This window comes from Dermacentor andersoni, chromosome 9, assembly GCF_023375885.2.
Source record: "Dermacentor andersoni chromosome 9, qqDerAnde1_hic_scaffold, whole genome shotgun sequence".
Taxonomy (NCBI): domain Eukaryota; kingdom Metazoa; phylum Arthropoda; class Arachnida; order Ixodida; family Ixodidae; genus Dermacentor; species Dermacentor andersoni.
In genome coordinates, this window is record NC_092822.1 from 96,574,265 (window position 1) to 96,646,353 (window position 72,089).

At 47.7% G+C, this 72,089-nt stretch overlaps 1 protein-coding gene and 1 long non-coding RNA gene across 4 annotated transcripts; both read right to left on the bottom strand.

Moving 5' to 3' along the window:
- Positions 1 to 18,388: 18,388 nt before the first annotated feature.
- On the bottom strand, positions 18,389 to 32,099 carry LOC140213111 (uncharacterized). Of its 3 annotated transcripts, XR_011890051.1 has the most exons (6): positions 32,013 to 32,099; positions 29,611 to 29,753; positions 28,580 to 28,648; positions 27,443 to 27,523; positions 23,462 to 25,125; positions 18,389 to 18,866 (listed from the first exon to the last, which is right to left on the bottom strand). It is a non-coding gene; the product is annotated as an uncharacterized lncRNA (long non-coding RNA). The 3 variants fall into 3 exon arrangements; XR_011890050.1 differs by lacking the exon at positions 32,013 to 32,099 and having other exon boundaries at positions 29,611 to 30,096; XR_011890049.1 differs by lacking the exons at positions 29,611 to 29,753; positions 32,013 to 32,099 and having other exon boundaries at positions 28,580 to 29,138.
- LOC126521506 (uncharacterized) lies at positions 22,436 to 23,253 on the bottom strand. Its single transcript, XM_072284343.1, has one exon. It carries the CDS (start codon positions 23,117 to 23,119, stop codon positions 22,436 to 22,438), a length of 684 nt encoding a protein of 227 aa, XP_072140444.1. The 5' UTR covers positions 23,120 to 23,253.
- Positions 32,100 to 72,089: the final 39,990 nt, after the last annotated feature.

The following is a 72,089-nucleotide window of genomic DNA, read 5'->3' on the forward strand; positions in this document are numbered from 1 at the left end:
GGATTTAATCACGTTCAGCTGGCTGGAAACACGCCCAGTTCCCTGTTAATTGCAAAAGGCAATGAATACTTTAAATCTTTATGAAATACGAAGCAGTAATTATTACAAAAAAAGTTTGGTACCCGCAAGAAAGACGCTAACATTACATGAAGATCGCTAAAACACCTGCTTCCCGCAAGAGAATAAATTTTCCCGCTAGACCGCGCAAAAAACCACTAAGTGTAGCGGGGAAAATCGCTAAACTAACAAGGCTGGTTTGAGCATTCGTTCGTTAATTCTCGCTATTAGCTTACATTTGACAATCATCGTCAGTAATTACTGCACAGTTTTGTTGCTTACTCATTGCGTGAACTTTTCAGACAGCCCTGTTACGCCGGTCCGCTTTACGTAAGGCTAGAAATAAAGTATGTTTCGCTCGAATGTATTAGTGAGCGAGAATGGAAAATGTTGTTTTCTGCATTGTTATGAGTTCATATGAACTGGTTCAAACCGGTTCGAATCTATATTTTTGCTCTGGAGCTGAACCTGAACCGAACTGGAAAATGCAGTTAAATCATGATCTAACGAAACCCGATTTTATGAAGTTCCCAATATAACCAAGAAATTTCCATTCCCCAGCAGGTACGCATAGGGTTTAATGTTGTCTTCAACCCGAATTTACGAAGCTAATTTGGTCCAACTCGATTTTACGAAGTTTTTCCTGAAATAAATGAGTAAAAAAAGCAGTGATTTCATTCTAATTTTGACCCAGACGGGTTTTTCTTCGAGCGTGTGCTCTAAAGCTAACGTGTTAAAACATCCAGACGCCCTAGTCACGGCCCCAGCTTTATTGTGACAAGGCTGCACACCGCCTCCGTGCACGGAACTGCAATCTAAACACCACCCCGGAAGGGCGGCGATGGTTTATGAAACAGATAGCTGGATTAGCGGCAAATTCGATGCCGTGGTAGCTTTTCCGTGTCGCTACGTTACAATTTTAATTTCGAAGGAGCGAAAAATTGCTTTCTCGATTTTACAAACTTCCCGATTTGACGAAATGATTCGAGCTTGGTCATCACTTCGTTAAATCCAGTTTCGACTGTGTGCAGAAACTTGCACCTCGATAGAACCCGAAAACATTTTGGTTCGACATCTCGATTAAGTACATACGATTGTCAACCCTGGCAGCCAGTCGCGTCGATACTAAGAAATAATTGATGGAAGTTTGTCAAAGAGTATGGAGTGATCACGCATGCGGATCAGTAAAGTGAAGGAAGTTCTCAAAGAAGCACTTCATTGTGTTTTTACGTGCGCTGTGCTACGGAGCGTAGCGTTTAGTTCACTTAAGTACCGTCCGAGTGATGTCAGATTCGGCATGTTTTGCAGCAGTCTATTACGTACGAAGTTACGAGGTGAAGGAACAAAGGAGGAAATCCAATTAGGGCCTGTGTAAGCAAGCAATGTAGTCAAAGACTTCTGTTTCGCACTTTGTGACCGAAAAGAAAGAGCCACTCCGGAAGCATATCTGATTTCTGGCGGTGTGCTTTTGTTGTGTGTCCTTTATCATGAATCAGCCGAAAATTCAGACAACTCGGCAAGCCGCAAAAAAAAAAAAAAAAAAGAAAGGAAACCGTCGAAATGTCGAAATAATCATTTTTGAGAAATATTGCCTCTCTTTTCGATTATACGTTTTCGGTCTTTGGGGAATGAGAGGAAAAAGAAGACCATTGCCAATGACTTCAAGAAAGGGCACCAACAGCAAAATAAACCAGAAAAAATTCACCGACTGTTACGATACCCCCTAATGCGAAATTTGAGTGCAACTCTACACGTGTTTTCATTTCGCGACGTATTGAGGCATCGCACTGGCAGAGCCGGCACACGCAGCGCTATATATAGACCGGCCATGCAGTTGCCGCGTCCCGACAACTACAGCTTATGCAACCATGATCTTTACCGGGGAACGATTGCGGCGACCGCTATGCGCGAAGGTTAGCTTTCTGGTTCTTTTTTTTTAGAGCGCAGCTCTTTGGAACCCGTTCCTGTGTTGAGCGTTGGCGTCCCTCAACGTCGTGCCTAGTAACCGAGCGAACGAGTACAGCGAAAGATGAAAGCGAACGCGGAGCGCAGCGGGAGATGAAAGAAGCGAGCGCGAGGAGGAAAGTGTAGGCGTAGTCTACAGTGAAAGCATGAGGCAGGAAGTGGAGGAGGAGCACAGGTCAAACAGCTTGCGCATGCACTGAGTTGCCGGCAACCATGGCATCCGCAGCCGCGTAGGCAATCTCAGCTGCGCTTCCGAAGGGGGCCAGAGTGGCTTCAGGTGTGGTAGGCTACGCTCGTCCGCGGCGTCAGCTGCTGTGTCTGTGGTACTAGCGTCTGTGACGGGGATCACTGCTCCTGCGAGGGGCGATGGCGAGCGGCTGCGAGTAAGGCTCGATGTGACGCTCCCTTGAGTGTTCTCGCCGCTGACACTGGTGGCAGGATTTCCCCGCAACGAAAAACCGCGCTCTTCTTTGTTGCGTGAGAACAAAAGCGTAGTGCCGTACAAGACGGGCTGTGCGAGGACGATGGCTAAGATATGGTGCCAGAATAGCGGGCGTCGTCTGTACGGAAACAAAGCGCTGCATGAGCCGAGGTCTGTCTGCGGCGGCTGCTGTGACTCGGGGCCCTGCGTCACCCACGCGCTGCCCATCGCGACCTCCTGATTAGGCAGGCAGTTGCGCCACACTTTGCTCCGTTTGCAGTGTGCCGCACGAGACAGATTGTCCGCGCCAGCCACGCTACTGACAGCGTTCTCTTCCTAATACAAACCGTGCACCTATATAATCATAATACAGAATACTGACACGCGAAATGAAAACACTTATACTGCTGCGCTCAAGTTTCGCATTAGGGAGTATCGTAATCGCTGGTGCATTTTTTCCCCCGCACGGCCGGTGCCGCCGCTGCCGCGGTCGATGCGCGGGCGTGAGCGCCATGCGGTGGTGCTTCAAGGTGGCTTCCTCCGCCTTCCTCCTCATTCTCCCGCTGCACCCTCCTCCGCTTTCCTCCTCACGCTTTCTTTGCTCTCGCCGACTTTCATTCGCCGCTGCGCTCAGCGTTCGCTCTGTAGTCATTGGCTGTGCTCGTTCGCTCGGTTACGCCGAGGGAGGACGAGGCACGCCGACGCTCAACGCAGCAGCGGGCGCCTAAGAGCTGCGCTCTAAAATGAACGAAGGAACGGGGATACAGCGACTGTGCGAGATGTCAAGGTCAAGAATTATAGGAAGGTTACTTCCTGGGCGCTCGACACTCAGTGGTAGTGGTGGTAAGCTTTATTGAAAGGGGGAAGGGCAAAGTGGGAGGTGGCTGAGGGATCGGGCTCAAGTAAGGCCCTGGGCCTGCTTGGCCTTCTCCGCCCAGTCGACCAGTTCAAGCTGTCGGTCGACGTCCCCGGACCTGAGCCAGGCTGTCCGGTCAGTCTTGCTGCTGACCAGGGGATGAGGAAACGAGAGCGAGCTGCATTCCCACATTATGTGTTTGAGTGTCCCTGTTTGTGAGCAGAGCCTACATAGGTCACTTCCCTTGCCCCCTGTGATTTCCTCAATGTACTTTGGGTGTGGGAATAATGCAACAGGTGTTTTGAACGCGGACCTTCCTTGGTGCATTTGAGGTACACTGGGCCTCGGGGGGCTGGTACGGGAGTATTACCAATGATGATGATCGTGACAATGATAATTTATTTTCATCCACTTTGAAACGGAGCGGTGACAAATCGTCATCTAGCCTGCTTTAGTTAATGAGGTAATCTACAGTACACACATGCTTATTAATCTGGCCTTTCGCCTACAACATTCTTAATCATCTGTCATTCCTTGAAAGCTATAAATCTACCTTTTGCAGTTATCTAAGTCTATAAAGAATGCAGTCCTATCAATCTTGTCACTGCTTCTATTCCCACCAGTACTCTAAACGTTTCTCTGACAGGTTAATTCTTTCACCCGCTTTGAATTCCTGCGCTTCTGAAAGGTGGCTTTTGCCTACGCGTGTTGTTGGGCATCTTGGCATTCTATTAGAATTCACGTGCCGAATCGTCTCCGGACTTTTGCTGCAGCAAGTACATGCCGCGTGCTATTGCGAATATTTGCTCCAGTATGTTTGGTCCTTAGGCCACCAGCTCGTGCCTTAAATAGCAAGGCCTTGTTCTTTGTGTTGTAGTACACATTTTCATTTCTCATCTCTTTCTTGCCACACTTGTAAGTCTCCACTGCCTTTTTTATTTACGTCCTTTGCATAAAATTTACTCTCCCTGTTTCTGACACTTCTGTATGACTTCTGGTTCTTCAGTTACTTTCAATTACCCTGCACTTGATTGCAAACTTTATTGATGCCACGTTCTTCTACATGTGCTAATTCGTATTGAAGGGTTGTGCGAACAGCTTGACGCGAATGTCATGACTAGCTCGGAGCAGCCGAGGAGCATGGCTTTATTTGCGCATAATAAAGAATCTTGTGTGGCAATATAACGTTATCGCGTCCTTTCGACAAGGGTACGGCATCGCTCTCCTAACACTTATTCACTTAGGACCCGTTTTAGCCATTCTATGAAACTCTATGGTTCTAGCAGCTCTAAACAGTCTAAAAACACTTGCATCCTTTGGGGTGTATGTTTTACATACAGCTATAATCATCATCTGTCTTCTCCGCATTTCCTTTCTTAAACGCTGCGAGCCTGGCACTTCCAATTCACGAACGACATGCGCGTTATCAGCATGATAGAGCATTCTCGACAGGAAAGTAACGAGCGCAGCGTTTTCAAGAAAGGAAACGCAAGCGAGACAGATGACGATTATTGTTGTTTGGCAAATATACACCCCAAAGGGTGCGACTGTTTTTAGAGTGTATTTTGCCGGGGCTCTGTCTGCTGGGCGGGTGCATTGAAACCTACCACGCGCTCTGACGTGACCTGTTGGGCAGACTCGTTTGGCTGAATGGTGCGTCACATAGCTTCCTCCTAGTTGTTTCCTTCCTCGACGCTGGTCTTAGTTTTTTTTCCTTTCTTGCATAACACAGTCATTAGCATTACATTTCCGCTGATCTGTCGAGACTACAGGATATGAGCGTTAAAAAAAATTAGCACCTGAAGTCTTGTTGACGTTCGAACTCTAGAAGCGGGATTTGGGAGATGAAAAAAGAAAAATGCGCCAGAACTTATCTCAATGTGACTAAGAACAGTCGGTGCCATCTAGCGCCACCTGCGCATGGTCTCTGGAATGCATAGGGTACATTTGCGTACGAACGCTGATAAATGCATCACGTAACAACCGGGCTCCTGTATGGCACCTCTTTCTGTACAAGTGGCGCCATCTAGTGACGCTGCCGCGTTGTTCGCGCGCGGCCTCCAAGACAAGAAGCACACCGGTGCCCGAGAACGCTGATAATGGTTCCCTCGCTTGCCGCACACTCAGTGGCACATGCGCAGTGACCCCAGTTCACGAGAGACTCATTGAAGAGCGGCACATACCCAGTTCATTCAAGGCGCAGCTCACTGAAGCATTGGTTTGCGTGAAAGGTGTTCATTGAAAGCGACACATACCCAAAGCATTTGCGGTGCAGCCTGCTAATGTGTCCGCTTGCTATCCTTGAGGAACCCTTGCGTTGTGCACTCGATTCTGCTCAGCATCAGATAAATATAAGTGGACGTGTTCGTCATGACATAGCGGCACATTCCGAGCGGCACATACTTTCTTATATATCTAAATTTGGCGTCAAAGACGTTTGACACGCAGCACGCATCTACTGGCACTTACCCAGTAACACTGGTTTGCATCAAATCGGTTCATTAATGACCCCCACAGACCGCGTTCTACAAGTCGGCGTCAAAGAGTTCCCACGAACAGCGACACCTACCAAGTCCTGCATGTACAGTGACCCTTGTCGGCGTGAAAGAGGTTCGTATAAGCAGCATGTTTGTACGCACTGCCACATACTCAGTGACGCGAGTTGGTCCGATGGCTGGTTTAGAACCGTGTTCCCTTGGCACAGCAGCGCGATGCCTTACCCGTTCGCCTACGGACATGCCAGTGACCTAAGTAAGCGGGAAAAGAGTTAGGTACGAACATGCATATAGTAAGCACTATTAACGTACTTCGTCGTTTTCATTTGTACATAGCCATCATCATCTTCCCTGTTCTTCTACTTCTTCGCGCATGAGCTGGGGAGTTGCCTTTTTTGGAATAAACAGCCTTGGACAACTTGATCGTTCTCGGTATTATAAAGTGGTGGAGGCACATCAAGACTCCGACGTCCTCTCGCGTTCCCGTCCTCCCTGGAGCTCCGTTAGCTCCCTGGAGCTCCGTTAGGGTAGCTCCCAGCTACCCCTACAACGATGGACACTTCCAACCCCGGCCCTTCCGGCGCCTCTAACCTTACCACACAGACGACCCCGCCTGCGGCGCCCTCTTGGACTGTGACGAGCCCTCAGCGCGATACCCTTGTCTTGCGGGACTCCACGGTGATGACGTCAACCATTGGATCGACCACTACGACCGCGTGAGTTCTTGCAATAAGTGGAACGACACCCAGAAATTGAGGCACGTCGTCTTCTACTTGACCGTTGTCGCAAAGACCTGGTATTTAACGACGAATCCGACATCGCGGATTGGTCCACGTTTACCTCCAAGCTGCGGCAAATCTTCGCTTCCTCGTCTGGCCCTGCAGAAGTGGCCAAACAGAAGCTGGGAACGCGCCTCCAACTTCCACAAGAGTCTTACACCTCATACATAGAGGATGGCTTGGCTCTATGCCGCCGTGCGAATCCTAGCATGACGGAAGCCGAACGCGTTCGCCACATCTTAAAAGGCATTGGGTCTGTCGCGTTCAACTCCTCAATCGTGCAAAATCCGGCTACTGTCCAAGACATCACTTCAACGTGTCAACGCCTAGACGAGCTGCAGTCTATTCGTCTTCCACATGACAGCAGCGATCCTCAGGTTCCCCGTTCTCCAGATCTACGTGCTCTTATCCGCACCATCATCCGCTAAGAGCTTCAACTACAAGACCTAAGGCGTCCACCTGCTGCCTGCGCCCCCCCCCCCCCCTTCGGCTTGCGCGAGGTCGTAAAGCAAGAGTTGACAGCGATGACTACACCCACGACGCATCTTGCTCTGGTAGCACGCCCCACACCTACCCACGTGGATGTTGCTTCTCTACCCACCCTTACCGTGACCTCCGTGCCTACTGACGTTTCCTATGACCATTTGGCTTCGATGGAAACCAGAGCACTTGCTGCGCCATCGTACTCTCATTGGAGTCCCCCTCGTCCGGTTTGTTTTTACTGTGGTATACGCGGCCATATATCTCGCTTCTGCCGCCATCGCCAGCAGGATGAAAGACGAGGCTATGCTGAGACCGCACTCGCCGATCAGTCGTCTACTATCCCGGATCGTACTCGTTCCCTCAACAGCGTTCTCCGTCTCCTCCAGCTGCTCCCAATCTGCCTCATAGTTCCCGTTCGGCCAGACGTCGTTCTCTATCGCCTTACCGGCGCTCTACATCATCGCTTCGCCCCACTTTCCATCTTGTCGACCAGCATTTGGAAAACTAACTGTTGCAGTTTTTTGGAGGGGAAACTGCTTCTTATCGGCCTTCAAAAATTTCTCCTGTTCGCCCGGCCAACAGGCTTTCTGTAACTGTCGAAGGTGTTCCCGCGTCAGCTCTCATCGATACCGGTGCCGCCGTTTCTGTTCTTCGTAGTGATCTGTGTTCCTGGCTCCGGAAAGTAAAAACGCCTTATCTTGGACACATTTTGCGTAATGCTAATAATGCATTCATTCACCCCGACGGACAGTGTACTGCTCGTGTTCTCATCGACGGCATGCGCCACCACATTGAGTTTATCATCCTTCCAACGTGTATCCATGAACTTATACTGGGTTGGCACTTCGTACATTCTGCTTCAGCCGTCATTTCATGTAGAGAGGAAGTTGTCCATATCACGGATACAGCGCTTCCACCTGTTACGGACTCTTCACTTTCATGCGTGAACTTGGCCATCGCTGCAGACTACGTTCTGCGTCCTGGTCACGAAGACGTTGTAGCCGTAACATCCAGTCACATCGCCGACGGAGACGCCCTAGTCACCCCTTCTTCCCGCTGTACTTCTCGCGGAATTCTCATTGTCACCTGTCTCGTCCGGTTTTCACGTGGCCGCGCCATTCTGTCTGCTTGCAACGCGACCCCAGATCCTGTGACGCTGCCCAAAGGGATGCCTGTGGCAACCCTCGCCGACACTCAACCTATCTCTGTAGTCACGCTTTGCCCTTCTTCGTCGCCAGCACCAATCTCAGGTTTGGATGATTCTTTCCCTCCTCCAGCCGTTCTTGGTTATGACCTAACAGCCGCGCAGTCCGAAGCCTTAATGGTGTTCTTGGCAAAGCACAAAGCCTGTTTCGATAGCTGTTTTCCTGTGTTGTGCCAAACTCCTGCGGCTACAGACCGCATGGAAACCGATGGTTCCGCTATAATACGACGACGCCCCTATCGTGTATCGCCGTCCGAACAAAAGGTCATTGAACAACAGGTTGCTGACATGCTTGCGCGGAAAATAATACGACCTTCATCTAGCCCATGGGCTTCTCCCGTGGTCCTGGTAAAGAAAAAAAGGCGGCTCCGTTCGCTTTTGCGTCGATTATCGAGCGCTCAATAAGATCCCACGCAAGGACGTATATTCAATACCTCGAATTGCTGACGCTTTGGACACACTACAAGGGGTGGAGTAGTCCTCCAGCCTTGATCTTCGATCAGGATATTGGCAAATTCCGATGAATGAGACTGACAAAGAAAACACTGCACTCGCTGCACCAGACAGACTTTATGAATTTAACGTGGTGCCTTTTGGTCTTTGTAACGCTCCTCCCACATTTGAGCGCATGATAGACACCGTACCTCGCGGTCTAAAATGGAAGACCTGCCTTTGTTATCTGGACGATATTGTCATCTTTTCGTCTGACTTCAGCCAACATCTTCATCGATTAGACGAAGTTCTCAAGTGCCTTGCAAATGCTGGTCTCCAGATCAGTACAAAAAATGCAAATTTGCAAGCAAGACTATAAAAGTATTGGGTCACGTCGTCTCAAAAGATGGTATCCAGCCAGATTCCTGGCCAGATTCCAGTTTCCTCGCCCCCAGCAACAGAAGGATCTACGTAGTTTCCTCGGCTTGGCGTCATATTTTCGTCGCTTTATATGCAACTTCGCAGCAATAGGAGCTCCTCTACGCAAGCTACTGGTTACCGGTGTCTCTTTCACAGGGACTAGCGACTACAAGTCGGCTTTTCAAGCTTTTAAGCGACATCTTACTTCCGGACCAGTGCTTCGCCACTTCGATAATTGAGCCCCCACCGTACTCCATACTTACGCAAGCGCACAAGGTATTGGCGTAGTACTTCTGCAACGTAATGCAGCCTCTAAAGAGCAAGTCATAGCATATGCCAGGCGAACACTTTCTTAAGCTGAGCGGAACTACACCATTACAAAGCAAGAGTGCCTGGCTGTCGTTTGGTCGATTCAGAAATTTCGCCCATACCTTTACGGCCGCTACTTCACCATCGTCACCCACCATCATGCTCTGTGTCGGCTGTCATCAATGAAAAACATGTTAAGTCGCTTAGGACGTTGGATACTTCGCTTGCAGGAATATGACTTTACTATAACGCACAAATCTGGAAAAAGTCATCAGGATGCAGACGCACTGTCTCGCTGCCCACTCTCGCTCTCTCCCGGTAACGCACCGTCGTCTTCCCCACCAAATCGTTCCGATGCTACGCCTGCCTCACACCCGCTCTCGATAACGCCCCTGGACCAAGTTACGCTTTCATCACGCTCTGATTTCGTCTCGCTTCAGCGGGTCGACTCCTACTGTCGAGCTCTCATGGATCGCCTTAGTGGGTTCGCCGAACCATCCAACACGCTTGCGACGCCAACTTCGACAATTCCGCCTTCAAGGTGGCGTGCTACACCGCTACGTTTACCACCCAACAGGTCACCAGTGGGTACCAGTTCTACCTCGCTGCTTTCGCCTGCGAGTATTAGAGGCACTTCACGACGACGTATCGGCTGATCACTTAGGCTTCCACAAGACTTACGACCGCATAAAGACCCGCTGCTTCTGGCCTGGCCTATCCACAACGGTGACCAAATACATTGCCTCTTGTGCGTCATGTCAGCACCGCAAACGCTCGACATCCCCTCCTGCCGCTTTACTACAACCTCTCCCTTGCGCGGACGCACATTTCGAATTTGTTGGTGTTGATTTATATGGTCCCTTGCCGTTGACACCCTCCGGTCACCGTTGGATTGTCACTTCGGTCGACCATTTAGCAAGATATGCCGAGACTGCCCCTCTGCGATCCGGTACCGCTTCCGAGGTCGCCGACTTTTTCTTGCGCTCCGTCGTCTTGCGCCACGGGGATCCTCGCGTTCTTCTCAGTGACCGTGGCAAGGCGTTCATTTCACAAGTTCTCGAGGAAGTTCTTCGGGCCGCTAATACCGCCCACAAATCTACTTCTACCTATCATCCGCATACCAATGGCCTTGAGCGCTTCCACCATACGCTGTCTGACATGATTTTCATGTACATCCGTCCTGACCGCTCTGACTAGGATAAAATTCTTCCTTTTGTGATATTTGCATACAATACTGCTATTCAACGGACTACCGGCTACAGCCCTTTCTTCCTTGTGTATGGACGATCTCCTTCCACCATATTCGACAGAGAACTATTTTTCGCACCTTCTTCGCCTAACGCGTCGCTTCCAGAAGATTTTGCTGCCCGAGTTGCACATTGCCGTCAGATCGCCTGGCAAAGCACAGAAGCTACCCAAGCTGAGCGCAAGCGTTACTGCGACAACAAACGCCGTGACCTACATTTTCACCCTGGAGACCAAGTCCTGCTTTGGACTCCATTCCGCACCTCAGGCCTCTGTGAGAAGTTCCTTCAACGCTATATTGGCCCATACACCGTTGTGCAGCAAACATCTGCAGTGAATTATCTCGTCCGCCAGGTACACTCCGTCACTGACCGGTGACGCTGGAATGCCGAAATTGTTCAGGTCTCGCGGGTAAAGCCCTTCACTCCCCGTTTAGATAATCTCTAACCTGCGGCCAGGCTGGCCACTTCCATGACGGGGGGAAGTTAGTGTAAGCACTATTAACATACCTCGTCGTTTTCATTTGTACATAGCCATCATAATCATCCCTGTTCTACTCCTTCACGCATGAGCTGGGGCGTTGCCTTTTCTGGAATAAACAGCGCTGGACAACTTGATCGGTCTCGATATTATAATATACAGATACATACATACAAACGTACATACATATCCACCGGAAAGGGCATGAAGTGCTCAAAGAATGCTAACGCACAAAAAGAACAAAACGCATCGAAGATGTCGTCGCGCCTACCACGTACTCACCAAGGACAGCCTGCAATAATATACTGTAATTATTTAGCAACACCGAGTACCACAGAGTGATGCTACCTCAAAAACAGGAGGCGAAAGAGCTGGAATCGTAATCGTGCGAGGGAGTGGCACCGTCGGCACCCGTTCGGCGTCGACACAGAGAACGAACGTGATGCCACTGTTAAGAAGCCACCTGTTTTTAGCTCAACGTGTATACACCGAACTTGACGTAACCCTAGTTAGTTTCCTCAGGACGCAATGCATTACTAATGGATAGGGGTGCTTAGGCGACGCCGTGTGTATCGCCTTTCCGATAGCTTTTACAGTTTCTTCTAAGGCCCTTGGTGCGTTCTTAGACGACGCATTCATTTGTTTTTCTTCTATTTCTACAGGCATAGCTCTACAGGCACCACGAGGAATCCTTCGTCATTCTCGTGAGGACTGGGAACGCGCCGACCGCACCCGTTGTCTCGACTCTCTTTCGCATATCTTTGTGAACGCGGCGCCTCGTCAAAAACAGTAACCCGAGCGGACCGTCTCTGTAGCATCGAATTGGATTGAAATCGACTTGCATGTCAAAACTTCAGCGAAAATAGTCGCGAATGCATCACTTTGCAGCGCTGACCCAAGAACTGGGCAGTGCCTCGAGCTATTTATGCTAATAGGCGGCATGCGTGCGCGCCGGTTACCGATGTAGTTGGAAACGTGCAATTTTTCTTTGGGTAGTTTCTTTTACATAGGCGGTACGAGTCCGCATAGACAGCTAAAGACAAAATAGAAAACAAATTCTATCGTTCTTCGGAACTCGAAATGTGGCAGCCAATAAAACATCGCAGGTGAAGCTGCGAGTAGCTTCGACTGTGGATTGCTTTCGCTTTATCGCATCCTGTTTGTTCGTTTGGACTGGAGCCGCTGGAATGATATTTGCATTTACGGTCAAAGTGGTGTCATAAGCACTCTCTTAGCAGCCCGAGGAAGAAAGAAAATCCAGCCGCAAGGTGTTCTGGCGATGTTTATTCTTGCACGTAGTGTTTAGGAGTCGTTTCTGGGCAACATAGCATTTTCCCGCCTCGCTCACAAACGCACATGGACCGCACTTGGAAGCAATGTATTTGCCATTCAAAGTTTTCCAGTACTTGCGCTGTTTTATTTTGAAAAGTTGGTCGGTTAGTTTGGGGACGCTTGCAGGTTTAGCGCAACAGCGCATCAGCGCAAATCCGCATGTCTTCATTTAAGAATAATTAATTTACTATTCTTCATTTAGCATTCATGCCTAGTGTAAGTTTTTGAGGGTACACGTTCACAAACAGCGTCAAACGGAACCGTCCAAACGTGTAAGAGCGATAAATAGGAATGAACGGCTCGCGGAACCGCAGCATATTGCGACTGACGGAGTACGGATCGACCGGAGACTGCCACCATAACCGGTCCCGTCTGCTGGGATAATTTACGACGTGACAGTCGCACGGCTCATTTCTTGCTAAATCCTTGTCTATGATTATGCGGATTACCCCGCGCACCCCTATCACTCGGCCTCAAAGCGAGAACTTGAACGCGATAATTTTTTTCCTTGTACGACGACAGGCCGTTCATTTTCCCGTGAGCAGACCCCCCGTGAGCCCAGTAATTAACCCTTGCCCCCTCATTCAACCCCCCCCCTCGCCCCCCCCCTCCAGTCATCGTTACACAGCTTCACATACTTTCCAGAGCCGCTACACAAGCTCCGGTTCGTTCAACCCGCAATTTATGAGTCAGTAGGTGTGCCGAGCGCAATATTGAAAAATGGGACCTTGCGTTTGCGAAAGTCACGCTGAATAGAACGGTAGCTGGAAATTTGTATCCGTGAGCTCACTTTGGTGGTCTCAAATCCCATGCCTTCAACAGGGGGGGGGGGGGGGGGGGGGGGGGCAGAAAAGTAAATATAGTAAACGTTTTCCTTAACGAACATTTCTGCTAATATTTCTATTGTGGAAACGATTACGATCTGTATACGCCTATTTAAGGCGTCTGGTATTCTTGTCAACGAGTTTTCAATGACAGGCAAACTATTTTTCTCGCGAGATAATTTTCTTGCTCGTGTACTTTATTATTGTGCCGTGGTAGCTTGTGTAGATTTGTCACAGGCATGTGGCGACAACTGCGAGTGCTTAAATGGTTCCAGGTGCATAGCTAAAGTATGGTACCTGCCGTAGTGGCTCAGTGGCCATGGGGTTGCGCCGCTAAGCACGAGATCACGCGATGAAATCCTGGCCGCGCCAGCCGCATTTTCATGTGAGCGAACTGGTAACTGGCACGTTAAACCCAAGAATTTAATTTTCTTTCATGTTTGCTGTTTGCTGCCATCTAGCGTCATCTTGCGTGTTAGCACGCATAAAGGAATTGGTGTTTGTGCAGAGTAATACTCTTTCTATAGGCGGGCAAGCAAATGAATAAATCCAAGCATATCTTTGCCTCGCTATCGCTGCTCACCTGCAGCTCATTTTCTGGGTCGTGGAGAGTAGGGAGAGTTCACTTGACCAGAAGAAAACGTAGAAATGTTGGCGTATATGTAAGTTGCTAATATAATAATAAATAATTAGTTTGCTGAACTAACCCTAATTGAAATTTCAACATATTGTTCATTTGTGCTCGTTGGTACAATGATACGTAATGCTAAACAACATCTTTCAGCAGGGCGACACAGGAAAGAGCAAAAAGAAATCACAGGATAGGGAATTTTCATTAAAAGAATAGCTTTAAGCAGTGCGACATAAGACGGTGCAAGAAATCACAGGCCAGGGAAATTTCACTTAAACGACAGCTCTAAGGAACGTGTACAGGACGAACGAAGAAACCACAGGACAGGGAAGGTTTCACTTAAACAACAGCGTTGGGCAGCGCGATACAGGGCAAAGCGAAGGAGCCACAACACGAATAAGTTTCAGTTAAATACCTCTAAGCATCGCAAAAAAGGACAGAATAGCAGAACGACCGGACAGGGAAGTTTCAGTTAAACAACAGGTTTAAGCAATGCGACATAGGCCGGAGCAAAAGAACCACAGGACAAGAAGTTTCATGTAAACATCTGTAAGCTCAGTATAAAAGTGGAAAGTTGGGCGAGTTGGTATGCATTCATAATGGCAACAGCGCGAACAAAACGACGACGGAGGGAAAGGACACAGGACGAGCGCTGACTCACAACTAAGTTTACTGAAACACACGCACGAAGGAATATAAGCGACACAGGCGATCACATGGCCAAACGAGGAATGCACAGCCAGGCCACGTGGATACAGGGCATCTTTTACCGTATCCAGCTATCTTGGTAAATTATTATTAATTTATTATAGTAACACTTTATTAACACTTTAATAATGGCCAACCAACACACAGATGGTCGACTATCGAAGCCGGCACTGCAGTGTTTACTGTCAACCTTACGGCTCGGTCCGCACAGAGGCCATACACCACCTGACAGAGAAAGAAATGAAGTAGTTTTTGACTGGTTACGAAGTCACTGCAGTATCATCGGCAATGAACGTGCCGATCACGCTGCTCGGTCTGCTCATGTAGAAGACAACCGCCCATAAATCCCACTGTTTCGGACAGATGCTGCAAGGATTCTTGCACGCCGCTGCAGCACTCTAAAAACTAAGGGAGTGCCGGGCACTCTCTTTGAGGGAGTAGCTGCTTGTCCCATATTTCACTCTCTTTTCGAGAGTAGATCGACCCTCTTTGAGAGAGAGTAGGTCAACTCCTCCTGACAGAGTTTTGTTACTCCACCGCAAGGGATTGCTAGTACTCTTCCGCAGAGTGATAATACTCTTCCCACAGGGAGTGCTAGTACTCTTCCGCAGAGTGCTAATACTCTCCCCGCAGGGTTAATAGTACACCGCCAGACCGAGTACTTCTACTCCCCCAAACAGAGTGCTTGTACTCCTTTAGAACAGAGTGCTAGTACTCTTCCCAATACCCTCTTAGCCAAGTCCTGATCACGCATGCAGGCAGGAAATAAGATCAAATTAGGGCCGCTGATATACTGTTCCCTAGGCGGCTCCTCAGAGACACTGGCCCGATTCCAAGCGGCCTTCAGAATAGGCGTGAGCAAAGTTATGCAGGATTTTAAAGTCATTTTTTCCTGGCTATTTGCTGCCTACCGTGAGGCGTGACTGCTCTGAAGCGGCCGATGCGTATGCGTCACGAACGCCACTAAGGAGAAAAAAAAAAAGCGATTTAACACTTAATCTGCAAATATCTTCGCAAATTTCACAATCAGGAGTCACACAATCTAATTAGAATACAATTGTCAAGGGAATCACATACTTATCAAGAATCACAATGCTCTATACATCATGTGAATTCGAACCCGCGTACACTCGCATTTGTACAATTCAAAACACACATCATAACCATTACACCACAGCGCCGCCACGCCCAGTCGTGTTCTTTTAGAGCTTATATATATACCAAACGTATTTGATGAATCGGCTGTGGTGGGTGGGGTTTCTCTGCAGTGTGCTGTGCTGTTGTGTACTGGAATACGTGTGCGTTTGCATCATTTCCATTCCTTGCTACGACTAACGAAGGAAGACAACGTAGACGACAACGTGAGAACTATTCACGGCTTGTCGTCACCGCAGGAAAATAACAAATGTGCCGTTCAGCTCATGATCGAGTGCTTCTCCAGTCCATGTTCTCCAAAATACGCGGATACAAAGTATTGCGCCAACCATCCACGTATGGGAATTTAATTCGCGCGTATACTGGTGAGCAACTGCGACGCCAGTACCAGGCATTTCGACGTGCCTCACGCTGCCGTGTAGACGTTCTTTTCAAGTGCATTAGTTTAGAGTTTGGTTCAGTCCGCTGTGAGCTGTTGTCCTGCATTAGCAGCGGATCGTTAGCGTTTTGAAGCGCATGCATTCCAGCACTTGGAGACTGCTTATGCCGATAGCCGCGTCAAATGCATTGGCACGCATGTTTAAATGACTGATGTGTCCACTTGTTACGCGTGCACTGCTCGTATCCTGTGGCAGTGCTCGATCTAAAAGCTTCGAAGACCATCTACACTCATGCGTGTGTTCAATTTATATATGCACAGGATGGACTTGCCGGCTAATTGGTTGAGCATTTTAGAAGAAACAGCGCAACACAAGGACGACGCAAAAACATGCCACACCACGAAGCGCTGGTGTGGTTGATGCTTTTTTTCGTCCTTGTGTTTGCGCTGTTTCTTCTTCCACGATACACGCACACCACAGGTACGCGAAAGTTTAGGAGCATAAGTGGTTAACTCTGTTTTCCCCGTTTTCTCTCAGTGTCAATGGCACAGTGCGTTGCCCGGAATTGTGCACGCTTACCCCCATATGCAGAAATGCATCATAACTTGAAGCCCATGCTTGACTTGATCTAAACGACGCAAGTCGTGAACGCACCAAAAGAAAGGCAGTGAGCGTCTTGGGGGACGTTCGCACCAGGCGTCGTTTATATCAAGTCAAGCATGAGCTTTGTATTAAGATACATTTCTGAATACGGGGGCTAGACATCTGCTTCTTCCAGAAAATGTCGAAAAAACGCCCGCCAAAACCAGGCGCATTCGTAAACTTAACTAGGCAATACGAAGCTCCATAGAAAAAAAGAAGAGTGGTATTAAAAGCTTTCAGTATTTTTCTTTACTCCAAAATAGTTGCGCTCTCGTGGCTTCACTGTACAGAGATAGTGCAGCGTTAGCTAGAAAGCATGAATTTCCTAACTCCATGCCAAAATAAGCTTGTAAAATTATTTAGGTGCTAGAATCCAGGGTTTGTAGCGATCCTTGAAAATCTTTTATTTCTAAAATGCCATTTTCAAGGCATTGAAAACCCTTGAATTTTTAGAAGTACTGGAAAGTCCTTAAACTTGTACACTTGGCTAGACTTAGCAGACATTGCCAAGGGTTTTTTTCCCTTCTGTGACACTCTTTCGCATGTCACAGAAAATTGTCTCTGGAGGTAATAGAAGGAAAGCGACATCCTTAAAGTTGAAATTACAAAGGAGCTGCAGATACCAGTTTTATGCACATGGAACCGGCGACAAATGTGCTTGGAGGAGCAGAAGCAGGAAGCTCAACAGTTGAGGCATTCGAAGAGAAGCCGTGAAGAGTAAATTGAGAGCGACAGACACAATAAAAAGAAATTAGAAATGACTATTGCTTATTTGATGGTGAAAAAAGCTGAGGCAACAGATGACATCACATACACTGTAAAACCAAACAGTATTCAAAAACTGCAAATGTTGCAGGTCCAAGTAGTTAATTGTGCTATTGCAGAAAAACTTTGAGCGCTTTCTTGAAATGCTTCCTTGTGCGCGTTTAGTGGTGGGCGGTGAAAGGCAAATTAGCAGTCTTTGAAATGCTTGAAATCACTGAAATGCGATTTGTTTTGTTTTCTTTTGTTTGCATTAAAGTTAACGGTGTTCTTGAACAAGTTATTGCCTGTCCAAACTACTACACACATTGCACGAGGTCCTTGAAGTTACTGTGTCGGGGCCTCGAAAGTCCTTGAAAACCATTGAATATTTTTCAATATTGCTACGAACCCAGTAGAACAACTGTCATGGAGTAAAAACCTTGGCTGAACAGGGGCTTATACGCAGAGCACAGGAAGACTAGAAATGCAGTAGTAGGCATGGAGGGCCCTGAAAAAAATGTGCCACATCCGCTCGTCTGCCTTATGTTTCTGCACTGACTGTCGCATTTTTAATGGAAGTGCACTTTCTGTTCTACTCCAATAAACGCAACATTACGAACTCCAGTGTGGGGCAGTCCTTCAGCCAGTGCAGAACTTTTTCTGTGCATCCGAGTCAGCTCTGTCATTTTTCCAGCATTGTAGTAGAAGATTTGTTAAACTGGTTTAGCAGAATATGAGCAGTATACTCTTAAATTAGCTGTTTATTTGTGTGCACAAGTGCAGGTCCTCAGTTTGGTTGCATGACAAATTGCCATACCTCAATAGATACAAGAAACAATTTTATTACAGTTTAATAAAATCCAAACAGTAATAATCACAACAATATAATGACATACATTTCTTTTGGTACGTATACAGCCCATGTCTTGGCAGTGTATAAATTCAACTATACACCGCAAGTACTGTGTCCTGACCACTATTATTCACATGTGTAAAACCATCACAGCAATTCAACAAATATCACAGTAATTAGTGACATACACTTTGTAACTGCTTTACATGAGCATAATGCATACAAATGGTCCCTGTGTACCTACACATGACTAGTGCCACACAAGTACTATTACTCACAGGTGTAAAACGAACAAAGCAGTTCTTTAAAAAATATCACAGCGCTTAGTGACGTACATGCTGTAACTCCCTTGTAGAAACTTAATACAAACACGTGAGGACACAGAAAGCTAGCAGTGGGCATACATGGGAATACCACCGCCTCAATACTAATTCACAAGTGTAAAACCAACCTGAACTAACGCAGAAGAGCGACAACGGTCCAGGAGCAGAAAGGCAACTCTTTATTGCCAAGAACGGCTTGTTCTTATACAGAAAACCCTATGACGTCACAGGGTCATGTGGCGTCACTATATCAGAGCATAGTTAGATATCACAAGACGTCACACACGAAGCTTGCGCTACGACATTCCTTCCCACTTAGATTGAGTTCGCACTTCACTTCCTAAAGTCCTCATGCCTAAACCTATCCGGCGGACGTCGCGCACGGCCGCTTCGTCGAGGCATAACGTCGGGCTTGCTTGGAACTTCTGTGCTCTGCTCTGCTGGGGATGCGTCCTTGTGTGAAGTCGTTGCCGTAATCGGAGGGTCGGTTGAAGCCTGAGGAGTTGGACTCTGCATAGAGTCGCGTAATGCAGATTCCGCGGGTTCTGCGGCAGCCATCGGGAGTCTTGTAGGGATGACGACGGGATCGGTATCTGGCGGTTGTTGCGGCTCAGCCAGGCGCCTTGTGTCGGGAAGCAGCTGCAATGGTTCAGCTGAGACAGGTCTCGCAAAGGAGTGACGCAAATGGTCAGCATGCACAAAGCGCACTTCACCCGCCACATTCACAAGATATGTCACTGGGCTTACAATCTGAGTAACTACGCCGTCTTCCCAAGCCACATTTTCACCACGAACGCATTTAACAAACACTGTCACTCACTAAGAATCCGCGTTCAGTACCCCGGTGCTTATCTTTCTGCCGCTTGCTGTTCAGCTGTTTGTTGAGCATATCTTGCTTAAAATCGGGTTTGAGGAATGACAACTTGGTCTTAGGTTGCCTCTTTAAGAAGAGCTGCGCAGGAGTGCTGCCTGTCACACTATGTGGCGTGTTCCGATAGCTCATCAAAAAGCTGTCTAACCCGGCTTGCACCGATTCTCGGTTTTGCGAGACATCTGATAACAGCTGCTTCAGCAATGCGCGCTTCGTTGTTTGGACTAGACGTTCGGCTGCCCAGTTCGAAATTGGGTGATAGGGCGGCGTTCTTGTATGTTTTATGTTATTCTTAGCCAAGAAGTCTTCGAACTCTTGTGATACGAATTGCGGCCCATTATCACTCACAATTTCGTCGGGAAATCCGTACGCCGCGAAGACGCTTCGAAGTTTGGAAATCATTTGTCTTGTGACGGTTGAGGTCATTAGCCATACTTCAATCCACTTAGAATAGGCGTCCACTAAGACTAGAAAGTTAAGCTGTCCTTTCATGGCAAAGTCAACATGTAGCCTTTGCCAAACCTTGGACGGATAAGGCCAAGGGTGTAGTGGTACAGGCTGCGCGGCAGTTTGCACGACTTGGCAAACCCGACAGGTTCGTACGTAATCTTCTACTGCTTTATCGAGACCTGGCCACCAAATGAAGCCTCTAGCCAGCATTTTCATCCTTGAGGTGCCTGGGTGGTCCTCATGTAGCAAGGACAACACAGCCGGTTGTAATGCCTCGGGCATGATCACCCTTGTGCCCCACGTGACACAACCTTGCTCGAGTGATAGCTCTAGACGTCTAACGTAGTATGGCCGGAGATCATTAGGCACTTCTGAAGGCCAACCATACCGCGTGTACTCGACCACTCTGCACAGTTTGCCATCCCGTGTACTGGCCTTAGCTACGTCAGAAGAGTTCAACGGAGTGCTTTCGAACACGGAAAAACATTCCGAACTCTCAGATTTGGGACAACATGGTAGAGGTAGACGCGACAGAGCATCAGCCACTTCGATTTCAGCCCCTTTGCGGTACTTAAGCGTATACCGGTACGCGGACATTATCAAGGACCATCTTTGCAATCTCGCAGCTGCTTGCGACGGTGTCGCTTTGTTTTGTTCCAAGATGCTTACGAGTGGCTGATGGTCTGTGTACAACATAAACTGTCTACCGAAAAGAAACTTGTGGAACTTTTGAAGCCCAAAGATAAGCGCTAGGGCCTCTCTTTCACATTGTGCATAATTTTTCTCAGCTGACGTCAGAGTTCGTGAAGCAAAGGCTATCGGACGCTCTTCTCCGTCCGGTAGCACGTGAAAAATTACAGCTCCAACGCCGTACGCAGACACGTCACATTGCAACCCAAGCGGCTTGCGTGCGTCGTAGTAGGTAAGAGCATGGCTGTTTACAAGCAGATGCTTAGTCGCTTTAAAATCATTACTACACTGCTCCGTCCACAGCCATCGTTCTCCCTTCCGTAACAATCTGTACATTGGTTCTGCTATAGATGACACATTCTTCATAAATTTGCTGTAAAAATTGAGCAGCCCTAAGTATGCTCTTAATTCGGTTACATTTGTTGGCTCAGGAGCGTGCAGGATTGCCTTCACTTTCTCTTCTGTCGGGTAGATGCCATCGGCGCTGACCATGTGCCCAAGGTAAGAGACAGAATCTTGGAAAAACTTACATTTTTCCAGCTTTAACGTTATGTTATGCTTCGAAAGCTTGCCTAGCACCCGCTCGAGCGCTTTTTGGCAATCGTCCACGTCCTGGCCTGCAATTATGACATCATCAATATAGCAACCAACGTTCGGAATACCATGCAAAACCTTATCCATCATGCACTGGAACAAAGCAGGGGCACTGGCTATTCCATAAGGAAGTCTGTTATATTGATAGAGCCCCTTGTGCGTGTTAACCGTCAGAATATGTCTTGATTCTGGGCTCAGTACCACTTGTTGGTATGCCGATGACAAATCTAAGACACAAAATACTTTGCCTCCACACAGTGCTGTGAACAATTCCTCTGGTTGTGGTAGTGGTCTATTTTAAGTACGGGATTTACAGTGATCTTGTAATCACCACAAAGGCGTATTTGATCGCCTTGTTTCTTTGGGACCAGAACCAGTGGAGTTGCCCAATCGCTTTTACTCACAGGCGTGATTACGCCTTGGCTTTCGAGCTCAGCGAGGCGTTTGTCTGCTTGTTCGCGCAAAGAAAAAGGAAGCGGGCGTGCTTTACAAAACACCGGCGCACAACCCGGTTGTAAAACAATTTGCGCCTCGAAGTTCCTGATAGCACCCAGCGATTGCGAAAACACGTTTGGAAACTTTGCGCGAATCTTATCTACTCTGTCTTCGCTGCGCACACTGCAAAGAGATTTCCAATTCAGCCGAAGCTTGTTAAGCCAGGTTCTTCCCAGCAATACAGGTAACTCGCGTTCGCGGTTTTTAACAACAACGATTGGTAAAACTGCACTCTGCCCGTCATAGGTCGCGGTTACATTGCATTGCCCTATAACATCCATTTTCTCGCCTGTGTACGTCTTTAGAACAACCCGAGTAGGTTCACAATGCACATGCGCAAACTTCTCTTTGTACACACTTTCAGGTACAACTGTCACTGCGGCCCCCGTGTCCACCTGCATTGACACTTTCTGGCCCTCCACATTTACAGTCACCACATAACCGTTCTTCACAGATGTGTCGACTGTGCAGTTGTACAGAGTGTGCTCTTCTTCGTCTGACGATTCCATTACTGCATGTGCCTTCAGCTCACTTTTGCTCGTTCGACACATGTTTTGAAGGTGTCCAACTTTTGAACATAGTCTGCACGAGTAGTTTTTATACCAGCACTGTTCTGGCGCGTGTCTTGCCACAGTGGTAACATTTTTGTTTCTTGGTCTTGTCTCGCGCCGAGCTTTTACCCTTCGCTTGGTCACGGTCGCTGCGCTGATGCTCGTTAGTTTTCATTTTCACTGCGTTTATGCTCTCTGCGCGGCTTCCTGCTTGTATTGCGGCTGTTTGTTTCGCGGCCAATTCGCTGTCAAGAGCTATTTTACATGCCCTTTCAAACGTGAGTGCGTCAGCCGTGAACAACGCCTTCTGCGTTTCTTCACTTCGGATCCCAGCTACCAATCTGTCGCGTAGCGCGTCCAGGAGAAATGGCCCGAAGTTACATTTGCGGGCTAGGTGCTTCAACTCTACTACGAAGTCTTCGACACTTTCGTGGTCAAGTTGCACTCGGCGGTTGAATTTGCACCTTTCTGCAATTACAGACGTCTTCGGGTTGTAGTGGCTTTGCAAGAGCTCCTTTACTTCCGCGAAGGTCTTATCTCCTGGTAGCAATGGAACGACCAAGTTTTTGAGAATTTCATATGCTTCTGCACCAATTACTGTCAAGAAAACAGACAGTTTCTTCGCTTCCGCTATCTCGTTTGCCCTGACATAATGCTCAAATCGTTCGACATAAGATTCGAAGTTCTGAACCTTAGGGTCGTACTCGTCTAGTCTGCCGAGCCGAGACATGGCTTGGTAGGAGAAGTAAATGTGTTACTTGTTTGGATTCCGGATCTCTTGCTAGCCTATGGTAGCGACGCCTCCAGTAGTAGCGTGGCCTCGTTGAGCCGCCGCATCTTCGTTGATGGCGTCCAGTAGGCCAGGTCACGGTGATCACATCCTCGTCGCCAGATGAACTAACGCAGAAGAGCGACAACGGTCCAGGAGCAGAAAGGCAACTCTTTATTGCCAAGAACGGCTTGTTCTTATACAGAAAACCCTATGACGTCACAGGGTCATGTGGCGTCACTATATCAGAGCATAGTTAGATATCACAAGACGTCACACACGAAGCTTGCGCTACGACACAACCAAGCAGTTCTTTAAAGAATATCACAATGCTTAGTGACATACATTTTCTAACTAGCTTATATAAGCTTTATACAAACATGAGAACATACACAAAGCTAGCGGTGCACCCGCATAGAAGTGCGGCCATCTGAACACGATTATTTGCAAGTGTAAGCTCAACAGAACAGTTCGTTATAGGGCCGCACATTTTGTAACTGCCTTATACAAGCTTAGTGCAAGCACAAGAATGCAGAAAAATATAAATTAAAAACTTGCTCTATGCATACACAAACAGATCAACACAAATGGTAAACACCGCTTTGAAGACAAATGTGACTGTGGCAAAGCGCAGTGCTGTGCCGGTTGAAATTGCCACCCACAAAAGTATTGAGCAATGCTTAAACCACAGGCAATAAAGTGCTGAAAGACTGCGTCTCTAACGTAACTATTTTATTTCAAATTTCTTGAATATAGGGCTCGCTTGCAGATAAGGCATCTGATCCAACTGACCTGATTTTACACCTGCTACATGCATACAATGCACTCAGATATAACTGGTAATATTAATTATAAAAGGCATTTAAAAACTTGATAGTATGATGAAGATGCATGACTAGGAAAGTTCTGTCCCCCTCGTACTTGTTAAAAAGGTGTAAGTACGACACATGTTCTTTTTTTCCTCAATTTTTGCATTAATGGACAGCCGGGAACCTCGAACTGACACAAAAAAAAAGATACTGCTATGTTAATAGTGTTATGAATAATTTTTTGTGAAAGCTTTTTTACAGACAACTTGCAGTCTCGTTTCTGGAGGTTGAGCTGTATCTTGCAAAATAACTTGAAAAGTGGTCACATGGGAGCATGACACTATATCATAGTGTTAGTTTCAGTTGACTCTCTTGCCCTACAAGTCGCTGCTCACTGTGGCCAGTGATGCAACAGCAGTGTCTGTGTGATTTTCATCACACTTCTGTCCTATGCCATTCTTACCAGAGTTGGCGGCACATAGATACCCAAATTTCGATAGTGTTGCTTTCTCAGGTGGTTGCTTTTGATTTGCTCAATATCAGTTGGCACTTCAGCTGCATCAAACTTCTTTTTTACCTCTTCAACAACAACATCAACAACAATCTTATGACACCTGTGTTGTCCTAGTTGCCTACAAAGACCAGTTAATCTAACAACAACACTGACAGTCTCTACTATCTTCTAATGGAGAAGATGTGTGTCCCACCATGTGTTCAACATTGTTGTGGCTATGTGGGCTGGCTGGGGAGGCAACAACTGTAATATGTTTTCATATGTTAAAGTGATGCTTGTACTGTGTTATAACACTTAACTTAGTCTTGCACTTGCTGCACAATAACACTGGCTCACAGTCGTGGTGAAAAGCTTTTGTATGTTGAGCAAATGAGTTGTATCCACTACAAAAAAAGTCAGTGATAGCACACATGTTGCTCTACCAGGCCTGGTGTGGTTCCTTCTGACACTGCTGCTGACGCGCTGCTGCTTGCCTCGTAAACTGTTGCAGCTGCAGTAGACGTGGCAGTCTCTGTATCTATTGCTGCCGTGTCATCTGTCATGGTAACTTCCAAGTGGTACCGGGCTCACTTCTGCAACAGAGATGTTGTTTGCCCCTTGAGGGCTCTCATGATCAGGGCCAATAATTTCGTAGGCATTGTCTCCTGCATCGAAGAACCAATAAGAACAGCATGAATTAATAAACATAGCTCTAAAAAGTACGGACATCAAGACTTAACCACAAACTTTGCACATAAGTGACCGGGCTTAATGAATAATACTTGCAGGAGGAGTTACACAATTGTTTGTGTATATTACAGTAAAGCCTCATCAGAAGATATTCAAGAGGCACGGGAAACATGTCTCTCGAAACCAAAAATTTTGAGACACTGAGGAGCCAGACTAGATCACTTTATTATGCATCATCACTAAAGTATGTTTCGATATATCTGAAGGAATAAATGCTCAAGGGTGGCTTAAAGGGCTCCCAAACCACTTCTCGACATTTTTTGAACATTTCAAGTAAACACGCGTATCGAAATCAGAATGCCGTCACGATCGACGAAGCCAAATGCCAGAGTGCGTAGCACTGCCGGAGCACCACAATATGAAGAAAATGACCCCGTGCGCCTCTCTGGACCTATCCTGCACCCCCCAGTTTGTCCTGACGTCACCAGGCTGTCTCTGATGATGTCACCAGTTTCCGGTGCTGTCGATTGGTCGAACGAAAGTGTACGACTGCCGGCAAGGCCTGCAAGCAAATACACACACTCCTTCTTCCTCGTCGCGTTGCGCGCGATGCCATTGTGGGCAGCCAATGGGGGCAAAGAAGAGAAACGCCAACAGAAGGGTCTCCCTATGAGGCTCTTCAACGCGAGTCACCATACAGTTCCGTTGTATTAGCGCCACCCCTCGCAGGACGACGGGCCAGCGCGGCAGCAACAGAGCTCGTTGGTGTTGGCCTGTCCCGTAACATTTGGAGGTGTACTAGGCAAGGAAAAGACGATACTGTCCATATGGCGTGTACCAGATGAAAGAGTAAAATGAGTGGGGACTACTTTTCGATAATCAAACACACGTAGCTCCACTATTACTGCACCGTTTCGAAAAATTCTTGTGGCTACCTGTTCATTGCCTTATTGTGTAGAACTGCAACACCGCAACTAAATTTCAACCTCGGTGGTTTAGGGGCCCTTTAAAGAAGACATTCACAGCTTTTTAGTGACTGTAGATTGTGTTAGCTTCCTTCCCAACTTCTGGAATTTAAACACTTCACTTTGCAAGCCTTGTTGCTTGCAGTACCTTTGAGGTGCTCTTAGACGCTCGTCAGCTTCAACTGCCGACACTTTCTGCCCTGCACTGTCCTCGTTGACCTCCTTTTCTGGTTCATGCTAAAAGAGACATGCGCGATTGACTTGTGTAAGGATTGCATGATCTTTACGCCCTTCGGAGCACACAAGGTGCACAAAGTGAATGTGTGTGGGTTGTGTCCCTTCGAAGTAGTGAATACTTAAAAAGTCATCCTTAGTAACAAAGGTGTCTCTTGTATACAGTATTGTTAACGTGGCAAACATCGGAAAACCAACCAAACCATTTTCAGATGTCTCTTACAACCAAGTGCATCTTGTAATGAGATTCTACTGTACTGAATATTTTTCAGCTATGGATCATCTGCATGTACATATAGTCACAAAGACATGTTGTGTGGAATGGCGAATCGGGAAACAGTTCGTACTCTTACTTTGTGTCCCTAACATAAGCAGCTGATAACAATATGATAAAAAAGCAGGCAATGAGGCTAGAATGGAACATAATCCTTCAGCTCTAAACAGTTTTTTGGGCCCACATCATTCCCTCATATGACATAAGGAAACAACTTGATTGCAGTAATGGCTGCATGTGATCTGAGTTGATTGAAACAAACTATACGTAAGGTTGTCCTGTATGTAATTTTATCAGAGTGCTTTTTAGATGTCCTGCTGGTGATCCTGGCTGCGCGATGCTTCTCATGCATTTTGGCATGATTCCTTTTTTTCCACTCCACTTTTTTTTCAGATTTTCTCCCCTTTCCCTTCCCCCTTGTGTAAAATAGCACACTTGAAGTATCAAATCTGTTGAACTAACGTGTGTATCAAACCTGTTAACATGTGTGCTTCTCTGTGGTCTGTGTTGTATTTTTGCGCTGCACAATTCAATTCAAGATGAAAGATGGAACGTCCTTGCCTTTAGTTTAATTGTGTGTGTGTGTGTGTGTATATGTCTCTCTCATGTTTTGAAATATATGTACATTCAGGAGTGCCTGCATGCCCTTCTCTCCTGCTCCTGTGACGAAAAGGAGAGCCTGTTTATGTACCATAGTAAAAAATTCAAAGGTTTTCGCTGTGCCCATTACATCCCTTATCATATGGATCTGTCACAATACAGAGTAGCAGTGGTCCATAATACTAGCCCATCCCAACATAATTATAAATTAACACATACCGACATGCTGCGAAACAGCTGTTGCAAAGCCGCTGGTGAAGGCAATTTCCGCAGCACTGCAGTGGTACAGCCGAGTTCCACCTGTATAGTGACAAATCCATATGCGTGTTAGCAACTCAGTAATTGCTGATGGTTTCATAAGCTTTACACTACACAATAAAGTAATCTAGACAGCTTTGTTGGAACAAATGCACATAATTAGGACACCACTTAAACACTAACACGATTAATTGCCCCCGATCTTTCACTCACTAAGGGATAATATTACTGAAACATCGGTGGAGAGCTCAGATTAACACAGCCCATAAAGGACAAGCGTTCTTTGAGGAAAACAGCTATAACAGCGGTTAGTTTTCTTGATCATTTTATGTGGTAGCTTTGATTTAAATGTCATGCAGTACTATAAAATACGAAGTGCCGCATTTCTAGCAGCAGAAGGCGTCGTCAGGCTCATGGTACAACAGATTTTTGCACTGTTTGTCAGTGAGCCGACACATACAAAGAAAACCGAATTCACACATACATATACAGTGTCAAGTTCACTTCTCCTTCTGAAAACGCAGCCACCAGTTCCAATGGTGCTGAAAGGAACGGTTATATAAAGTGCGAGACTGCATGGAACTGCCACTTATGACTGTAAATGTATGGTCTGCTGATTGCAGAGGTAGTCACATGCTATTTCTAGTCTCTTTTAGAAGCATTACTAAAGAACAAATTAAAATCTATTCATAAGTCACGAATTTCATGCATCCACAGTTTGGCTAAATAACCTGTGAGAAAAAGACATGTTTACCTGGAATAGCAACCTTTTTTCCTGCTGCAAAACTTTCCTTCGAATTAATGAAATAACTTTACAGCGTCATAATGCGTTTCTCGCAACTACTTGCCGGCAGTGGCGAGTTAGTGTTTATATCCGACTCATTGGGCGACAATACTGCCAAACACAAATGCTTCACGAACACGAGAACACGTCCCTCGCAGAGAATAGCAACCATATATGCCTCTGTGAGACATGATCGCACCTTTGTGGCCAAAATGTACATTAGAACGACATCACCATCTCATTAAAAAAAAAAAGCCTCCGTACAAGGCAGCTGCCAACTGCATAATGTGAAATTGCAACTGATGTCCACTTACTAGTGGCCTGTGTTTGAGTCACTTTTGGCAGTTGACTGGGTGCTGAGAAATGCACGTCCTGGGTTGTCCCTGCAAAACATACAGGGTTATGTCAGATGTTGAAAATATATATATGCCGGCATTTCATCAGTCGCAAAACAAACGAGTAAACTAATAAACAACTGTAATGTAAACAGAGTACACATCATAAGATAGGCTGTCAACTGTTAATGCATTATGCAAAAAACCTAATGCATAGGGAAGACTATATGTATACACACGAAGCAGGACACACAATTTAATTCGCTCTAGGTTTTTCCGTGCAGTATATTCAAATTATTATGTCTCGTGGTTAGAGCAAAATTAGTGTAAATTACGAACTAAATTATCTACCCTGGAAACTTTTCTTCAATATGCACCTGTGCGCGCTTCGAACGAGTAGCGTTGTAAAATTTACGTACATGGCATTTAACATAGTTGCTGAACACGGATTTCCTTTGCCCTGTATCGTGTACAGTGAGCTACATATATCTGCCCCCCCCCCTTTTTTGTACTAGCCATACTGCGTGCCACTGCACCTATACGCACAATAAACCTCGCGATACAGAAATAAAAAAAGCGCCAATCACCCATGCCTGCATGTTGTAGTGGGCCTAACCTAACCAAGCATGGGCTGTTGCTTTCTATAGTAAACACAGGCACCGTGCTCATTGCAAGTATGTATCATGTCGCTAAGCAAATATGCAATTTCATTGTACCACTATTTTTTTATCACATGGATATATGTGTTGAGAGGCAAGACAAAAAGCAGTCACTTCTCAGAACTAATCAGCTTTCTTAAAACACATTTTTAACTTTTCAATGACACTTGCTGCTATGTGTTTGTCTCCAGTGAGCATACTTGATTTGACTTTCCAATCAGAGACATTACATAAATATACCATGTTAAGATGACTGCCTGGAGCACGTGAGAATTTTCATCTCCGTGTAACATACTGTATCTTGATTTTGTTGACATTTGGTCAAATGGTACACCCAATATACCCACATACTAGTTTTCTTGTCCAAATAACATGCCAATGTATTTTGATTTTTTGGCATTGGCTCCTCTACACTACGTGAAGTCGCGCTGCACTGGCTCTTTCACATCCTCGTGTCCTTGCAGCTGCCTTCTTGCGTTATATAAAGCGGGTGCCTGAAAAATATCGTATGCAAAAGTCAACACCAGGACATGGTGCAAAACAACATCAAGACAGTCAAGGCAATGGCAATAAAAAAGTCTTAGCTCTTAGTCTTCCTAGTGAAATGCATGCAAAACATCCAAATGACTGAAACAGTCAACTGCTAAACTAACTTCAATTTTTAGATTTAAGCAAAAAAACAAGCCACAGTTCATCCTTGTTTTTCATGAATGTTAGAATACTCCTGCTAATGAATAGAATATTGGTCATTTTCAGACGTCATAGGCCTGTCATGAGTCTGGTGTATCGCAAACACCACTTGTGACACATCCTAAGCACGTGCCCAGTGTGCCCCCCCACCCCCCCCGCACCATGCCTGGTTGTGCCACTGCTGAAGCTATAATTTGAGGATTATAGCTGCAAACATGATGCTCAGTAGGGATGAAAATATTGTCCTTCAGCTCAATGGATATATGGATGTGCCCATAAAAAAGGGCAACAAGGCTTGTTATGGCAAGCTTACCCACATTTCAATACTAACAAGTTCACTGCGGCCTGCATCTAAGCTTACTAAAAGGCATGAACTTATTTTCATGCATGAGGTGCGCAGTGGAGTTCATTTTTGACAGACCCGACTACTGCTGCAGTTTGAAATCTAGCATTTTAGATTCTTGTAGGCATGTAAAAGTTGCAGTTAAACCGCAGTTATTAGTTTATTACACCAACCTATTGTTCTGTGTACGACAGAATGGTAACACGGAATTAAAGCAACATTTTATTTTGATATTTTATTTCTCTACTAAAAATATTCGAGCGATAAACACATCATAATCTGCCATGCTATAGCAAAATGCACACATTACGCGTGTAACACTCAGAGGAAGGCTGATTTAGCTGTTCATATGACATAACTCTGACACGCCAACTCATATTAGCAAATGCACAGGCATGTCCAAAACAATAAGCGTATGCAAAGCGCCCCTGCAATTGTAATTCCACACAGCAGCCGTTATATTCGATGCCGATGCGTAACTAGCTGCTCGACAATTCACCGAGTTCGTAGACATAAGCATCCTTTCAGTTTCGCACCGTGCACGAAAACCGCAACAGGAGACAAAACCAGACCTATAATCACACCATTTCAACATGAGCAAAAACAGTTCAGTCTTAGGGATAAACACTGTGAGAGCGATTTAGTGCGCGACGGCGACGAGCGACAAAACGGGCCGTCGCTTGAACAGATGGCTCGGTTCTGGAAATCTAGAAATCGTCGCTCGTCGCCCAGAAGTGCTATGAGCGACTAGCCAATAGCGCGAAGCCGGAACTGGATGTACATACATCGCTCAAATACTACCGATTGTCGCGCGGAACGAGCAAATGATTCAATTTTTATACGTGCAAGGATAAGAACGTACTGCAAGACCTCCGGAAATATTTTATGCTACTTTTTATAGTAAAATACATCAACGTAAATTACTAAAGCACGCGTCACGCGTGACTGCAGCCCTCATGCCGGCAACACCGGGGAGGCGTCGCTCAAAATCGTCGCTCGCACGGAGTACGACTTGTAGGCGACGAGCGAACGCGACAGCCATCTCCGTCGCGTCGCTTGTAGCTGCCGCGCGCAAGATCGCTTATATGGGGGTTTATACTTTTTTCAGCATAAAACATGGATTCCTCATGCGTTTTCAGTAAGTTCAAGATAACGCGCCCAACTGACCTCTTGCAGCATGCAGCTGAATGCCTGCGGCAAAGTTTCTAACTAGCACTGGTGCTGCACGTAACTTCAGTGGTCGCAGATTCCCCCTGCGCGAGACACCGTCAAGCGCGCGGTTTATTTATTAAAAAAAAAAAAGCATGCTGCCAGCAAAATGACGGCTTCTGTTATGTGATTCCTTAGTTCAACAGCGTTCCGTACATAGTAGACTGCCAAACTGAATAAATTCAAACACACAAAACGCACGCTAATCACGCTCCGCATAGGCTCGGAATCACGGGCTGGTGAACTAACCATTTTAAGCGTCCTCTCGCCTGGCGTCTTATTGAACATACCATAGTTCTGGCAGCGTTTGCGATTTTTAAAGCTCTTACGGACAACGGCAAAGTGATAAAATCACATGCAGTTATCGCGACGACTGGCTTTTTCGATTGACATCAAGAGACAGCGCGTACGCCTAGTCCTTTGTCAATCGCGTCGGCTAAGCGCAGCGACAACTTCCTGGCGATAGCATGACATATACGGAGAATGTGCACCTAAGTTAGAATTCTCTTACCGTGGAGGATTTGTTGTTATATCCAAGGCATGACGAAGGACTGTCGTGTTTTCGTGGCGACGCGAGATGGCTGCCACACGATCTCCCTCGGCTTGCCTTTGCTCGCTGGATGGATCTACTTTCTCCGGTGCTGTGTTGTTCCGCGATCGTGAGCGCGCGCGCGCGCGGTGGAGCCACTCCGAGTGAAAAAGTAGAGCGCTCGCTACGCGTTCCTTTGAACTGCGGCGGCCTGTTCTCTTAGAAGCAAAACGATGTGTTCTTTGCTCAGCGTGCATGAATGATACATTGCCATGTTCGGGGCCAGCCACCTACAGTTGAAGCAGAAGATTACGCTACGTTTTGTTTTCTATTGCCGCAAGAGTCTCTCTTTTCTATTGTCGCAAGAGTCTTTTCACTCTCTCTCTCTGAAGGGGAGAGTGAAAAGCACATTTCACTCTCTCCTTGGTGACAGAGTGAACAATGCATTTCACTCTCCTCGACATTTTGCGAGAGTAAAACGACGCTTTGAAGAGTGAACCGGCAGCTTCACTCCTGCGATACCCTTCCTAGTTTTTAGAGTGTGCACTACATCCGAGTGGAATGAACCAAATTTTATGCAAGCCTCTTTATGCATCCTGGATCCAGCCTTAAACCTCCAACTTCCAGCAGGACTTCCCCGAAGAGACGCGACCCTTTTGTGTAGGCTATGTTTGGGCGTCGCGTTCACCAATCCCTACGCGTTCCGCATATGGATGGCCGACACCGCAGCATGTGGGGAATGCAGTGACGCAGAAACGATTAGTCATGTTCTATGCTGACACCTGCAATACAGTGTGCAGAGACAATCGGTTTCCGTCGTGCCGAACCAGTTGGATGACCAGCCTCCCTCGGAAGAAAGAATTCTTAAACATCGACTCGACTTAACATCGCATCAGAAGGCCGTGCAAGCGCTACTGCGGTTCTTGAGATCGACCGGTCTGTGTGAACGCCTGTGATTGGAACGCCTTTCCTGTTATTTGTTCCTGTTTTTACAGCGAAGCTGTATACCTCTACCATCCAAGGAAAGTTTGTGTTGTAAGCAAAAAACTTCCCATACGTAGGCCGATCCCGGAGACAGTGCAATGCCGGGTCGACCCGTGGCGGAGATGAAGCAGGCGTTAAGCGCTCCCCATACGTGGGCCGATTCCGAAGCTAGTGCAATGCCGGGCCGACCCGCGGCGGAGGTGCAGTTCGCCATTAAGGGGCGCACATACACAGATTCGCTGGTCATCGTTCTTCACGGAGTGGAAGGGCACTGAGTTCTTTTCTCTGTGGCTCTTTGCCTTCTTCCCGACCCCTATATCCCCCACCTCAGTGCAGGGTAGCAAACTGGAAACTCGCCTCTGGTTAACCACCCTGTCTCACCTTTCTCTATCTCTATCTACTCTTTGATGCTGTTTAATGCATTTAAAGTAGTGAATACTGTATAGGTAGACTTCCGCGCAAATTTCACAGAGAATCTGCGAGCAGTAGTGCACTTTAATGGCAATCAGTGCCAGCACAGCTGAGGGTTCGCGTTCCTGACGAAATAAGTTTAGAGGTGGCTGTTTTAGTGTAACACGTTATGGATGCAAGGTTAGAACAGTAAAGTACAGCGCACAAGGTACGGCCTGCAGAAACTACGTAATTAACAGAAATCATGCGGCAGAAACCTGAACACTTTGCAGTAAGTGGTTGATATTACAAATGCAGAAACGATCGCAAGTCGACTGTTTTGTTAGCGTTGTGGTACAATTTCAGATTGCTGCGCTGGGTACCGGGGTTGGACAGCAGTTCACTAGATAACAGTGCAGGCACTATTGCCTGACGGCGATTTTTTTGCCCGTTGCATCTGACGAGCCCAGACTGCAGACAGCAGTGCGTCCTCTGTCGGGCAGACACACCCGTCACACCGTCTGGTCACGCGCTCAAGTAGAAGTTATCGCGCTGTATTTTCATTACCGAGTGAGCACACGTGAAAGCAGCTGAAGAAACATACTGTTCTTTACATAGCACTTGTAAAAACATGGGAATAAACATAGTGTAAAACAAGCGAAATAAATTTACTTCTACGCGCGAGCCTGTGGTGCAATAGGTGGGTATGCGGTCGAGCGGCCCTGAGGACGCGTTGCTTGCTGCAGTTTGCCCGTGTAATATCTAAGTGGCGACAGTCTTTCGCCACGTTAGGGAAACTGGTGCCAAAAATAATGAAAAAGGAGAACAGAAAAAGAATACGACCGAAATAGCGAAAAAGGAAGTCGGGACGTGGGATCAAACCTTGTTTCGCTACGCGGCCATCAGGGACGTTACCGCAACACTCCCGCTGTACTTCCCCCCCCCCCTCCTCTCTTTCATGGTATTTGTCAAGGTTCGCACAGTTTCATGAATAAGTAGTACAGCTTGTCCAGATGATTGTCTAGTTGCAATATTATCAACTACCTGAAAACACGTTCAGGCTTCTGCCACCTTATTTTGGTTTATTTCAAAGTTCCACCCCTTATTCCTGCACACTTCACGTACATTCTGCTCTAACTTTTTATCTTTAACGTAGCTAACGTCTGCAGTCACTTCTAAGCACATTTCGTTAGTTTAGCGGATCCTCAGTTGCGTTAGAATTGATCGCCGTCGACGTAAGCTACGGCACATGGAGTCTGCCTCATTGCTTGCGCAAGATCCCACCTAGCGCATATAATGTCGGATAGGTATGCTTTTAAGCAGCTGTGTACGCATTCCAACAAGTGTGCTCGAAAATTGGAGGCAGCTTCAGACACTTCGTTTGCATGTTCTCCCTAGTGGTAGCGTAACAACGGAAACGATTGTGGTTGCGCATACGTGAACTGTATTCAGGAAGCATTTCGTTCACGGCTTGAAACACCAATAGAACACACGAAGACAAGCTTGCCAGGAGAAAGGCTTATAGAAGCTTGGTGATACGGAACCGTTGAATTATTATGAACGGCTTATAGGTGACGCAGGCGCAAAGGACAAATTGCACTACGGGAAATAATAAAAGGTAGACAATACAACTCGTTCTTAAATTACCGTCAGGATGTGACCGTTGACAGCCTAATCGCCATCAATGGAGAGTTCACGCACATGTCAAGGCTCTTCTTAATGTAAAACGCTTCTGCAATTTGTCTAGTGTTTACGGAATTTAAAGGCAAATTCCATTAAGAGGTTTTTCTTTCTCTGTTTTTCTCGCGTGTTCTGTTTGGCGCTTTATCCCGAGAACATCTACAAACTGGTCCATTTCTGTGCCTTTTTGGAGGAAATCTAAAATCAAGAAGGGGGCTCACAAATGGAGTAGCCTACAGACCGAACACTAATTTCAAGGATATTTTTGCACATGCCAAACTAAAAACACACGAATCCAATATCGAATCCCTGTAGTCGCCCCAGGTGCTCTAAATGCGAATATATACAATCTACTACTACAGAAAAAGTACAGCGTTGGATTAGTTTCACAAGGCAACTTCGAGTTTGACCTGCACGTCAAGTAGCCTAGTCTACTGTCTAGAATGTGCTACCTGTTAACAAACAATACATAGGTGAGACTGGACAACAAATTCATACGAGACTCAACGGCCATTGCGCAGATACAGAACACAATTTACCACTTCAATGAACATGAATGAATGAAGTCACTAGCTATAAATACCTAGGAGTGACCCTTAACAACTCACTATCATGGAATGATCACATAACTAACACTTGCGCTTCAGCCTTCAGAAAACTATGCCTGCTGAGACACAAACTTAAAAAAGCCCCACCTAACGTTAATATACTATGCTACAGCTGCCTAATTAGACCTAAGCTCGAATATGCTTGCATAGTTTAGGATCCATACACAAAAACTAATATCAATAGTCTTGAGAGAATTCAGAGAAAAGCGGTGAGATTTATATTTAACAAATTTTCCAGATGTGATTCCCCCACCGAACTTATGGAAATTAACGACCTTGAACCACTCGAACTTGGAAGAAAAAACAGAGACTTGAATTCCTTAAACTACTTCACACTAACAATTTATCCCTTGACCCATTTGAACATTTATCGCAGTTATCGACCAGAACTACACGCCACCGCAGACATGATGCATTAACCTCTTACTTTGCAAGAACAAACACACATAAGTTTTCTTTTTTTCCTCGAACTGTAACCGAATGGAATTGTATCAATTGAATCTACTTCCTAATCTTGTTTTTCATTGCTCTGTTTGTTTTGTCAATCTGATTTTCTTTGTATGTACCATATGTCGCCCTTCCTGCTTGGACCACGTGTCCGCAGTATTAAATAAATAAATAAATAAATAAATAAATAAATAAATAAATAAATAAATAAATAAATAAATAAAAAATAATAAATAAATAAATAAATAAATAAATAAATAATAACATCGCCATATATTCGATAAAGCAAGGCTCTATATACTACAAGCTAATTTCCGTTCAACTCGCGAGAGGAAATATACCGAATCATCGCTCATAAACACGTTTAAATGTCTACACCCGATGCGAATCAATTTGGCAACTTGGAGTCGCTGGAATCTGTAACTTACACCTGAAGTTCTCATACCGTTAACTGGCAAGTTCCGCCACTAGCTAACCTCGATCGGTAAGCGCACCTATTCCTCCATTTATAGCTCTTCCCTACCAGTCAATTTAATATTCCTTCCGCGCTTTTGCGCATATATCAACCATACAAGCCCTTTTGCAACGTACACCTGCCCCGTCCCGCTTTGCTTCTGTCACTTCCTATTTCCTCTATATTTTAATGCGAAGGTATTCTATGCCCCGTTACGCAAAAAATCTGTCGGCGTCGGCGTGACCGAAAGGCGGTACGAAAAATGGCCGACGGTGCAAACAGTAAAAACACACTCTAAGAAAAGTTTACACCCTTTGGAGTGCCCCTTCTGCCACACAACGATAATCGTCACCTGCCTTGATGCGTTTCCTTTCTTTAACGCTGCGAGCCCGGTACTTTCCAGTAACGAACGGTATGCGCGTTATCAGCATGATAGCATTCCCGACAGGAAAGCAGCGGGCGCGGCGTTTTCAATAAAGGAAACGCATCAAGACAGATGACGATTATTGTTGTGTGGCAGAAGGGGGACTCCAAAGGGTGCAAACTTTTCTTAGAGTGCAGTTCAAAAAATGTTCGGACTGGAGCCAAATTTCTCAGGAGGTTGCTATAGACGCAGTAAATTAATGGCTTCGGAAAGAAAATTTGGTACATTTCGGCTTGGGTGGGAGACGGGCACGCTTCTCTGACGCCATGGTGGCTCCACGGTTATGGTTTACTAAAGTTGCGCCTAGTGCGTACGTCACTGCACACGTCACGTCACAGCCATCTGGCTGGCTAAAGGAGTGGTGAAGTGCGTGCGTCATTGGGCACGTTACGGTGCAACCAATGGAGAGGAGATGGCGCCACGTCATGAGCTTATAAAATGAGCGCGTTCATGACGTTCCGAAGTCTACAAACGCTATAGCGTTTTCGCATTCCCACACGTCTCGCCAAACTTAAGACTTACACGACTGCATCGTTTAAACCCCGCACTGCAACTGCGACCTCCATTCGGACTTCCTCGACGTGAAGCTACGCTTCTCTGTCGCCTTTGGTCAGGAGTTGCCTTCACAAAGCATACTCTACATTAATTCGAGCGACCGACAGTGCAGCACGCGAGGTCTGCGGCACCGAAGAAAACATCGACCACCTGCTGTGCTACTGTCCGCGATATGCCCCAGAAAGATAAGAACTTGCTAAAGCTCTCCAAAAACTGAACGATCGGTCGCTTTCCGTGCAGGTGCTGCTGGAACACCGCCCCCATCGCCCGTCGGTCCATAAAGCGGTAAAGGCACTTTTGTGATTCTTGAGGACGACGAGCTTGTGTGAACGTTTGTGACTATCAGGGCCATTACTATTAGACCACACGCGTCAGCGAACTCACCGCTAATTCCCTTCTTTTCTTCCCTCCTCTCTCTCCCTGTCATCTTTGTTTTCCCTTTTCCCATTCCCCCGTTGTTGGGTAGCCAACCGGACGTTATTCTGGCTAACCTCCCTGCCTTCTGCTTTTCTCTTTCCTTCATTCCACACGTTAGCAGCCTTAAGTTTCCCTGCCAAATTTTTTTCCGTTTACTTGCTTCTTTCTTTCTTTGTTTATTAATTTTCTTAGGGACCCTCACCGACACATATTAAAGTCCCAGACGCCAGAATAACTTCTTCCACGCCTCCATCAAACAAGGTCGCATCTCTTCTGTATACTGCCGTGACGACGCCTACGCCATACTACTGTGGCTGACCTACTTTGAAAGACCAAGACGCAGCCTTCCGACTACTCTATCGATTGCCCCGATACTCCACGTCACCATCTTGACACCTTGGAAATTACCCGACGCACTGCTACTACGCTACTCAAGTCATTCTTTCAACTCATGTCCTTTTGTTACTCGCGCGCTGACCGGCTGATCGGCTCTCCTAAAACCACAAATGCATGCCGCCTACCTATGGCTTCTGTTCAGTTCTATTAAGGCTTCCTGACCTCTCGCTCCCCCTACACCTTCCCATGCCCTTGCTTTTCTTTTCTTCTTCCCCTCTTTTTTCTGCCGTATTCCTGCTATCCCGCTCTTGTCCTCTCGTCTTAGAAACCAAGCCTAGAGACGTCAAGCGACAGCGTTCATTTCCTTTTCAGTCTCTTCCTTTACAGGCGGTCGCCACTGACAACTATCGCACGTGACGTCATCCTACTAACCTGTTAAAACTAACCTGCCCAGGATGACAATGCCGTCTTTGACGAGGCATGTCAGGATGAAATAGGGCCTCGTATTAAAATGTTCTCCAGCCTTTCTGAAGCACCTTCTCTCTATTTATAACCTTCATTCTGAAGGAAAGCGTATTCCTGAATGGTTCGTTAAAAAAGGCACTAGCAAATTATTACAGTGAACATGTTATTAGCGAAGGTGGTGAACACGTGATAAGCAGTTCTTAAAAAAAGAGAGAGCTTAGACTACACAGCACTTCGTGGAAACTTTATATTCTGATATCATTTTTTTTTTTGCATATTAAGGAATACAGCGAAAGAAACGCAGAAACTTGATGTGTTCAGAGCGTAGACATACTCAGGGGACAGGTCGAGTGAAATATAGGCTCGAATTCTGGTGCCGTCGAAAATCCATCGTTTATTTTTTCTAAAGGGCAGACATGTACCATGACCTGACTCCCAGTTGTTTATACGAGCATTCATTTCGAAAGGCGGTCCTATAAAGATCTGCGATTGTCTCTGTTCGCCCTTGTCCTTACCACACCTTTGGCGGAACAGTCGAGCATCCGCCGCTACCGTGGGAGACAGACGAGTACTACCGCCGGGTACCTACTGGTGAAATAGGTGCAAACGAGATCCCGACTTGGTGCACGGCAACTACGGGAGTTCCAGATGCTTGGAAAGACACCCACCTATTGGGTAGTTGGCGGCGTGAGAGCTCCAGCTTCATGTCCCCTTTCCCTAAGTTTGTGTTCACTGTGAACACATTTCAAGGTGCAACGTTACCAATTGGGCCAATATTCAACCCTTAAACGCAGAGAGCCAGCAGAGACGTTGAATTGAAGGAAACTTGACCTTGTTCGAGATTCTGGTAACATCAGCAGCAGAGAATTACTTCAAGCTCAGCGGGAAATTTGCAAATGACAAGTCTATTATATCAGTGCCTCAAACTAACTAGAAAGGCAACGTCACAGCGTAAAGTGCAATGATCTTAAAATTAAGGCATAAAACCGAAAAGACGAGTTTTGAGATGAGGTTTGTGTGTAAACTATTCGCGGCTCCCCGTAAACGCTCGCCACCTAGCGGCCCCGCCGAGAAACAGCCGAACCAGATTCAACATTCGAGCGAAAGAGTGTTTCCTATCACGGCATTTGCTGAATGCCTCGTAGTTCTCAAATCGTCGTGATGCCGCCGCACACAAGCCCAAAAATGAAAACGGAAAAGGACCATGTCAAGAGACTTTTGTTGTGTACCATTATGCACGTAATAGCAGTGGAAAGACAATAATGTGTGATTTCATCTTTTCCCGAAAGCAGCAGACGACACGCATCGGAGGGCGACATGGATAAGGAACTTCCGCACTGGAAAAAGGTGATTGATACTACGCCGGTTTGTTTGAAACTCTTCCCCCCTCGGGAAGACTCTCTTCCGTGCGAGTAGACTATAGCTTTATCTTTATTTATTTTATATATCTTGCTGGTATTTCAAATCGTGGAGTGTACTTTGTTTAGGCAAGTGCTTTAAAAATCATAGTGATGAACGCGTAAGCTTTATTCGGTTTTGTTCACTTATAGCTTTCTGCCCAGCATCAGCGTTGCTAGCGCTTTAAGTAGCAGGAATATTCTCGATAATGTGCTTTTGTCTGCAGGTACTGTAGCATGAATGATAACTACCTCGGAAGATCTGAAGTTGATCACGACAGATGCTATGCCGCGAGACGACATATCGTTTTCATAGCATGCTTTAGCTTAGCGGTGCAAGCAGAAGATGCTGTTCTCATTAAACGGGTTGAGTTATCAGCTTACTTGCTCGTAAGAAATTTAGAAGCAGCAGCAAACGGCGCTCATTCCAGCTTTGGAGCGTTCGACCTGCGCACAGCGCCGGTAGTTTGCTTTCTGAAACTGTGCGCACAGCTCTTCCATTACAAGTAGTTCTATTCCTTTACAAGTCGTGCATTTACACTAATAAGAGGGACTTTGCCAAGAGGGAAACCCTCGTTTAAATTTGGAAACTTGTTTGAAGAAACTCAACTTGGTCCGATTCGTTGTCGTTCACTTCGTACGTTTCACCGGGGTTTGGGAATTCCTACGGGTGGCCGCTGTCAATCCCGGGACCTAGCTCCCAACACTGTGTGCTGTGAGCATGAACGATCGCCAGTCGTCGGACGCAGACGATCTTATCACACGTATCAGCTTACTGTAAAAAGGTACATCCCGACTCACTGACGGAACTGTCATTTCTCTTTATGACAAGACACACTGATCAGGCATCTTTACAATTTTTAGGCTTGTCCTATGGGTGCAGCATATCCGTATTTAGCTTCTTAAAGCACGACAGACGTAACTGGGTATGTCGTAATCAGATCCGTTAAAGGCGTACGTAGCGGTATACGGTAGATAAAGCACTTTTGGGGAAGAGAAATTTTTTTTCGGAAAAGAAGAGAGAGAAGAGAGAAAGGCAAAGGAAAGACAGGGAGGTTAACCAGAGATTATCTCCGGTTGGCTACCCTGTACTGGGGGAGGGGAAAGGGGATGCGATAGGTGAGAAAGAAAGAAAGGTGAAAAGAAGGTAACAAATGCAATCACAGGGTGCAAAAGACACACGTGAGGAACATTCATGGATCAGCGGCATACGAGAAGTAAGGAAACGACGCGGCTAGGGAAAGCTATGGACGGGAATTTTGAACGGGTGCTTAATAGCTGATAGCAAAATCAAGAATTTATTGACACTATTAGAATTACTATAGAAGAGTTCAGAAAATTAGGCTAGGTTATGTTAGGCGATCTTGTCGCGGTTCACTAAGAACAGGAGCCTCAATTGAGAAAAGTCGTCCTGTCACACTTTATTGGCACACCCAAGAATAGGGAACGCAGTCTTTTATTAAGCCTGCGCGCGCACTCTCGAGCAGATCGCTGTTGTCACCATGGTGGTTCCATGCAGGTAGGGCAGCGGCACTGGTCTTTCTTCAGAGCGACTATCGTCCCGATGTGCGAGGAATAGTATAGTCATTGCATAAATGCAGGTTGCCCATGTCACTCGTATAGATAAGGTTTCATGTGCACCACGTGGACAGTCTCGGGCACATGCTGGTGGCGCTTCGGGCAAGGTTGGGTGTCAGGAACAACTTCGTAGGTGACGTCGCTAAGGCTGCGCAGACTTTACACGTTCCGAAGTACTGCCTTACAATTTTCTCAGGGAGACCTCGGCGAATAATAGTTGTCCATATCTAAACTCTGTTGCCGGGTCCATAAACGACAGATATTTGATTGAGGTTATACCGACGGACGTCACGGTCTTGCTGGCTCGTTACTCGGACACGCGCGAGCTGTCTGCAGTTGGCTTCCTCGGTGTGCTCTGTAAGATCGGCGGCGTCAGCCTCTGTGTCGCTGCATTCATGAGGCAGCAAAGCGTCAAGCATCGTCGTTACCCCTCGGCCGTGGAGAAGACCGAACGGCATCATTCTTGGAGTTTCCTGTCGTGCCGCATTATACGCAAATGCGACATATGGTAGAATTTAGTCCCAATTCTTGTGCTCGCCGTCCACGTACACACAGAGCAAGTCAGCGGCGGTCTCCTTGAGGCGCTCTGTAAGGCCATTCGTTTGAAGACGGCATGCTATTGTACTCCTCCGGGCCGTGCCACTGAACGTGAGCACCCCCCACTTCTGAAAAGCTCCGCTGTAAAAGCGGTTCTTCCGTGTGTTATGACGACGGCTAGATCGCCATGTCTTAGGACGATGTTCTCAATAAAAGATTGTGCCGCCTCAGTTGTCTTGCCGCTCTGCAGTGCCTAGGTTTCCGCGTATCTGGCGGGGTGCTATGTCGCGACTGTGACCAAATTATTTCCGCGGATACATATAGGAAATGGGCCCAGAAGGTCCATCGCACTTTGGGCAAACGGTGTCTCCGGCAATCTTCTATTGAATCATGCCAATAAAGGATCGTTCATACCTCTTACGAAAGAGTTGGTCAAACCACAAAATTGAAACACACATTCTGAGAAGCAGTGGTAACTTCGCACCGCATTCACAAATAGGAGTCTATAAATGCGCACAGTCTTTTACTAACTAAAGTTTCGCTCGAAAGACGAAGCAATGACAGCGATAGCAAGCATGCGAGGCTTGTGATGAGGCGCAGTGTAAGCAGCACCTCGGAGGCTACCAGGCGCCATAGGAATATGCGACGTGACGGTGAGTGCGTATGCGGAGAAACTGCGTCTTTAGATCCCCGGGTGGCATTGCGAACCAGAGCCCAGGTACTCTGTGCAAAGGTGAGCTGCCGCGGCGCCTTGGAAAAAGAGCCAGAACGAAAGACAATTTATTCACTCGTAGGTACAGGCACTACTACAGTGGTACGTACCAATAGAGCTGTGTACAACGACTCAATATAACCTGCCCCGCATACATTGCGTCATATTCGTTATAAATAAAACAAAAAGAACAAAGTTTTTGTTTTGGCGCTGGCTCTTCCATTTCCTCTTCAAGAACGCAGGGTACGCTCGAAACCACTATTTATCAGTATGGAAGTCATGGATGACACCTGGGGCACACGCACGTACAAAGTAATTGTTTCAGGAAACAGAAGCTTGGAGGTCATTCTGACTGTCGGAAAACGCCAGGAACTTCGTCGCTCGTAGACGCCGACTGAGTTACACTGCAGGACACTTCCAAGTACTACCACCCTTACTCCCCTATAGGTGCCGAGGCTACCGGTCGCGTTGTCTACGAAATTACTCACAGGTAATGATACCTAAATTTCTTCGTTTGAACTAATACGCGTCATCAAGATCACGATTTCTTTAATGAAGCAAACCTTTCTAAAGTTTATGCGCCTATTTTAATTACATAGGCACGAAACGGTAACGCATCGCTATACCGCAGATTTGTGTGATGATCGCGTGACGTGACTACACGTAACAGATATTCAGTGGGTACCGGCATAAAACAGTTCCATGTAAAAAGAACGGTACATTTCAAAGCAACATAAGGATAGAGGCTCGGGCAAGATTGCGGTTAACGGCAAGACGAGCACAGCATGGAAGACGGAAACGCAGTCTTTGTTTGTGTGTGCATTTCCGTCTGCCGCACTGAGCGCGTTTCTTCAGAGCACAATGTTCCGTCGTCATGTTTTATAATTAAAGTATACAATTGTTAAACTTTTTATTATATTCCGTCTAACACTTCAATTCATTTCTAAATGTACTTTGCTTATACGACTGCCCCATTATTCGCCTGCCAGCCGTAGTGGGTTGTGCCATTCCATCTAAGACGAACCGAACAGTTAACAGGGACAAAGCGATCAGGCTCGCGAGGCACTGTGCCACTCTTCGAGCCAACCACGGTCGTTCAACGCAGCGCGGCCGTTTTCAAAAGCGAGCGGCGTCCGATACGCGAGCTCCCTACCGATGACCAGCACGTCCTGCGCAGCGGCGGCATCAGCGGTGCGCAGGCCCCTGCGTCATCGCGAACCAGGGCATACGTGGCCGCGGGCAAGGTTGCAGTGTGCCGAGAAGCGTGTTGCCTTGTATCGCGCATCGCACACGCTCATGTCCCGCCAAATTGTAAAACAACAACAACAAATAACAAAAGGAGCCGAGAACGACAGGAGAAACGTGGTGTGGGGGAGAAAAAAGAAAGAAGAAAACGTTATCTCCCGCATTCCTTCGCGAACAAAGAAACACGGGTTAACCAGAAAAAAAGAAGAAAAGCGAATGAAGCAGCATGGAGAATAATGGAAAGACGCGAGAGACGGAGTAGAAATTCCAGGCGAGCCGTCTGTTTTTATAGCGGTGTCTTCGTTTTCCGTCTAGACGCGGGTGATCGACATTCTCGGGGCTAAGAGGGTTGCGCGCCCGGAGGATGTGCAGAATGCGAGGTTCGCACGTCCGCTCTCGTTCGTATTGGGCCCACGACGTGGATGATCGTTTTGCAGCCATCTCGGCGCCACTGCCGCTACTTGGCGGCGGAGATGCGAGCTTATGCTTTTGCTTCTGCTTCTGCCTGGCACTGGCGCGAACGTTCGCGTTGGAGTCACAACCGCTGTGCTGCATTATTCGTCACTAGATTTACAAAAAACAAAAGAACAACAATTTCTTTTATATTCTGAGTGAGCGGGCATGAATAGCTCAACACCTACAACACCGTATAAATCATTACAGATCCCTGCGTTTAACCAGTGACCCAAGTTCGCGCCAAAGAGGTTCATTGAAGACCCGCATATATTCAGTGTTATACACCCAGCCACACATGCCCAGTGACACATTGCCTAGAGACACACACCCACTGGCACATCACCAGTCGCACATAACCAATGGCATGTAACCGGGGCACATACTGTGCGGCTCAAGTTCGCGTCAAAGAAGTTCATTGAAGACCGGCATGTATTCAGTGTTATATACCCAGCCACACATGCCCAGTGACACATTATCTAGAGACACATATCCTATGGCACATCACCAGTTGCACATAACCAATGGCATGTAACCGGGGCACATACTGTGTGATTCAAGTTCGCGTCAAAGAGGTTCATTGAAGACCGCCATATATTCAGTGTTATATACCCAGCCACACATGCCCAGTGACACATTATCTAGAGACACATATCCTATGGCACATCACCAGTTGCACATAACCAATGGCATGTAGCCGGGGCACATACTGTGTGACTCAAGTTCGCGTCAAAGAGGTTCATTGAAGACCGCCATATATTCAGTGTTATATACCCAGCCACACATGCCCAGTGACACATTGCCTAGAGACACACACCCACTGGCACATCACCAGTCGCACATAACCAATGGCATGTAACCGGGGCACATACTGTGCGGCTCAAGTTCGCGTCAAAGAAGTTCATTGAAGACCGGCATATATTCAGTGTTATATACCCAGCCACACATGCCCAGTGACACATTATCTAGAGACACATATCCTATGGCACATCACCAGTTGCACATAACCAATGGCATGTAACCGGGGCACATACTGTGTGACTCAAGTTCGCGTCAAAGAGGTTCATTGAAGACCGCCATATATTCAGTGTTATATACCCAGCCACACATGCCCAGTGACACATTGCCTAGAGACACACACCCACTGGCACATCACCAGTCGCACATAAGCAATGGCATGTAACCGGGGCACATACTGTACGGCTCAAGTTCGCGTCAAAGAAGTTCATTGAAGACCGGCATATATTCAGTGTTATATACCCAGCCACACATGCCCAGTGACACATTATCTAGAGACACATATCCTATGGCACATCACCAGTTGCACATAACCAATGGCATGTAACCGGGGCACATACTGTGTGACTCAAGTTCGCGTCAAAGAGGTTCATTGAAGACCGCCATATATTCAGTGTTATATACCCAGCCACACATGCCCAGTGACACATTGCCTAGAGACACACACCCACTGGCACATCACCAGTCGCACATAACCAATGGCATGTAACCGGGGCACATACTGTGCGGCTCAAGTTCGCGTCAAAGAAGTTCATTGAAGACCGGCATATATTCAGTGTTATATACCCAGCCACACATGCCCAGTTACACATTATCTAGAGACACATATCCTATGGCACATCACCAGTTGCACATAACCAATGGCATGTAGCCGGGGCACATACTGTGTGACTCAAGTTCGCGTCAAATAGGTTCATTGAAGACCGCCATATATTCAGTGTTATATACCCAGCCACACATGCCCAGTGACACATTATCTAGAGACACATATCCTATGGCACATCACCAGTTGCACATAACCAATGGCATGTAACCGGGGCACATACTGTGCGACTCAAGTTCGCGTCAAAGAGGTTCATTGAAGACCGCCATATATTCAGTGTTATATACCCAGCCATACATGCCCAGTGACACATTATCTAGAGACACATATCCTATGGCACATCACCAGTTGCACATAACCAATGACATGTAGCCGGGGCACATACTGTGTGACTCAAGTTCGCGTCAAAGAGGTTCATTGAAGACCGCCGTATATTCAGTGTTATATACCCAGCCACACATGCCCAGTGACACATTATCTAGAGACACATATCCTGTGGCACATCACCAGTTGCACATAACCAATGGCATGTAGCCGGGGCACATACTGTGTGACTCAAGTTCGCGTCAAAGAGGTTCATTGAAGACCGCCATATATTCAGTGTTATATACCCAGCCACACATGCCCAGTGACACATTGCCTAGAGACACACACCCACTGGCACATCACCAGTCGCACATAACCAATGGCATGTAACCGGGGCACATACTGTGCGGCTCAAGTTCGCGTCAAAGAAGTTCATTGAAGACCGGCATATATTCAGTGTTATATACCCAGCCACACATGCCCAGTGACACATTATCTAGAGACACATATCCTATGGCACATCACCAGTTGCACATAACCAATGGCATGTAACCGGGGCACATACTGTGCGGCTCAAGTTCGCGTCAAAGAAGTTCATTGAAGACCGGCATATATTCAGTGTTATATACCCAGCCACACATGCCCAGTGACACATTATCTAGAGACATATCCTATGGCACATCACCAGTTGCACATAACCAATGGCATGTAACCGGGGCACATACTGTGCGACTCAAGTTCGCGTCAAAGAGGTTCATTGAAGACCGCCATATATTCAGTGTTATATACCCAGCCACACATGCCCAGTGACACATTGCCTAGAGACACACACCCACTGGCACATCACCAGTCGCACATAACCAATGGCATGTAACTGCGGCACATACTGTGCGGCTCAAGTTCGCGTCAAAGAAGTTCATTGAAGACCGGCATATATTCAGTGTTATATACCCAGCCACACATGCCCAGTGACACATTATCTAGAGACACATATCCTATGGCACATCACCAGTTGCACATAACCAATGGCATGTAACCGGGGCACATACTGTGTGACTCAAGTTCGCGTCAAAGAGGTTCATTGAAGACCGCCATATATTCAGTGTTATATACCCAGCCACACATGCCCAGTGACACATTGCCTAGCGACACACACCCACTGGCACATCACCAGTCGCACATAACCAATGGCATGTAACCGGGGCACATACTGTGCGGCTCAAGTACGCGTCAAAGAAGTTAATTGAAGACCGGCATATATTCAGTGTTATATACCCAGCCACACATGCCCAGTGACACATTATCTAGAGACACATATCCTATGGCACATCACCAGTTGCACATAACCAATGGCATGTAACCGGGGCACATACTGTGCGATTCAAGTTCGCGTCAAAGAGGTTCATTGAAGACCGCCATATATTCAGTGTTATATACCCAGCCACACATACACGGTGACACATTATCTAGAGACACATAATCTATGGCACATGACCAGTTGCACATAACCAATGGCATGTAACCGGGGCACATACTGTGTGACTCAAGTTCGCGTCAACGACGTTCATTGAAGACTGGCATATATTTAGTGTCATATACCAATCACACATACCCAGTGACACATTATCTAGAGACACATACCCAATGGCACATTACCAGTTCCACATAACCAATGGCATGTAACCAGGGTGATACAGTGTGACTCAAGTTCGCGTCAAAGAGGTTCATTGAAGACCGCCATATATTCAGTGTTATATACCCAGCCACACATTCCCAGTGACACATTATCTAGAGACACATAATCTATGGCACATGACCAGTTGCACATAACCAATGGCATGTAGCCGGGGCACATACTGTGTGACTCAAGTTCGCGTCAAAGAGGTTCATTGAAGACCGCCATATATTCAGTGTTATATACCCAGCCACACATGCCCAGTGACACATTATCTAGAGACACATATCCTATGGCACATCACCAGTTGCACATAACCAATGGCATGTAACCGGGGCACATACTGTGCGACTCAAGTTCGCGTCAAAGAGGTTCATTGAAGACTGCCATATATTCAGTGTTATATACCCAGCCACACAAGCCCAGTGACACATTGCCTAGAGACACACACCCACTGGCACATCACCAGTCGCACATAACCAATGGCATGTAACCGGGGCACATACTGTGCGGCTCAAGTTCGCGTCAAAGAAGTTCATTGAAGACCGGCATATATTCAGTGTTATATACCCAGCCACACATGCCCAGTGACACATTATCTAGAGACACATATCCTATGGCACATCACCAGTTGCACATAACCAATGGCATGTAACCGGGGCACATACTGTGTGACTCAAGTTCGCGTCAAAGAGGTTCATTGAAGACCGCCATATATTCAGTGTTATATACCCACCCACACATTCCCAGTGACACATTATCTAGAGACACATAATCTATGGCACGTGACCAGTTGCACATAACCAATGGCATGTAGCCGGGGCACATACTGTGTGACTCAAGTTCGCGTCAAAGAGGTTCATTGAAGACCGCCATATATTCAGTGTTATATACCCAGCCACACATGCCCAGTGACACATTATCTAGAGACACATATCCTATGGCACATCACCAGCTGCACATAACCAATGGCATGTAGCCGGGGCACATACTGTGTGACTCAAGTTCGCGTCAAAGAGGTTCATTGAAGACCGCCATATATTCAGTGTTATATACCCAGCCACACATGCCCAGTGACACATTGCCTAGAGACACACACCCACTGGCACATCACCAGTCGCACATAACCAATGGCATGTAACCGGGGCACATACTGTGCGGCTCAAGTACGCGTCAAAGAAGTTAATTGAAGACCGGCATATATTCAGTGTTATATACCCAGCCACACATGCCCAGTGACACATTATCTAGAGACACATATCCTATGGCACATCACCAGTTGCACATAACCAATGGCATGTAACCGGGGCACATACTGTGCGATTCAAGTTCGCGTCAAAGAGGTTCATTGAAGACCGCCATATATTCAGTGTTATATACCCAGCCACACATACCCAGTGACACATTATCTAGAGACACATAATCTATGGCACATGACCAGTTGCACATAACCAATGGCATGTAACCGGGGCACATACTGTGTGACTCAAGTTCGCGTCAACGACGTTCATTGAAGACTGGCATATATTTAGTGTCATATACCAATCACACATACCCAGTGACACATTATCTAGAGACACATACCCAATGGCACATTACCAGTTCCACATAACCAATGGCATGTAACCAGGGTGATACAGTGTGGCTCAAGTTCGCGTCAAAGACGTTCATTGAAGGCTGGCATATATTCAGTGTTATATATGCAGTGACACATGCAAACAGTGGCACATAGCCAGAGACGCATACCCAATGGAACATAACCAATTGCACATAACTAATGGAACATAACCAGGGGCACATAGTCAATGACTCAAATTGGCGTCAAAGACGTTCATTGAAGACCGGCATATATTCAGGGTTATATATGCAGTGACACACGCAACCAGTGCCACATAGCCAGAGACACATACGCAATGGCACATAACCAGCGGAGAGAGGCTCTGCTATGGAGGCACCCTACGAAGAATGGATCCGACGAGTTTTCACTTTTAAAACTTATTTGTTGTTGCTATGCGATGTTACGAACACGCCAATCGTCTGAAAGCGTTAGCTGACATGAGGAAACGATTGGTAGCGTTGTTATTCTGTCGCGCTGTGTAAATGTCTTCGGCTTGATGTGTAGATCAGAGGGTTACTACGCGAGAGGACTGCAGTTAGTCCCAACGTTAGATGCGTAGTCTTTTTTTTTATTGAAGAGACCCTGCTCGAGCAGATACAGCAAACGGACTGCCAATCGACCGACCACGAAGTGTTTTGTAACATGCGAAGAATGACTTACGCTATGCGGCGTCACGCGGTCAATGCTATACGCTGACGCTCCATATGGTGTGTGCGAGAGGAGAGAAAGTAGGACGTCATGGCGTAACGCGTTATCACGGCCAGCGCTTCGGCGGCGACTAATTTCGCTCAATTTCGCCTAATTGACATTTCGCTCAATTTCGACTAATGACGCGCAATTTCGCAGCTGTCTAGGCTCTTCTATAGCAAGGAGCAAGAACACAGAGGAAGTCTGGTGTACTCCCCATAAAAAGAGGACAGGTTGAATTTAATGTTACCGAGGCTCGATGTCTCGGCGTGCAGGTCCCGACTTATTTGATGATCCAGGATTTGAAAATGCACCTTCGGCCCTCTCCGGACAGGATTGCAGATGTCCCTTAATTCTCATGGCGATGCGGCAGCAATTGCGTTTTGCAACCACGAACAGCTCGGGACCACCCAGAGCGTCCTTCTGACGCAGTACATGGAGGAACCAAACAAGCGTTAGGTTTTCACAAAGTCAAGCACAGTTCCATCTTCGGCGATTGTTAACCAGAAGACGATGTACGTGCACACTTTCTCGGCTCTACCACCTGATGTCACAAAAGACATCGCAAATATGCTTCCCCAGTCCCCGAAACGCCCTTTCAACCACCCGAAGGAGACCGTCCTGAAACGCAAGGCAGAGTACGCAAACAGCAGGCTGAAGCGACCGCTGACTGCTGTAATGCTGGGTGGCAGATGGTATTCTCGGCTGCTACGCCATATGTGACAGCTTCTTTAGGCGATCAGAACCAGGACAACAGGTGCCTACTACCTTAGTCATTCCTTTAACATCTTCTGCAAAACATGGGAATGGGGCTGGCCGCTGCACCTACAGCGCAGCTCGACAATCTTGCCGAATCCTTCGACCGAGTAGTCGACTGCTTGTGTTCGTCTAGTATTGAGGCGGTTGCCTTTCATTCAGAAGCCCGTGCTTTCGAAGGTCTGCATCATTCATTCAATAATAACCGCCTCTACATGCTTAGCCGCCAGCTTGCTGCCTAAGTACCTATTTGGAGACCTTGCCTCCATCCTTCCTGTGTACGCTGGTGGTTGCCGTCCAGTTCTCGGCCTGCTTCATTTTGCCCTGTCTGCTGCGGCACCTCCTGGTACCACCGGAAATTTGGCGAAGCTATTAGCCGGTGCACCCACCTATGGTAACGGGCAGTACACAAATCCTTTGCTTTCCAAATAAAAAGGGAAGGTAGTGCTGCGTATGACCACTACGGCAGCGAGGAAAGTATGGAAAGGGGCCGTCTGGACGACCGGCCCCTTTTGGAGCGGACAGACCTGGAACGCCGGCCTATACAGTCGTCACGCCACAAGTCGGTCATTGCACTCTTGTAGTTTTTGTGGTCGAGTGGCCTATTAGAGACTATAGTTTTCACGGGCGATCTCCAACTCCTCTATCCGTTTTGTTTTATTTCGTGCCATTGCTTTATCTCTCCGCTATTCTTCCCGTCTTTCATTTCCCCTTACACTTACCCAGTGCAGGGTTGCAAACCGGTATCTCTTCCGGTTAACCGCCTTGCCTTTCCTACTGCGTCTCTCCCTTTCTAGCAGACCGGTCCCTGTAGACGGCAATTGGCACCGGTCGCGCTGATAGCCGACTCTTCTACGTCATGGATCTTCGGCTGCTCCCCGTTTTCTTGTAGACACGGGAGCGGCGTTCGATGTACTCCTTGCCTCCTTACAGGATTGTCGCTTGAGGCAAACGACCTCCCCAATCGAAGCCGTCAATAGCTCAACGATTCCTACGTACGGCCAACGTTCCAAAACTGTAAACCTCGAATTGCACTTCAGTTTCAGGTTACTTTTCATAGTTGCTAGCGTAAAACAAGTAATCATCGGTGGTTACTTTCCTTCGTATCATAAATTCGTCGCTTACGTTCATTGGCGCCGCATTGTTGGCATGTGACCATACACCTTTCAGTCAATTGGCTGCTCTCTTCTACCGCATCTACAGAAACAAGAGCAATAAATCCGACTTTCACTTTAGAGAGGATACCCCTGGCCTATTTACTGCAATCACGAGAACCGCCGGTAAAACACACCACTACCGATCATATTGGCGCCACCGGTCCTCTTGTCTTCTCCCGTCCGCGATGTCTCTCGGGCGACCGCCTCGCCATCGCTCGTCCTCGATTCGAACACATGCTCGAGGTACACATTATATGGCCACGCTCGAGCAACTGTGTCTTCCTTCTTTATGCGGTTCCGAAGGGGGACCCCGGTGACTGTCGGTCCTGCACCTACAACAGAAAACACTCAACGCTGAGACCCTCTCCGTGCGATATCGTCTGCCACATGTCCAATACTTCACCTCCACTCTCGCTGGTCGTATCATTTTATTTAGAAGATTGACCTCGTGATACCGTACTATCAGATTCCCGTAGGGGCATCTGGCATTGCCAAGACGGCACTTAATTTACTACACCGTTTGACCTCTTCGCGTACGTCAAGGTGCCATTCGGTTGCAAGAACGCTGCCCGCGAACGTTTAACAGGACCATAATTGCGGTTACCAGTGGTCTGAATTTTGTTTTCGCTTATCTTGATGATATCATGGTTGCGAGGCCATTTCACAGCAAACGCGCTTTGCTCTTAACTACCCTGCTGCTCTCTTAACTAGCCTTGATGGCTGCGGTCTGGTCATCAATCTCAAAGCGCATATTTCGCGTTTCAAATGTTGAGCTTCTGGGCCACCTTGTCACACCATAGGGCATAAAGCCACTTGACACAAAGGTCAACGCTCATGAGTGACACTCCGCAACCAACATCAGTGAAGAAGCTCCGTGAATTTCTGGGCCTTCTCAAATTTGATCGGCCCTCAACTTTCGCCGCCGCTGAACACAGTGGGGAGCTTGAACCTCTGGCGCTCATACTCGCTATACAAAGAAAGCTGCTATTGCACCAGTATAACGAAATGATGCCGCCACCCCTGCGTTCGCAGTAGCAAAACATAAAAAAAGGAAATAAAAGGAGTTCCCTCCAGACGTTTTCATGTTCCATCATCCCGCACTCACGCTCGCCCTTGTCTTAAATACCGTGGCTTCGACCGTCGTCGTGGGCGTAGTTGTATAGCAGAACGTCTCCGGCTGGCCACCTCTTGCATTCTACTTCCAGAAATGTAAGCCGGCTGAGAGCAGGTGTAGCACGCTTGGACGAGAACAGCGTGGAGTGTATATCTCGCCATCAGTAACTTTCGTCACTTTCTTGAAGGTTGCGAATTCCGCGTGTTAACCGACCGCGAGCCGTTGACTTTCGCCTTCACGGGAAATTTCGGGTCCATATTCGCAACAACAGTACTTACTGCTACAATTGTTCGTACTAAAAGATGCCAGCCAGTTGCGTTGTGTGACACATTGTTAGCCAAGCTTCGTCTATTTTGCCGCTATTCTTACATCGCGCGGGAGCTTTGGTGTTCGTGTTTGGACCTGCGACACGTTCGGGAGGCCACAAATGCGGTCCCTGACGCACTCTAGCCCGCCTACATAGTCGCGTTTTCCTAGCACCGCAAATTGCAGTCCGCTCTCGCGATACTACGCGGGACGTGAAACTGGTTACTCCATTTGAATGGAAATTTTGAGGCAGATTGAAAGAGAGAGAGCGAGAGAGAGAGAAAGGGGCGTAGCTGCGAAAAATGCACCCGCATGTCTACGCGTCGATGGACGCAGAACGCGCGAGCCTGCACGTATAACACAACTGTCGACAATGCGTCTACATGCGCGTGTCGTGGGATCGGCGCAAAAAAAATAAGAAATGAAAGCAGCGACACTTTGCGCCGAGTGCGGTGCAACGTATACGGCTATACGAAATTGCGAGCAGAGATTGCGCTCACACCCGATGCACGGGAGGATTTACTCTCGAAATAGATGCGGGAGCACGCACCCGACGACCGTGACGGCGGCGCCAGCGTGCGCGTGCGTAGTGCCCTGCTCGGTGCCGCGGAGCTGCCGTGAGCTATTTGCCGAGCGACGTGTGTTTACACCGGGACGCGTTTCGTATGCGTTTACGCACACAATGCTGCCGGATCTGGCGAGGGCGCTCGGCTGCGTATGCAGAAAGCTGGCGCCGCTTGCGAGTCTGCAGATTGCTGCGCGCGTGAAATTACGCGCGCGCGCCCAGAGAGATACGCGGCTAAGCCCGCCCGCTCGGCTGGTCGTTGTCGCCTCTCTCTGATAAGTTCGTGCGGTTTGGAAGCGCGGCGGAACGTCGTGCACGCGAGACGCGTGGAGCGAGGATGTTTTTTTCCCCGTCAACGTGCGACGAAGTTGAGGACATCTGCGGCTCGGTTTGCGAGTGCATAGTTTCGCCGCTTGTTCGCGTCGCGATTAAACGAGGCGCGGAGGTCTGCGCGTTTAATCCCGACTCGCGATTAAGTGCGCGGCGTAAGCGGGCGAATCTTTGCGCGAGCGAGCGGCAGACTGAGGATTCAGTGAAGTGGTTAAGTTGTATTATTTAATTGGGCCTTATATATGTAAGCTCCTAAACAACAGAAATATTAGGGAAATGTACAGAATGTTTCGGCTAATGTTTTTGCCAATTCTTAACCAACAAGACAAGGAAAAGCTGTTGCGTGCTGCTCGAATATAACGAGCACAGTATTGCAATTGTCCACTGCAAATGTTTTAATCGTGATTTGTTGTTTTCATAGGCTGAACAGACAGGTGGTCATTGGCACTACTGTGTCGGCCAACACATAGTGCTATATAAGCAGGCTTGCCAGTGCCTGCATCTGGGTAGCATATATAGCGTGTGTGCGGGCTATCATGCACAAACCATAAAAAAAAATGCGGGAGGACAACAATAGGTCATTCTACATGAATAAAATCAAGCGCATATTAGTCGGAGTCCAGTGAGAGAAATCACCCGCAATTTTCGGTTCCCGACATTCAGTTACACAAATAAAACTAATTAGATAACTTTTTCATTGTTGTTCTAATTATGAATATGTCAACTATGGAGTCGTAGAGAACACTTAAGGGTCGCCCGAGGGGGATATTTTCAGGAACATAAAGGGCACGTGTTAACTCTTTTTCTTGCCAAGAGAGAGAGAGAGAGAGAGAGAGAGAGAGAGAGAGAGACAGACCGAGAGCCCGCGAAACATGAGAAATGCCACGCGACTACTCACCCGTGCGCACTAGTGGAACTAATGGAACACGTACGGTAAATCGAGCCTGCGCGGGACAGCAGCGCCATCAAACTGACTCGGTGAGAAAGCGAGCTGTTCGTCTCAGGCTCGCCGCTCAGGGCCGCGCGATTCTTTCAGGGTGGTATGGGCAATAATCCCGAGCTGTCGGCGCGTCGCGGAAAGACCACGACTGCATGTTATCGTCACCGCTCTGCCCAGCTTGCTTTCCCGCCTGAAGCTCGTGGACGCGTGGGCCCGCGTAGTCACGCGATATTTTTCATATTTCGAGAGCCCTCTCTTCGCCAGAAATAATAATAATAATAATAATAATAATAATAATAATAATAATAATAATAATAATAATAATAATAATAATAATAATAATAATAATAATAATAATAATAATAATATTAATAATAATAATAATATCAGGTTTATGGAACCACCTCATTATTATGCAAACGTCTCATTCTGACAAATCTTACGACTCTCTACAACTCCGAAGTCAAGCAAGTACATGTTGCTTTATTACTTTTAATTAACTGGTTAATTAAACAGGAGTTGCGGTTAAGTTGGTGGCCGGAAGGTATGCGAACAGTGTGGCCGCTTTGTCTCTTCTCGCCGTTCATAAGCCAAAGGGTCGTAAGTGACTGCTTTTTATAGGCACACTGTTGTGTACATTGATTCGTGTTTTATTGCTTGTTTGAATTTTTACTCATAAGTGCTACTATCGTTTACTGTGGACGCCATGTAACGCGTGCGTTATCACTGCATTCGCCCACTGATTCTTCGAAGAGCTGACATTTTGGACCTGCTGAATTATATTGGCATCCCAATTGCACTGCCGTCTACTCTTCGGAAGACTGTTCTACTCGTATATGTTACACAACTATTTCGGGAGCTGTACGCGGTGGGCGTCATTGGATCTTTATGAGACGTTCCACGCGCTTGACGTTGCAAAAATGGCGCCCTTGAGCAGAGCTGTCACTGTTCAGGTTATTGCCTTGCCCTCGTCGTTGCCGACGCCATTTCTCGGTCTTCCGCGTGCCGCTCGAGGCAGCCTTAAAATTCGGTCGACGGCTACGGCAGACCGCCGCCGTGGTTCAGTGGTTCGGGCTTCCGCCAGCCCCATAGACGACGACGACGACGACGACGAATAAGATGCAACGCGCTTCAGATGCCCCTCTTACGACGACAACGACATCCCTCCAGTGTATGAGGGGGAGTTCGCCTACGAACCCAATGAAGAAATGTAGTGTCAGCACCATGATGCCGCGCGGTAGAAGCATGCTGCCATCGCTCGGCAAAGTGGTGTCATCGGGATGAAAAGCGGTGCCACACCGAGAATTTACACTGAGTGCAACGTGCGTGAAACACTACTTTAATGAGACCTCCGCTAACAAAACGCAGCTGAGGTCGAGACGTGGCCGGTTGGTTGTCTCGCGTCGTTGCGACCTCATAAGCGGCAACATTACACTCGGAAACGTATTAAAAATTAAAATTATGGGGTTTACGTGCCAAAACCACCTTCTGATTATGCGGCACGCCGTAGTGGAGGACTCCTGAAATTTAGACAACCTGGGGTTCTTTAACGTGCACTTAAATCTAAGTAAGCGGGTGTTTTCGCATTTCGCCCCCGTCGAAATGCGACCGCCGTACCCGGGATTCGATCCCGCGACCGTGTGCTAAGCAGCCTGACACCATAGCCACTGAGCAGCCACGGCGGGTACTCGGAAACGTAAAGCAGCAGCAGCAAACTCATCGACAAGTAATGCTTTCGCATTACGCAGCATCAGCATTACTTAGGTGGCCCGATATTTTGATTTTTTTTTACTGCGAAGCTGTCGAGTGCGATTGGAAGCAATTGAAAACATTACACGCGTCTTCGAGTGCGCATAAGATAAAAGCAGGTCGTCCAATTGTCCTAATGCGCCAGATAGCGATCGTCTCCATTCATCAAATTGAAAGCAGTCACACGACGGGTGCCCCTAAACATTTTACCATCCCCCCGTTTGTCAGGCTTTTCAAGTATGCCTAACACAGACTCTGCGTACACAATCGCGCGTGCCGCGCACGCGTTTCTCGATACAAACAGCCCTTCCCTTCTTCTACACGTCGAGTGCAAAACCGAATACGCATCAGTCGAAGCGGCACTCTGTTTTGCCCCGTTGGAGTATAGTTAGGGTATGGTCGAGGCCGAACCATACGGGGCGCCCCTGAGAGAGCGGATGACAGGAAAAGAAACACGGCTTGAATGCTACGGCTGCATTTTTTTTTCTGGGTGAACGGGATGACAAAACTCCGATGCATTGCGACGGGTCGCGTCCTCCCGGAGAAAAGGGAGCGCTGCCGCCAGATGCTCCGGCTTCCACTGCGAGCATCGCGCAAAGAAAGGTCCGGAGTTTGCGTCGCGGGTACGCAATGAACGGGGCCCATGCGTCAAGGCGTCCCAAGACAAAGCGGTCCCGTCCCCCCGCGGGATCGTCCGCGGCACTGCGTCGCTGTGCCCCGATTGTCTCGATGCAGCGACGGCCGTTCTTTCGCTGTCCTCAGCGCACGCTGTGGGGCGAGGGGGGGCGGCGCCGAGGGGGTGCAGAGCCAGTGCACCACTGGAGCGGTGAATCATGACCGCGCACTGGCACCGTCTCTCTGCCTCCCGCTTGGCCGCGGTGAAATAACGCGGCCGGGGAGCGACGCGCGATGAATGGCGTTTGCTCGGCGTGAGACGCATAAGCGGACTAGGTGGGGGCGAGAGGGGGGCCAGTCCGGCTGTCCTTCGGTGGGCGGCGGATAGCGGCACGTTTGTCAGCCGTCGTCGTCGTCATGAAAAAAAAAAAAGGGGGGGGGGGGTGTGGGCGTGGTATCGGCTCGAGTGAGGGAACCAGGCAAGAAGGTGGATTCCCTCCTGTGCGTCTGGGATTAGAATTTGAAAAGTGTAATTAGAAGTGATGAGTGGCCCCCTGAATTTAATGGGAGCGAAAGACGTTATCTGGAATTCCTGAGTTCGAGAAGGTGCTATTGCGTGAAAGTGTTTGGCGATAATCGGGCGTCGTTAATTCTGCACCAGCGGAGAGTGCCAAGAAGAATGGAGAGAGGCGCTGGACGCTTCGGCGTTTCTGAAATCGCCAAGCGTTCGGGTTCAGTGCAGCAGCGATTGAGTATTACACGACAGCACCACACGAACGAGGAGTAAGAATAGTACGATGGTCAGAGCGGCCTTCGCTGTATGTTGAAGAAGCAGCGGCAGCGTCGAGTGCCGGCATATGTACGCGCCGGTATTAGCTAATGCGAAGCGCGAATCGATAGCACTCGAGATGCGGTTTCTGTAAGTTATAGCAATTCTTGTTTTCTTTCTTTTCTAACTGAATTAAGGATACTGTAGCAAAGAGCACACGCCTACATCTTCGAGTGTATCTACTACCTACGTTCACCACGGTGGTGTCTGAGTTATACATATTGCTGATGTTTCAACAAAAAATGGAAAAGCCTGGCGGTGCAATCGTTCAGCATCACGGGAACAATGTGAAGTACATGAATTTAATTTTCGTTCATGTGGCTTCAGAGGTTACAGCGGCGTAATTTGTGATATGACTAATCTTTCTATATTTTCTAATAAACACTTTTTTTTTGAACACGCAAGGGCAAGAAGTTCCATAAATAATCCTTGCAGATTGCCGCATTCATAACACACCATTTTGGTGAAAGTTACGAATCCGCGTATTCACGAAGCCGTTTGAAGCCAGAAGGATGCAAAGTGTAGGAAAATCCATGTTCTGTACATCCATCATTCTTCACGCTGGCCGAATCGCCACACATGCAGCTCCACTACAGACGCTGGCATCAGAGTTCCATCTGTTAAGTTTTCTAGTAAACTCTCTGGAGCGCATGGGTATTCAGTCTAGCCAGAAATAGGAATTTCAATATTGCGGCCAAAGGAAGTCAAAGATGGGAAAGCCGAATCATTTCGCATACAGTTCGACCACTTTCCTGGGGGGTCTGCAAGGCGTGTTCAGCTCTTTCCCCTGCGCCCACTCCCTATTCTTTATTTCCTTCTTTGCTATGCTCGTGGGCTCAATAGTACCCTATATACATTTACACAGCAGTCGAGCTGATACAGAGGGCAAAACAGTAATAAACAAATCTACTTTTGCGCGTGTCTTGCGTTCCTTGTAGCAAGGACTTCCTCAGCAGGCGCTGCCGTCGTCCGAACTGAAAAAAAAAACGAGAAAAAAAAAAACGCTATTTCCCTTCGTTTCGTGGAGGTATTTGAGATCGCTCCGCCCTTCGGGTTATTGGAGGCGATAATTCTGCGGTTCCTCCGAGAAGAAAGGGCTGGATCCAATCGACGCGGGAGCACGTTGCAGGAATGCCTCGCGCGCATTCCCGCCATTGCCACCGGCTGCGAATGTTCCTTTTGCGTGTACCTTACTTGGCTTCTCAACGCGCTGTTCCCGCTGTTCTGCACAGCAAGCGACCGCGCTGTGCCGACTGCTCTGGCCGCGCCGCATCGACGTACCCCGCGATCGTGTTCGTCGCACAGAGCGTTGTTCCCCTTGTCTGGGCCCCTCTGTTGCGAAGAGATGAGTGCGCCGTCGTACAACACGAGGAATTTGGACGAAAAAAGAAAGGCTGCGCGTTCCATCGGTAGCTAGACAAGAGAACTTGGGCCACACGAAGCCGGCTAACGGGAACATGCCAGCGTGGATTTAGGCTTCGGTGCGAACCGAGCTGATGCTAATGCCTTCTGCTTGTGCCAGGCATAAAATGAGGACGCTAAAGAAATTCACGAAGTTAATAGCGGGCTCATTACAACGGACCAGGGCACCCTTGTGTGCCATTTCCCGTGGTTTAATCCTCGCACCAGCCCCCCTCCCCCGCCTATTGTCACGTGCATACGTTCATCTTTGAGGTGCAGGTTAATGCTTAGTTGCGCATGTAATCGTATCGCAGCGATAACCGCATTTCAGTGCCGCTGCCCTGCTTACTTGGTAGCGTTTTCTCGCGTGTCTTGACTTTTGTGTTGAACTTGTGAATTTGCGGAGATATTGAATGAAACCCCGCCTCCTCAGAGCAAGAAATGTTGCAGCTGCTGTTGGGACAAAACAGCATGACTGTTCCTATGGGCACTGTTTTGCAAATCAAGAAAAAAATTGAACACGAAGTAGCTAGCTTCTCAGAAAATAGGGGTTTGTGTCGAAGTGCAGATGAAAATTTTGATTGAGCTGAAAACAGATGTTAAGGATCTAGAATTGAGAGCAGCCGGACTTGAGAAAACTTTGGTGTTTGCGCTTAACAAAATTGACGAAGGAGAAGATAGAAGCCGACTAAATATGCTAGTCTCTTTTTTCTTTTTTGACATGAACAGTCCAAGGAAACCACTGCTGGCCTTGCCGAAATGGTAAGGACGGACTTTTTCGAACAAAAGCTGGGAATAAGAGTTTGCGGCCTAGAAAGGTGCCATAGATTAGGTAAAAAGAAGGAAAAGGAACGCCAAGCAATTATAAAAAATTTGAATCACTTGGAGAAGTTAGCAGTTGTACATGCTTGTTCCAAGCTAAGGGGCACAAGACTGTCAATAACTGAAAGGTTTGCTACTCGCTTCAGTGATATTAGAAAAAAAAGTTGTGTGACCGACCGACCGACCGACCGACCGACCGACCGACCGACCGACCGACCGACCGACCGACCGACAAGAAACTTTAATTGGTCCTAAGGGACTACGCTGTCGTAATCGCGGGCCGCACCCGTGCCGGGGGCGGAAGACCATGATCTTCAGCCCTGTCGCAGGCCCTTTGGACAGCCCGAAGCTGGACTTGAAGGTCGCCGCTCTTGACGGCTTCATCCCAGTCTTCTTGCCTGTTGAAAGGCGAGTGACGCAACAAAGAACATTGGCACAGCATGTGGATCAAGGTAGACCGTTCCTCGCCGCAGTCTGAGCAGCGGGGATCCACACCCGGAGTGTAGTGGCTCAGCCTTGAGCGAGACGGAAAAGAGCCCGTCTGCAGCATTCTCAGCACCGAGGCCTGGGGTCTGCCTAGCTTCGGGTGAGGAGCCGGAAACTGCCCGCGTCCCAGCTGGTAGTGAGCAATGATCTCGTGGAAAGTAAGTAGCGGGTCCGTGGTTCGGTCGATCCCCTGCGAAGCCGAGCCCCTCGGACCGGCGCGGTTGATGAGACCTCGCGCCTGGTTGTGGGCCAGCTCATTGGGGTTGATCGAGCCGAGGGAGACGTTCCGGCCCATGTGAGCCGGGAACCAAGTGATGACGTGACGGGCCGTGCCTGTCTTGCGGGTCCTCAGCAACGCCGCAGCCTCGGCCGAGACCGAGCCGGCGAGAAAGGCCATCGCCGCCGACCTGGAGTCCGTGAAGATCTGCGTGCGCCCGGGTTCGCACAGAGCCAGCGCCACTGCGACTTGCTCTGCGACGGATGCCGTCGAGCGTTGGATAGACGCCGCATTCAGGATCTTTCCCATGGAGTCAACCACCATGGCCACGTAGGAATTTCATTCGGGATACCGCGCCGCGTCGACAAAGGACGCGAGCTCTGGGTTCTGCAGGGCAGTCTTGATGAGTGCTCGGGCTCTGGCTGCAAGCCGGGCCTCGTTGTGATGTGGATGAACGTTCCTCGGGAAGGGGGAGACTCGAAAGGCGTCCCTTTCACCCTGGCATAGCGGGACGACGCATGACTCCTCGGCCATGGTTGCCAGACCCGCCATCTCGAGTATTCGGCGGCCGGCCTTGGTGGTAGAGAGGCGAACAATCTGTGCCGTTTTCTGTGCTTCGACGACTTCGCTCAGGGTGTTGTGGACCCCGAGTTGCATCAACTTCTCCGTGCTGGTCGTCACGGGGATGCCGAGGACTCGTTAAATGCTCTTCCTCATGAGTGCGTCGATCTTGTTCTCCTCCGACCGCGACCAGTTTAGCGCAGAAGCCACGTAGTTGATATGGCTCATGAGGAAGGCGTGGTAGATCCTTATGAGGTTGGCTTCGCTGATGCCCCCCTCCTGGTCGTCACTCGCGAAACGAGTCTGAGCATGTCCTCCGTCTTCGCGCTCAGGCGCGCGATCGTTTGCGCGTTGCTGCCCTTTGCATTCAGGACCAGTCCGAGCACCCTGAAATAACCCACCCTCTGGATGCGCTGACCCGTCTTCGTTCTGAGTTGATCGGTACTTGGTCCAACGTCGTGTCGAACTTGCGGCCTTTTCTGTCGGGCCGATACAGCAAGAGTTCCGACTTAGGCGGCGAGAGAACCAGTCCCGTGCCCTCGAGGAATTCTTCCTTGACGTGCAAGGCCTCTTCCAGGGCTCGCTCAAAATAATAAATGATATCAGATATCTAAGATGAGCAAAACTAAACAAGCGATGTTTAGTAGTGTCAAATATAAATTGTCGCAGTGCTGTGATTAAGGCTGTGGAATTAGAATGGTATCATCCTAGCAGACGACCCAGAAATTGTGTTACTACCCGAGACATGGATACGAGATGATGTTTTCAATAGTGAATTGGTACAAAAATTACAGTCTGTTCCGTGAAGGTCGCGTTAGAAGGCTAGGAGGCGTTGCCATTCTATTCAGGAACAAAATAAAGCTGGTAAAAATGCCAGATGTTTAAGTCGTAAAAAGCCTCTTTTGTAAAGTTTATATTGGCAGTATTAGACATATTCTTGCTGTTTCTTATAGACCACTGAATTCTTCTTTCAGTGTTACTAGAGGGCTTAATAAATATCTGAATTGCCACGTGAATATGGAAGATAAGTTTATCATAGCAGGAAATTTCAACCTGCAAATTATTGCCTCGGAAACATTTTAATATATTTCGTGTCAAGCTAATGATACTGAAATCTCGGATATAATGCTTAAATACGATATTATGACAATATTTAGTGGTCGCACTAGAGTACAGAATGTCTTGGAATCTATCTTAGATGTATATCTTGTGAGTAGCAATATAAAATAAATGATGTTGTGCAGCGTCGTAAATGGCATGCCAGATCATAAGGCGGTGGCTAAAGGGAGTTACACTTAAACAGCAGACGTTAATGAAACAGTTTCCTGAATTTTCTAAAGCAGATCACGAATCGATAATTGATGCTGTGACCTTTCAGTATAGTAATTAAAGAAAGGTAATTGTACTACAGGTCACCTGTGGCTTTGTTTTAGAGGTATAGTTCGAGAGTGCGTATAGCGATTCACCCCTTTGATACTTCAAGGAGTTGAAAATCACCACCCTTGGATAACAAGAGAAACATTACAGTTGAGGTGTAAGTTGAAACGGTTAAAGGGGCCCTGAACGACTCCTCCGGCTTGGTGAAATAGCATAGTCCGCGGGTAGCATACGCTACTGTGAACGTCTCAGCCAAGTTTTGCAGTCGCACGCGGCGCGTGGAGCTCGCAAGCGGAGAGCGAAGTCGCCTTTCTCTCAAGCGCTCTCTTTTCAACAGAAGCATGCTTCTCATTCTCTTTTGGACGCTTTATTTCGTTATTAAGCGGATTCCCATACGCGGCTGCTATTGGTAGCTGCGGTCTGCTCCGTGGCGTAGATACCACGGCCGCCGCGGGGTGCCGCCACGAGTCCACTGGCTAAGCGCACTGCGGCCAGCTGAGGACAATCGCGTTTGGCTTACGTTTAGCGCGTCGTAGGCAGCACAAATTGGAAGTCCTGGCTTCTAGGTTAACATCCAAAATTATATTTGAACTGAGAGCCGCGGTGCTATTTAGAAGGTGAAGCGCTGTGGGCACGCCCCACTCCGCCGTAGCCTTCGTAGTGCCAGGCATTGAAGAAGCACTGCGGAGGCCGTGCTTATAGGCCGTGTCGAGAAAAAGTGGTTCAGGACCCCTTTAAAAGAAAAGGTCGAACAAGGTGAGAAGTACTATTTTGAAAACAGATTTGTGAAATATGTGAAGAAATAAAATGAAAAATTTCTCGTGATAGGCAGAGATACCTTAATGAAACATTTGTAGAACTTATTAAAACGTACCCAATCGATTTTTTTAGGGCGGTCAGTCCATGCAAGTGCACTATTAACTTACTTATTTTAGATGGAAAATTAGTGAGCGACGATAGGGCTGCCTGCAAGGCCTTCAATAACCTTTGCAATGTGTTCACACCAAAGTAGCACTTTCGACCAAAAAGCGAAGCATCGATTGTGATAGCAAATTATTAGAAATCTATACGAATTAAGGGTAGTACGTTTATCAGCCTTATAAACTCGTAAACATTCGCTTACTAATTAAATTATCAAGCATGGTGCGATTCGCACGTACGTTACGGCGAGCTCATATGCATTGCATCAGTTATTTATCAGTTGCTAAAGGGACAGATGGCCGCTACTACAGCGCAGGCATAACTACTTGTCTACCGGCAGGCAGTCAACAAAGATTGCAGGAGGCCCGCCGTTTCGCGGCATGTCGAAAGACCGCTGCCGTCGCTGCGCGTACGATCGTGCGCTCGAGCAGTTCCGTACACATGATGTCTGCTTATCGCTGCTGTGAATTTATTTATAGCAAGCATTTCCTCGCGTTTGTGCGCCTGAATCTAGCAGCGTGCAAACCTTACCTGAAGTTCAAATTTGTACGCGACTCGCTTCATTTGCGACTGACACCGCGCTAAAACTTCGCCGCTTATTTCTTGAACGGCGTACACGTATTCGGCGTTGCATAATTTATTGCCTTTACGAAGCGTTCCACCCCTGAAAAAATCTTCGGCGCCCGATATTGGCTGCAAGCCGTGGTACAACAAAACCGAAATTGGCGGGTCCATATTGTAAACGTGGTTTCCGAAGCAGACGTTGGTACTACCCAGTTCTGGACCGAGGACGCTTTTTAGCACCATTTTCGAAGCGACCACTAAACATAAATAAATTATGGGGTTTTACGTGCCAAAACCACTTTCTGATTCCTTTCCTCCACTATGGCAAGCCATAGTGGAGGACTCCGGAAATTTCGACCACCTGGGGTTCCTTAATGTTCACCTAAATCTAAGTACACGGTTGTTTTCGCATTTCGCCCCCATCCATATGCGGCCGCCGTGGCCGGGATTCGATCCCGCGACCTCGTGCTTAGCAGCCCAACACCATAGCCACTGAGCAACCACGGCGGATGCAGCGACCCCTGGGCAATGCAAGAGCCCCATACCTATAAATCATGGCCATTTCATTTCCGTCAACGTCTCATAACACGTTGTGGCCAATTGTCAGTTCCTTTAAATCAAGGATCCGGGACCCCAAGAGAGGTGCGGCGTAATGGCAACGCATTTCTCTGGCCTTTACCGCTAACTAGCCAGCGAATTATTTCTATCATTTTTTTGCTGCGTTCACAAAAACAAGCACCCAAGTCAACTCGCCCAGCTCTTCGCGTGGTCCCGCGACGATTCTCGTGCCTTCGGATGGACCGGTGCGACGAAATAAGCTGCGCAGTGCCAGGGAGTGGCGACGCAGCAGAAGGCTCGGGAAGAGTGCGCGTCCAGGTCGCACGACGACTCACCCGGTGCAGGGCGTATAAGTGGTGCCGGGGGCCGAGCTCTGGGCCTATTTCCCTCATCTTATTTCGCCCGTGACCCTCCCGTCCGGAATTACGGTCCCGGCCGGGCCAGCCGGGCATCCTTCGAGAGCCGGTGTGCGTACTACGCTCCTTTATTGGCCTCCTTCGTTTTCCGGCTAGGGGTGGGCGAGCGATATCTTTTCTTTTATTATTATTATTATTACGATCGCTCTTCCCGGGGGAGTGCTTTTCATTGCAGCCCACGGGAAAGGCACCGTATACGGCGGCCGTGCTCTTTCCTTCCAACTTCATCTCATGTATTTCGTGAACGTTCCGGCTCTTCTTACGCCCCATTTTTTATTTCCCCTTGTCTCTGCCTTATTACTTCCGTGCAGCGTCCTGTTCGACCGAGAAAACCCGTCTCGAGAGGTAGTCGTGTTTCCTAAACGGAAGCCGTTATCGAAAGGTTCTCGTGTTAGTAACAATGGACCACGAGGTAACAATGATAGTTTGGAAGTATATGCGGATGGGCATGCGACGTGTCGGTGCTAGCCCGTTGGGCTGAAACAAACTTGGATAATGACAAGAAAGCTTGAAAAGACGCTAACCTCGCGTTGGCCGTCGCAATATGTAAGTATAGTCATGTGACGCTAAGAAACAGGAAGACCACGGGTGCATTAGGGAGCAAACACTGATAGGCGGTGTCCTAGCTGAAACATAAAAGGAAGTTGTGCCTGTCATGTCATGCGCAGCGAGTATCAATGTAATGCGCTTTGTGTTCGATTTACTTGAGATTACAATCCAATTACTTTAACGCAGATCGCTAACAATGTTTTACCTTTAAAGTAATCGTTACTTTGACATTTCTTTACCTTAGCGCACATTAAGGTTACTTTAACGTTAGCGCTTCTTTGACGTCTAAGTAATTTTACTTTCACATTCCGTTTCCCAGACCGCTAGATTAATAGAATGCTAAAAAGGCTGTGTTTCCCATTTACTGAAGTACAGCCTGATAATTAATTAAATAAACATCATTAAAATTGTCGGATGGGAGGATTCGAGCATAAGACCTCTAGCACAGAATCCCAATATTGAAACCATTACGGCACGGACGCATGCCTCGACAAACCACATAAAGCACCCTTATGAATTTATCGCAGGCTAGCTAGTGCCCTGAGACTCTTAGCGCGTTTCCATTTGGCCACATTGGTAAGCTGTACCGCTGCAATTAGTAGCCGTTGTGCCTAGTCGCAGCTTCTTATTTCCATCAAAAAGTATAGATTGCTCTGAAATTTAGTATAATGAAGACATAAAGCGTAATAAACAAAGCGAAAAGAACGTCTGGATCCACAAGCACGAAGATCAGACAAATCCGTGTACTTCCCATCATTACCGAGCTAGCGGAACCATTGCGGCGCCACAGTTCCCTCTAGTAATTATTCTAGGGCGCTCTATGCGTTATACTGTTCAGTTGCGTCACGTTCTACAGCATGCATTGGCCAGTGCTTATCTTTCAAGAAGCAGCAGCGTCATACAAACGCACCATGTTATAACATGAGTGTACGTTGCTACTATTCGGCTCCTCTTCGTCGTCTCATGCTGGTCTCAGTAAACATTTCGTTGTTGCAACCTCCCTTTACCGTTGCACTTTCGCGGTGTTTGTTGAAATTATACCAAACACAGCAGCATACGACGACTAAACAGGAGGTGATTCGTAGCAAATGCTTACGTATCATTTATATAATTATAACGTGTTTAGAGTTCTCTGCAATCTAACCTCGATTTCTTGTGACTGTAAAACCGTTTTCGAGGGTCGATCGCGATGACTGTGCGGTCTAACACAGGTGTAAAAAATTCACGCAGAAACTCCTCTGGGAGTGGTCTAAGCATGCGTCAGCATTGTGCCGTACGCTCATCTCCACACAGCCCGGTGTCATTATCAATGTTATGAAGCTGGATCCGGCCAGTACAAACGACAGCGCTGCGGCGACACAAACTGGCGAGGACGGCGGCGCAAGGAGCATTGATGACGCAAGCAAAGAGCTGCAGGTGGCGGTGCCTGGTGCGCTGATAACGTTCCGATCATTGTACGCCGTTATCGTTGTTTAACGCCTGATCCATCCGCGCCGAACCATTATGAACCGTGACCAAACGCACTCAGAAGGCGGCTTCGTATGACGCCGCCACGCATACCGCACCTTGATAGCGATCTGCGATGGCGACAGAGCGTGCCGACTACTGAAAGCTTGGCGTGCTGTGGTCTTGTCGCTTAATTAGCATTGAAGAGAGACGTGCGGGCTCGTATCTTTAAAGTGATCTGAGAAAATGACAGAGTGCGGTGTGTGCTGAGAGCGCCGTGTGCGCTGTGTTCTCGCCCCTTCGCTGGCGTTGAAGCAAAAGGCTGCAGTAAGGTGAATTTGCTCGCCGCTGAGGGCATCATCTTGTAAGCGGTCGTCTTACCGGACGGACGGGCGGAGGCGCGGACAATTTTCTCGTTGGCTACACATAGAAATGCTTACGCATTAAAAAAAAGAAATGTCTGATCTAATTGAGTACGTCGTGATGCCTGTGTCCCTCTGAAGTGTTCGTTGGACTATGTTTAGAAAAAAAGAAGAAATAGAACATCTCTACAGTATACAAAAGAGTGGCCTATGGCCTCGGCGCCCGGACAACATTCATGCTCTTTTCATTATTTCATTCATGCAGTTGAGTTTATGTTTTCAAAACTGTTAGGGAAGACTTTTACAACATTGGTGAATAGGCTACTCAGGGGAGGGACTTTCTGAGCGTCTGAAAGGGAGGTGCTAATCACTCTCCTTTGTAAGAATGAGTCGACAACCACCGATCTAAGAGCACGGCGTCCAATCGCACACTTCTGAACTGAAATTCCAAACTTACAGCAAAGCGCCTTTGTATGCGGCTAACTCAATTGCTAACACTGTTTTGGGCTCATACAAGCCATGTTTTGTCCAGGGGCATTCCACTCAGCTTTACGGTTTAGCAGTAAGGCCTTCTCGCGTAGGCCAATGCCAGGAAAGTTCCAGGCATTCTTTGCTCTTTCGATCAGAAGAAGGCTTTCAATATCAATAGCCACAGGTACCTTTTTCGGGTTTTGGAAGAGGCTGGCTTTAGTGTGGGTTTCCGGCGAAAGGTCCAAGCTTTGCATTCTCGACCGACTTCTGCTGTTCTCATACAGGATCGCATCTCGGTGGCTTTCATTGTGGGTCACGGTGTACGGCAAGTGGTCCTCTCTTACCTGCCCTCTACATACTCGCTTCTCAACCGCGTCTGCAGAGGATGTCCCGTGGCAGTAGAACTGGCACGTACCTACTCCCACCAGGTTCCCCTTCCATGGCACTGTTCGCCTATGCAGACGATTTGTCTATTGTAGCCCAGGACGAGACATCAGCGCGCACTGTCTTGGACGTCATGGATAGTTGGCAGCCTGTTTGTGGTCTACCAGTGAAAGCGCGGTTGGTAATTCTAGGTATCCACTTCGATCCCAACACTCTTTCTCCTGAAAACTGACGGCAAGCTAAGGAGAAGCTTGAAGCCTAGGATTCAGGAATCCAGCGCATTATCGTGTCCATTGACAGATCGAGCGATAATTCTTCGGTCACTTCTGTTTTCCTTCCTCACGTACGTAGCAAGTGTGTCTCCTGCCCCAACTCTAACCATACTTTTCTTGGAGAGGGTTCCGTTTCGTTTTCTTTGGAAAGGGACAACTTCTTGTGTAGGTCGGCAGGTGCTCGTGCTTCCCAGGGATAAGGGAGGTCTCGGAATTCCGGATCTGGATATCGTTGCTACTGCTCTAAACATCAAGTGGACCCAGGTCGCTTTTAACTCGGATATGATACTGATTCGAAGCTTCCCTTCCTTTTTTCTCAGCAATCGACTCCATTCGTTCCCGCAAAGCACATTTTCTCACTGTGTACCTCGCTGTGGTTCCCCGTCCACCATTTATGCGGCTGCTGCCAATTCTCTGGTACGCATCCGCAAGGTTCACCCCGGCATCGATGTAGTTTCAACTCCAATTCAAGAGCTAGCCCATATCCTCACCCCAGTTCCCCCCCTCGTCCAAACACACATTACGAAACGTACGATATGTCCTGCCATTGGCCGAGCTGGAAGGAGGAGGAAGAGGAGGAACCTTATTATTGCAGAAACCGTTGCGCGGTTCATTCCACTGGCGATCGCGGCTCGCCGGGCCTGGTCGGAGGTCGCCAGTTGGCGTCCCAGGTCCAGTTCGGCGAGTCTCGCCTCCCAAGACCACGTAGTGAGTGTGTTGTGACTCGTGGCGAAATTGCACCACACAGCGACACTCGCGCACATAACACACAATGCACCGACCGTCCGGGCCAAGCTGGAAACTCATTACGGCGAGCTTCCTTGACGCCAGGCGAGCTATGTTCACATACCGCTTGGCGAGAGTATGTCTGCCGGTGAGCTAGAGACGCTTCAAAGCTATCCCGACTCGTGGGGTGTGCCCTTTTTGTGGTGTTAGTGAGGATACGGTTCTTATATTTTCGCACTGTTTGCTTTCCGCAGCTCTCCTTTAATGGTTAGCTAGATTTTTCAGCCTCCCAGGTGCTCCATTTCAGACAGCTCGTTTCATGCACCCTTTGTCTAAGCAGGCGATCAACCACTTCGTGCTTGTTCTTGTCGTGTGCTCATACCAAGAGAGAGAGAGAGATGCAAATGAGAGAAAGGCAGGGAGGTTAACCAGACTTAAAACCTCCGGTTTGCTACCCTGCACTAGGGGAAGGGAAAGGGGAGGTAAAGACGGAAAGAAAAGCGTGACAAAAATGAAAGCGTGAGAAAAAAAAATATGAAAAGGGATGAAATGGGGTCATTATAGTCTTTCTAATAGGCCACTGTCACGTAGAAAAGTCAACAACGCCTTGACCGACTTTTGCTGCGACGACAGTTCACGTCGGCATTCCAAAACTGACTGTTCTGAAAGTGGCCTGTCGTCAAGGCGTGCCAACGTGGTCGCTAGTGACAGCCGGTGCGCGCTGTATTGAGGACAGTGGCAGAGCACGTGTTCGATGGTCTCCTCGCCGCCGCAGTGTCTGCAAGCCGCGCTGTCGTCCATACCGACTCGGAAGGCGAAGGATCTTGTGTAGGCGACACCAAGCCACAGTCGGTAAAGTACTGCTGTTTCTAGTCGAGAGAGTCCAGATGGGGGTCGAAGTCGAAGGGATGGGTCCAGTCGGTGTAGACGTGTATGCTTTAAGCTTGGTGTGTTCCATAATGTTTTGATGGCTTCATTTGCAAGCACACGAATTTTCGTTGCAGCGTCTGTTCTTGAGAATGGAATGGAGTCTTGCAAGCCCTCCTCATGTGCAGATCGTGCTGCTGCGTCGGCAAGTTCATTGCCCATTATGCCACAGTCGCTTGGAATCCACTGCAACGTGATGTCGTGTCCTTTCTCGACGAGGTGGTGAAGCAGCAGTCTGATTTCTAGAACTAGTTGTTCGTGGGGTCCTCGGCGTAAGGCAGAAACCAAACAATGAAGTGCAGCCTTGGAGTCAGTGAACACGCTCCATTTTTTGGGTATTTCTTCAGAAATTACACGAAGTGCACAACGAATAGCAGCAAGCTCCGCGGCAGTCGATGTAGTCTGGTGAGAGAGTCGAATCTTTATGGTGGAAGGTTTTGCAGGAAAGATCACCGATCCTGCAGACCCATTCACCGTGGTTGAAGCGTCAGTATACAGATGATGATAATCGTTGTACGTCTCGTACAGCAAGAGCAGTGAAAGCTGCTTGAGTGCTGGAGACGAGAGTTGGGCTTTTGTTCGTATGCCTGGTACGATAAGTCGAACCTTTGCTTGAGCCAAGCGCCATGGTGGAAACGGAACTTTCGCT

Bases quoted from the DNA above. Each gene is read 5' to 3' on its own strand.
- LOC126521506 (XM_072284343.1), bottom strand. From the start codon at position 23,119: ATGTCTCGGCTCGGCAGACTAGACGAGTACGACCCTAAGGTTCAGAAC.